We start from the raw sequence: 68,456 nt of genomic DNA on the forward strand, positions 1-68,456 counted from the left end.
TCAGGAACAGTCAGCATGGATTCACCAAGGGCAAGTCATGCCTGACTAATCTAATTGCCTTCTATGACAAGATAACTGATTCTGTGGATGAAGGAAAAGCAGTGGACGTGTTGTTCCTTGATGTTAGCAAAGCTTTTGACACTGTCTCCCATAGTATTCTTGCCAGCAAGTTAAAGAAGTATGGGCTGGATGAATGGACTATAAGGTGGATAGAAAGCTGGCTAGATTGTCGGGCTCAATGGGTAGTGACCAATGGCTCCATGTCTAGTTGGCAGCCTGTATCAAGTGGAGTGCCCCGAGGGTCGGTCCTGGGGCAGGTTTCGTTCAATATCTTTATTAATGATCTGGATGATGTGATGGATTTCACCCTCAGCAAGTTAGCAGATGACACTAAGCTGTGGGTAGAGGTAGATGCACTTGGAGGTAGGGATAGGGTCCAGAGTGACCTAGACAAATTGGAGGATTGGTCCAAAAGAAATCTGATGAGGTTTAACAAGGACAAGTGCAGAGTGCTGCACTTAGGATGGAAGAATCCAATGCACCGCTACAGACTAGGGACCGAATGGCTAGGCAGCAGTCCTGCAGAAAAGGACCTAGGAGTTACAGTGGACCAGAAGCTGGATATGAGTCAACAGTGTGCCCTTGTTGCCAAGAAGGCCAATGGCATTTTGGGATGTATAAGTAGGGGCATTGCCAGCAGATATAGGGACGTGATTGTTCCCCTCTATTCGACACTGGTGAGGCCTCATCTGGAGTACTGTGTCCAGTTTTGGGCCCCACACTACAAGAAGGATGTGGAAAAACTGGAAAGAGTCCAGTCCAGAGCAGAGGGCAACAAAAATTATTAGGGGACTGGAACACACTGGGCTTTAAAAACCTCTAAGAATGGAGATTCCACCAGCTCCCCAAGTAACCCATTCCAGTGCTTCACCACCCTCCTAGTGTAATAGTGTTTCCTAATATCCAACCTAGACCTCCCCCACTGCAACTTGAGACCATTGCTCCTTGTTCTGTCATCTGCCACCAGTGAGAACAGCCTAGCTCCATCCTCTTTGGAACCCCCCTTCAACTAGTTGAAGGCTGCTATCAAATCCCCCCTCATTCTTCTCTTCTGCAGACTAACTAAGAACAGTTCCCTCAGCCTCTCCTCATAATCATTTTCTTTGCCCTCTGCTGGACTCTCTCCAATTTCATTCCATAATGTATTTATTTAATGTAAATATTTAATTCAAAATAACAAATTCTACATCTTATATTTAGGCTTACAATTTGTTTAATACTGGTGCTTGAAACTGGAAAAAAAAGTTAACTACATCAAGCAGCGTCACAACTTACGTATAGTGGGTTCTAATGTGTTACCAACAGGATAAAAAGTAGTGTTGTAAACCTCAGCCATCCCTTTCTAGGGGGCTTATTGACTGTTCTGCTCTGGGGCCAGAATTGCTGTTGGCGAACCTGTCTAACCCGCACCTATTGGCTGACATCACCCCCATAATTTCCCTGCAACTGTGAAAATTTAAATGGATAAAAATATTTAAAAATGCATACAAGCAATTTTTGGGGAAATGTGAAATTTTAAATTGATAAAAATTTTAAAATTGCTTAAAAATAAACTGATATTATCCATCAAAATTGTAAAAAAATAAAAATTGAATTCTGCCAAGCTAATTATATATATTTTCACATTAACCCAGAATATCTTTCCTTGAGTATTTTAGAGTCTAGGATAACATTTGCATCAACATATTTCTCTGATACTTTATTTCTCTGATTTCACCTTTTAACTTTGTATGAATTCATCCCAAGCTTCCTGAGACACCAAAGGCTAGTAGGTGGCATGTTCATGAAGGGAGAGATTACCTTAAATTACTCTGGCTGCCTCATCTGTCTAAAGCAACAATGCTGGGCTTCAGAGGGAGTTGCATCCAGACATTCTTGACTGGATAGATGGTTGATGCAACACAAACCCTTTGAGGTTAGGGTGAGTAGAAGAGTTAATGGAGTGCCATTCCCCACTAATCCCACACAATAAAAAGATGTCTAGTTGTAACCTCATGTCTAATTTGTTAAATCAAATGCTTCCAAATGATATCTTATTTAATATTTTGATTATAGATTAACATTGAGGCCTCAGCCAAGACCATGGCTCCACTGTGCTAGGCACTGTACATGCACACAGTAAGAGAGAATCCCTGCACAAATAAGCTTACAATCTAAAAAAACAAGAGAGAAAAAGGCTGTGAGGGGAAACAGAGGCACAGAGATTTGCCCAAGGTCACACAGTAGGTCAGAGCAAAGAACAGAACCCAGGCCTCCTGACTCCCAGTCCAGTACCCTTTCTGGTAGGCCACACTGCCTCATGAGGAATCTTTTCACTGAGCTTCAGACTATCTCACCAGCACGTGTCCCCTTTGCAATGAAAGGTTTCATACATCACACCTGCTTCTTTCATCTGCAACTGTATTCTCTGACTCATGTTACATAAAAGCCCCTATGTTATTAACTAGTATTTTCCAGTTATGTGTAAAATCTTGTTTTTTCACAGATTCTGCAGTCAGCTCTATATCAGGAGTACGTGACTGTAACTATATAAGAATCAAATGTGCATAGTGATAAAAAAGTAATAAAAGTATCAAGTGATACTAAATGAGACTCCAGGTCTAATGGGACTAATTAAGAAACTCATAAATCATCATATCTTTTCAGCAGAAAAGTTGATAACCCATATCAGGGACTGATGCCAATCTTGGAGCTATAACAAGAAAACTGATTCACTGGTTGTTGTTTTTTGATTGACAAAGTCATTTGGAAAGGCCTGAACTACAACTCTCCTTCAGCCTTAGCACTATTGAAGTTATAAACACATAATTTATCTCCACTTTCTTGTGCTTCTCTCTGAGATTATTTCAAGTGTAAAAAAAAAACACAGTCAGCCATATTCCAGCCCATGCTACAGCCCTTTTATGGGGCTGCTCAAGCATAAAGTGAGCGGAGTGGCCCCCCAGTGCAAGGGGAGCAGAGTACAGGTGTACATGGCCTTATGCTGCTTGCCCCCTGCCCCCCCCCCCCCCGCCCCCAGCCCTTCGGATAAGGGTGTGCCAAAGCTGGGAGGAATTATTTCAGGAAGTAGAAGGGAAGTGTCTGGAGTGCTCTGCATTCCAGCAATTCTGAGCTGCAGAGCAGCCCACGGGCAGCTTGGTAAGGCCCTTAAGGCTACTCTCCTATTCCAGGGGCTATACTGGCCCAAAATAGGGGAAGAGTAAAGCTATCATTGTTTTTTCTCCTCCTGAACTGCACCTTCTGTGCTGCAGAAGAATCTGAGTTATTAAATCTGAGGGTAAAAGGAACAGGAATACTTACGCACAAATTAGCGAGGTTTCACCAGGGATGAATTTAGCCCATCTTTAGAAGTTCATTCAACTTTTTGAAGCAAACTTGAAGCAATTAATTTATTATTTTAACTTGTGTGAAATTACAGTTCACGAAGGTGAGTGTCAAGCTTTTCAGAGTGGCTCGGGAGCATGAATACCAACCTCAGGGCAGACTGTGAAGAAGCAGGGCACACACCCAAACTGGTTGTGAGTTTAATACTTAGATTTCACCAACCGAGTAACAAGTGTGAACTCCTCAAGCATTATAACAGTCTTAACATAGAGTCTCAGACAGTTCCCATACATACTCCAGTCTATCTTACCACCCAGGCAAGCTTGTCTCTGTGAAAAATGGTCCCTGACAACAACAATATTCAGGTTACTCAGTCCCAAAGGACCAGTCGCCTATCCCAGGTCAAATGCACCTTAGATCTCACACCAAAGACAACACTTGTGGCCAATCCTATACTAAATAACTAAAGATTTATTTACTAAGAAAAGAAATAAGAGTTATTTACAAGGTTAAAGCAGGTAACCATACATACACAAAAGAGTTACAGTCTTACATTCTGAAAGGGTAATAGAAACTGCTGTAATATGGAAGCTCTATACGTCCTTTAGGGCTAACCCAAACCAAGCCCTGGGGATCTCTTGCTTATGCTTAGAAATCTTGATCCACTCAGAGTTCAAGCACTAGAGAGATACAGTTCCTTCTTGTCAGGGATTTTTATTCCTTTCTCCCCCACCCCAAGTTCAAGATGATAGTCCACCTGCATATCTCCTCTTCATGGGTCTGGGGCAGAGTTGGGGTGGGGAGGGGAGAGGCAAGCAATCAACAAAGTCTTGTTGTTTGATGTTTCACAATGGCTCATTTGGTTTCAATATGCCTTCTTGGTGGACAAGACATAACACTTCTGAAGGAAACTGGCATTTCTGTATTAATTAATGCTCCTTTCCTGTTTGATCACTTACACAATTACAGAGGATTACAAGGCAAACATTTAATATAACCTTATAACATGGGATACAGATGCTATAAGTAGATTAATACATGCAGCATCCTACAAGCATTTCATAAGTCTAAACACATTCTCATCTCTTCAATACCTATTTTAACAATACTAGCAAGCAGGTGAGCAAGACTGGTTTCCAGCTACGCATTTGTCAGTGTTCAGTGAATCTTAGGGGCTCTGGCATGAGCTGGCACCTGGTCTGCCAGCATCACAGTGAGGGAGGCACCATTCAAGCTTCCTCATACTATTCCAGTTGCAGCCTCAAGAAGAGACTGCCGTTTGAACCAAACTGTTTTTGTGAAGCAGATATTCCACTAGGGACTTGGGTAAGAAGATCACCAAATAAATGCATTTTGACTTGTGATCTAAGGCTGTGAATTCCAAGCTGCAGATTTTGATATTTGTTCTCCCATGTAATCTCAAATGTAAACTACTATATCCTTTAATAAGTGACGATGTGTGAATAGAGCTAAGTCTAGAAGTGAATTTGGGATGTGTTCTGTCTTGGGTAAGGTCAAGTCTCATGCAGCTGCACTAAGGATAGATAAAGAGCAGCAAACATGCAGCAGGTCTTCAAGGAAAGAAAGCTAACTGTAGTGCTGTTCAGAAACCCTGATAGTCAATTCATAAATGGGAAACAATGAAGACTTCATTGGGCCAGAAAAAAAATAGCCTCTCACTAATGATGAGGGGGGAATCAGTAATATGAGGGAAAACTGATCAAACTCAGTTTCAGGATACAAAGTTTTATGTCACTGCAGTCTATTCATATTTTCTACCTGGAGATTTTTCTACCCACCAGACTTGTACGTGATTCTCATTCACACAAAAGGCGCAGGTAGAACATTGTAAAGCGGCCTTAGTGTAAATGAGAATCAAGCTCTAGATGACCAGTTAAAACCTTCTAAAGATAGATTTGCATTTATGACATCTTTGTGGTACAGATTTGTTTTTATGTACAAATGATATAATGTGTGTATATTGTCACTATCCTTATAGGGAAATAGTACTGTGTAGTTAACCAATAAAAGATGACAAGATAGATGGTTATATATTAGTTATCCTCACATCTCATCTCAAGCATGCTGTGAAGCATGACAATGAAGGCGACCACTTGGGCAATGAGAGTATTTGGATAAATCCACCCTTCTGCAGTGAACTATTGGTTTCACGCATGTTTCTCCCATTTTAAAATGAAGGAAATTACTTTTAAAATTACAAAAAAGCAACTGGTGTACATCAGAGCATGAGTTTTCATAAGGCAGTGCTAAGATGTCCAGAATGGGAGAAAGATCCTGCTCTGTAATACACACAAGGATACTGCCTTCAAGATATGAGATGAAATAGGAGGCCATCCTTGACTGATCAGTGGGACCCATTAATTTCATGTTTGCACTTTCCAGATCACTTCAGATACACTCAGAAGCATGCTACACCGCCCATACAGTAAGTCTCTGCACGTCTGGAAATCGTAATAAGCTTATGTTAATACCTGAACCTACTGTTGGAAGGAATCTAGAGTGTGTAAAAGAAAAGAGAGACCTTATGGAGCACCTAGGATAGACAGGATCTGGATGTGTTTTAGCAAATTTCTCCAGGCTCAGACATATCAGACATGGGCCTCACATAGATTTTGGCAGGTAAGAGAAGAGTTTGGTTTGGCAAAACCAAAATATCTTTAGGTTTGCATTCCCCCTAAAAGTGTAATGAGGGTGTTAGGGGCTGTAGTGTCATCACAAGCCAATAGAAAACCAGCCTGTATTTTCTATGGTCTCCCTGCCATTAATTAAGCTAATAGGCCATAGTTTTCTTCTATAATCCTCAACTCCAGACAGTATTTAATATACGAGCTCAAATAAATATGCTCATAATTAGATGGGGGTGACAGATGAAATTAAATCGATCCACATGCCCTTTCAATGACTTCTTAGTTCTGGCTTGGATGTAGGGAGGCCTCCTTGTGTGGTGACATTAGGCAACACGGGCTGTGGTTGGTTAGCTGGGAAGCTAAAGAGCTAGGGAGAAATACTAGGTTCACTCTGAGTTCAAAAGCTTCAGTAACGAATCCCTTGATGTATTACAATCTAGTCCTGTCCTTTCTCTACCATGAACAACAGTGTCCTAAGCTACTCCATATGCATGTCCCTCCTACCAATGGTTTAATTTGTAAACTCCAATAATACAAAATAGTTAAAAGTTTGAGTTATATTAACGTGTCACTGCATCAGACATGTCCATGCTTTCCATTGGATTGAAGATGAGCTAGAGAAATATTAAGTATTTTAGGTATCTGTGGTATTCATACTGTGCTAATGGGGAATATCTAGGATGGAAAGGATTACTTAGGGCAGGTCTACCCTATCGCTTAAGTCCATCTAACTTACATCGCTCAGGGGTATGAAAAAGCATCCGCCTCCGCGAGAGACGCAAGTTTCATGCTGTCCACACTGGCGCTATGTCGGCAGGAGAGGTGGAGTAATTATGCTGATAGGAGAGCACTCTCTCTTCGGCATAGTGCGTCTTCACCAGACGTGCTACAGCAGCATGGCTGCACCAATGTAGCACTGTAGTGTAAACTTGCCCTTAGAGAAGAGAGGTTTATTGCTTAATTATTCACTTCAGTTTTCTACACTCCCACCGAGGATCACACTATGACCAGAGACTTACCCACAATATTCCGCCATCTGTTCTGGAGAAGCAGAGATCCTGATCCTTCCATACATATGAAGAAGAAAAGTCAATCTTTACATACATAAAAAGAAAAGGAGTACTTGTGGCACCTTAGAAACTAACAAATTTATAAGAACATAAGCTTTCATATGCATCCGATGAAGTGAGCTGTAGCTCACGAAAGCTTATGCTCTAATAAATTTGCTGGTCTCTACGGTGCCACAAGTCCTCCTTTTCTTTTTACGGATACAGACTAACACGGATGCTACTCTGAAACCTTTATATACAGACACATATGAGCAATTCTCACTCAAATCAGCTGGGAACCATGCATGAGTTTCTGAAATCAGAATTTGGCACACTGGAGGGTGAAAGAGACAGTGCTTAATTTTTGCCAGGGCTGATCCACAGCACCTCCAGGCTTGGCAGTTCATTGCCCCAGCACCTCTGGGCTTGCCGTGTCCATTATGAAAATAAAAAAATTGCTTGAGCCCCAACACCTCTTTCATTACAAATTAAGCACTGGAAAGAGAGAGATCTAGTGGTGAAGTTGGAATTTAAGCAACTGTAGGAGAAAACACGGAGAGCTATAGTGGACTGACTATTTAAGGGGAAAATGAGAATCAGCTTCTTCTGTTGTTCATCATCCAAGAGGAATATTCATCCCCTGTCTGATGTGACTAGAATTGACCTCTCCAATGTGAAAAACCCTTGGTCAGAATCCTTGACCATTCACTCAGCATTAGAATGTAATTTTTACTGCACCATGGCCATCACTAAACGTGTTCAGTGAGACATCACACAGTTATAATGAATGCCAGAAGGAAAGGTCATGGTTGGCAGTCTGCATATATCTCCCAGTGTATATTACAGTTTGGCTGGTGAGATAACTGCAACAGGACACCGTTGACGGTTTAGTGGGGGGGTGAGGGGGAATCTTCACTATGCTATACATCTAAGGATGACACTCTGCATTTCACCTTTCTTTACATTCATATCAACATTCATACATTCTTGATCAAGTTGGTAAACATTTTTGAAGCTATATTTTTTCTCCACTTTTTGCTGTATCTGATTTCACTAACCAAGAAAATGCAACATAATCTAGCACAATAGATGTGAAGGATGTGCACAAAATACATTTACATTTATAAAATGGCTTCAATAAAAGCTTAGACTTGACAGGCTGAGAATTCTGATAACACATAACTGTCCCTCCCCAGGTCTAATTATAGTCCGGAGACAAGAAACTGGACAGGGAGTCAACCACCTCAATTTCACTGTATATATGTCTCTGCCGCTGACCTGCGATATGACCTTGGGTAAATCACTTCACCCATCTGTATGTCTGTTTCCCCTTCCACTTTCTAACTTGTCTATTAATATTAAAAACCCTTGGGACCAGGGATTGTCTCCTAATGTGAGTTGGTACAGTGCCTAGCACAATCTCAACTGGGGCCTCTAGACACTCCAGTAATACAAATAACAATAAATAATAATGTCTCTTCATTACACCGGTAACTACACCCACTGAACAGATGGGCGAATTCAAAGCCAGTGAAAAGAACGTAATGGCTTCGAAGTCAATGTTCTACTGGCTTGGCACCGTGTGAAACGGTGCTGCACATGCAATATCCAGTCTGTGTGTGTGCCTGTCACCGCAGGAAAGGTACTCTCATTGAGGAACATGGGATTGGGAATGCAGTGCATGGTTGTATTCAGTCACAAAAATCATCTATACGGTAAAACAAATGGAGGAGTCATATCCACAACAGACATCTGAACCACCCAAAGAGAAATCTTTCATGGACACAGTGCCTGTATACTCAATTAGCTGCACATCACAAAGCATACATGTCAATGCACACAAGTACCAGTATGTTGCATGGTCATCACAAGGCCAGTATTACATCCACGTCACAAATGGGTGAAATAATTGTCACTGGTTCGCTGCACTAGTAATCTGAGTCCTCCCACAGAGAATGATCTGACACTGGTACCAATATCTGCTGTGGTTCCATGTGCAAAAAGGAAAAGAGATAACTGAAAGTTGTTTTGCACAGGTCTAACTTGCTCTCTTGTTGATCCTTTGTTTGGTGCTGCTTTGGGGAACACCATAATGAGTAAAGGATATTGCTATGCCAAACCCCGTTCCAGAAGGCTATAGCAAATTTTTCTGCAGAGCACAGAAAAGTAAAGCAAACCATTCACAGCTGTTTACATCCCACTCCCACTCATGCTAAGAGTATAGACAGACTTTTTAAGTGCAACTTAGATTTTTATGAGGGTTTGGGTGACCTTGGCATTTCTAGATGTGCTTTGTACTTCAAATAGGATTTTTGGACCATAAAAGGTAAACTTTTATTCAGTAAGGGTGAGATTCAAAGCACACGACACACGGGAGTTTGAACGATGGGACTGTGATGAATTTTCACTATGTGCAAGTACAGTCAACAAATAGCTCAATAACCTATCTGCAGAAACCTAGTAAAGTTCAGCAAAAATTACTACAGTCCAGCCAAGTATCATGAGAACAAAAGAATGACCATACTGGGTCAGACCAATGATCCACCCCAGGAGCGTAGCTGGGAGAGGAGCTCCCCCACTGAGCACATGTGGCGCCTTTTAATTTTTTGGCGCCTTTTAAAATTTTTACTCACCCGGCGGCGCTCCGGGTCTTCGCCAGCCGGTCCAGCACTTCAGCAGCGGGGGCCTTCACTCGCTCTGGGTCCTCAGCGGCATTTCAGAGGCGAGAGCCTCCAGTGCTGCCGAGGACCTGGAGTGGGTGGCACCTTTCTTTATGTCCACTCCCTCTGTTCACTCCACCTACCTATGCCACTGATCCACCTATCCCAGTATCCTGTCTTCTGACAATGGCCAATGTCAGATGCTTCGGAGGGAATGAACAGAACAGGTAACCATAGAGTGATCCATCCCCTGTCGCCACTCTGATAATCAGAGGCGAGGACACCCAGAGCATAGGGCTGCCTACCTGACCATCTTGGCTAATAGCCATTGATGGACCTATCCTCCATGAACATATCTAGTTTTTTTAAAAAACCTGTTACAGTTTTGGCCTTCACAACATGCCCTGGCAACGAGTTCCACAAAATCTCCAGCAAAATATACAGTGGAGATCTGCTACGGGGGCCCAGGTTCATAAAGGTACTCAGGCACCTAAACCCCAGTCATAGGCACCTAAATCCCAGATTTAGGCTCCACTGTGACCCACAGAATCCCTTCTTGCCTAATCCTTTGGTGCCTCAGCTTGCTCGGGACCTAAAGTTCCCTAGGTGCCTAAATTTCTGTCTCCGAGCAAGTGCACTGCTGTTTCACTATAGGTATCCAGATGCCTGTCTCCCACCTAACCACCAATGCAATCCAAGAACTGGAGGAAAACAGGTGTTCACCTGCCTATCTTCACTGTGGGGCCCGATCCCACCGGTGTGCTCTGAGCATGCCTATGGCATCAGACCCCATTCAAAAATTAGGCCAGAGGAGGAGGTGGCCAGCTTATAGCTTTTAATCCAGCGGTTAGAGCACTCACCCAGGATACAGGAGACTTGGATTCAATTCCCCCTCTGCCTGAGGAAAAAGGAATGATTTGAACAGGAATCTCCCACACCTCTCAGAGAATGCTCTAGCCACTGAGCTATGAGACAGTCTGATGTGGAGGATTGGAGGATGGACAGGGAGCTCTCAATCTCTCCTGCTGAAGCTGCTACACTGTATATAAATAAGTAATAGCCATTGGACCAGGAGGACTACACAGTGGATTGCCCAGATGGTGTCCTGACCACCAGGTGTTAGAATCGTTCTGTTACTCTGTCTCTAGCCCAGTGGCTCTTTAAGTATTTATTCACAGAGGCTATAGGTCCAGCCCACCTGTGCTTCTCTCTCATCCCCAGGTGGGGAAAATTATCATAGCCACACGACAAGTAGGTCGTGTGACAAAATCAGTCCCAGGCCTAGTGATAAAAAGAAGCCTCTAGAGAGCCAAAGAAGGAGTGAGTATGAGCAGCCAGCTTGGAAGAGGCCTGCGTAGGGAGAAAAGGCAAAATCAAAAGGGACTAACTCAGAGAAGCTGAGTCAGGGCTGCAGCTGGCCTGAGTTACTGACACAGGCCCCAAAAGGAGGGCTGTGAGACTCCTGACCTAAGTAGGGAAAGCGTGTAGGAAGTACCATACACAGGTCCCAGAAGGAGAGCTGTGTGACTCTCAGAGGGGACCAACCCAAAGTAGCACACAAGCCCAGGCGGAAGGCAGCGGGAACACTGAATCCAGGGAGAACAAGGGCTGGACTAAAGGGGCTACAGACTAATTGATATGCTGTAAATGACTTAATAAATGAGGCCCCACCTCCCACAGGGAATCTCAGTTTAACATAGCTTGGCCTGGAAGTGATTTTTTTACAAAAATCCAGGTAGGTGGAGTAGAGCAGCGCATCTGTAGGGCCACACTGTGCCATAAGGTGATGTCTTGACGGACAGTTGTCTCTCACAGGATTCAGCTAACAGCACTTTTTGTGGGATCTTTGCTGAATTGCAATGTAATGGAAAACTCCTTTCAGCCCACTTGCTATTGTGTATATACTTCCATATAGACTAAAGGACAAAACAGGCTATCTTAAAACCTAATACATTTTTGGTTTTTCTCCAGCTCATGTTTGGAGATGCCAAACCGTAGTACTATAAAGTCTTAAATCTTCCATTTCTGGTTCATTTCCTGTGAAACACTATGAGCGCTAAGGGCTGTACTCAAGTGCTGTCATTGACAGGCCAGCATTGATAACAGTGGAGCAGTAAACTGGAGGTAAATGCCAACTGAGAGGAAAGATCTTGCGTGTCCGAAGAAAACTAAACCAAAGTCAGTGAACAAATAAAAGCATGGAAGTCACAGACAAGCACTATAAAACAACCCTGTTGATTCTTGGCTTCTCCTTCTCTGTAAACCCAAGGCCTAATTCTGCCCCTGGATACATTAGTACTGTTCTCATTGACTTCAATGGGAGTTATACACATGTATTTGAGGAAAGAATTGGACCTTCCTCCAAATTCAACTCTCTCTAAAGTAACTGGTGTGTAGCTCAGAAGTGACATGAGTATATCATGCCCACAGGCTTGACTTTTTATTTATTTTTGACAATGATCCTGCAGAAGCCAGGTTTTGAGATGATCGAAGGTTTGATGTGTGGGTGGATGTGAATACATCTGAGAAGGAGACAAAGAGCAGAGCAAGACCATTGAAAATATGACAGAAAGCAGAAACACAGAAGTCTCACTGAAGCAGTCTTATTTGAAAACAAGCAGAAGTTCTCAGAAGGTTTCTGCATGTCCTCCAATGTGTGGGCTAAAAATCTTAACTCACAGCTCTCAAAATAGCTGTATGTGAGCAAATGTGGTTATTGTATCACATCAATATAATTTGAAGATATGACACCCAACACTGATGGAATGCACAATACAAAGTTCATCAGTAAGTTGTTGCTCAGTGTGTGCCAAATTTGCTCAAGTACATAAATTCAAAGTCCAAAAAAGTCTAAATTTCTTCATACTGTTCTGAAATTTCCAGGACAAAGATTTTTGGGGATGGGTCCTGCTTTTGAGCAGGGGGTTGGACTAGATGACCTCCTGAGGTCCCTTCCAACCCTGATATTCTATGATTCTATGATTTCCAGTTTTATCTTTACATCAAGTACGTCTGTATAATGTAAACATAGACAGCTGAAAATGCTACAGTAGAATATACAAAATGTTTTAAAATTATAGGTAAAGAACATCCCAATAATATGGTTTTAAAGAGACATTATCAAATCAAATTTCTTCCAAAATTTCAATTTTGGAAAAAGAAGATCTTACAAAACCTACAAGCAATTGAAATGTTTCCTTGATTCTAACGTATTCCTGTAGCATTTGCAGTCAAAAACTACAGCATTGTGCTAGTGCATGAGAAATGCAAAATCAAATTGTTTAGAATGTAACTATGAACAAAGTGAAATCATCTGTTGTCATTGCATAAACTGAATACGAGATAAACAGGATACAACTTGAAAAGTAAATATATTTTAAGTGGGGTTAGTAATTAAAACTAATCAAACACTGGATTAATTGATGTTATATGTGATGAATATAATCTTATTTGCCTCATATATCCTTCAAAGGCTATTTTTCAATCAGCTATTAAGCTGGTCAAATAATGCACACACATAAAATAATAAAACCAGGTAGTTGATTAAAAACAGTATATATTATTCAACAAATAGTATTTAATCAGATCTATTAATCACTGCATAAAGAAGTATTTTTAAATATATTTTACCCTGAAAGTATAATTTTATACTTTTTTCTCCTCATAATTGTCTTTGAAGCAGAGGTAGCGTAAATGGAAGCATCATGTTTTTTTAACTTATTTTAATGTATTGTGTCAAAAACTTTCATAGCATAAGAACTACTTTTCAATGAAATTCACTGAGAGTCACTAATACAATATTATGAAAGTGTGATGAATAAGACACTAACTCAGAGTTGTCATTTCAGCTTATCACAGAAATGATATAATTATAGAAATACAAAAATAATTGAAAGGCTTTTAGGAACAATTTCAGTTGACTTTTTTGCTTTACTTTCTGTTTATAACAATTTTTTTTACTGTTTTTTAAAATTAAAAATACAACAACATAAAGAGATTTGACGACACACAATTTAACTTATCCTTTATTTATCCCCGTCCTCTGACCTTCTTCCCAAAATGTAAAACTCTGTAGTATTAAGCATGAGATAATTGCCTCTTGAAGCTCATACCAACAGGAAAGAAGAATATGCCAAACTGGAGTCCGGCGATATTTCAGAACTCAAAGACTATACACAGGAAACTAATTCTGAGACTGCACAAATGCATTCATGAACAGAATGCAGCAGTTTGTAGTGATGTAATTAAGCCTAATCATCCTGACAATCTGGATGATAGAAGCTACTTGAGAAGAGCCCTTATGTTTGCCTTTCTAAACCTAAATTCATCTGTTTTTATTTAAGCCACATTTTTTATTGTAAGTTATTTTTAAAAATGCTCAAGCTAAACCCCAGCTGGTACGTGCTGTTCTCATTTTCTCATTGTGAAATCACATGTTTAACTTAGTGGTTAGGTTGCACCAACCAATAATATAATTATAATCAACTACAATCAATCAATCAGCTCCTGGATCTTTGGGAAGATGATATCTTCACCTGCTAATAGTGGGGAAATAATAGATGTCGACCCAAAGGGTTGAAATTCTTACAAACCTCTTTCGGGATCTTGTGTGGGTGCCTGCATTGGTCATGTGACAATAATACAGCAGCTAGTAGAGGGCCTGACATGCTTATTCAGGCAGTGGCCAAAGAAGACAAGGAGTCCTATTTGTCTCACCCAGCAGAGGTCATTAGAACAATGTTTCAATAGGGACTAACAAATAGCATGAAAGGGGAGATGTAGCTTTTTTAAAAATTACAGTAATACTACTAGGATTTACTGCAGATTATGAAAGAAGTGAATGTGGTCCAAGGGAATGATGCTCTTATATTTATCTCTGTCTTTTTTCCTTAAGGAACATAAATTAAGGGGATTAATAGAATATACATTCTAACTCTCTTTACAAGCAGTATTTGCCTGGTTAAAACTACCAAGGCTAATATGTGAAATGAATCCACCTCATTTAAAAGTATTTCTACTACCTGTGTATCTTCAGTTGCAGAGGTCTCTCTGTTTCTTCCACGGGTTAGCACAGCCCATAACATGTGCCAGAGGAATGAAGCTAAGACGCAGAAACTACCTGCAATCCAGACATCTACCTTCAAGGATTGATCCATTTTTTTAAGCTCATTTACTTTGGTCTCTTGGTTTACTAGAAGTAATTTGCTGGACAATCAAATGTGCTCCCCAGCTCAGTAAGCACTACCTTGCTGGAGAAGGGATGGGCATGCTGCTGGGTAGGCTGGATCCTGTCACACAATTCAACACATTCCCTGGACCTATAAGGGAAAAAAAGTGACGGCCTACTGACAAGAGAGAAACAGGTGTGAGGGGCCTACAGACAAGACTGCTTGCAAGGTAATTTACTCTGACATCCCAGCACTTCTCATATGAGCCAAAACTATTAGCACCAGCCATAATAGTTAATAGTTCATGCTGTCAGTCATCTGCTCGTCCCTTCTTGCCTTTTAATTTGCAGGGGATAAAAAATATACACAAAGAGCAACATTTGGATGGTAAAACTGTGGGAAAAAATTGTATGTGTCATGTAATTAAAGACTATGGTAATGCATATGCATAAGGAGGCTGAATTAAGGCTATATGGCCACCTTACTTCTGATATTTCCTCACTTTTGAGTGCTTGGACTTTGCAAACTCGACATTCTTCTAATATAACCAAACCAAAACAACCCCCCTCAAAAAACTGAAAAAGCAGAAATTATATCTTGTTGCACTATACCACCCCCAACAGCAGGGGTCAGATCTTTAGAGCCACAGCACAGATCTCTACCACTTGAGCTATTGGTAGCAATAGTAGGCTGTTATCTTCTATGTGGACTAGCCACTATGGGGGAAGGAGACACATATTTTGCCTGTGAGTTTCACCACTATTTGCTTACAGGAGAGGACTAGAGAGAACAATGATTCCTGGGTTCCATTCCAGGCTCTGTAGGGGAGTATTCTCTTATGGTTATAGACCCTTTTGACCATGTACCCACAATGTGTCCCCACACTCCTTCTATCCATCTCCCCACACTCCTGGCTCTCTCCCCCTATCCCCAATATACACCTTCCTGACCAGTTTAAAGTCCCTGCTCCAAAGCACAGAGGTGCTGGAGCTTCTCAGAAAAGCAGTAGTACATTTTTCTTTTTAACATGAGCAAAACAACATATTTGAAATATCGTTCTGAGAAACAGCCAGACTATTTTAGCTGAAATTTTCAACAACAAAAAATCAGCTTGAGATAGACACCCGGGATGAAATTTTTTTGGCCTAAGCAGGTGAAGTTTGGCAAAGTTATAAGCAACTAAAAACAGGGCCTTATAAAGGGAAGTGTTAGGCAACCTTAACAACAGACGGTGCTACCAGATCTACCTCTAATTAAAGCACAGAAACTGTTTCGATTCCAGGGATGAGAAGCCGAAATTGGAGGACAAAGGATGTCATGTAGAGTTAGATAAGAGCTGCAGTTCAGTTGGCTGGAGCTAAAGCCTTAACTGCATAGCAGGTGCATATAAATAAAATGGACAAAGAACATGAAAGAGGATTAATTGGGCAGAGTAGAGCAGTATGAATGTAGAATACTGTAATTCTCCCTGTGCTTAGGTATATACACTTCTCCAGAGGTTGGCAGGAAAAGGACTTAATTATCTTCTCTACCGACAGTTTTCAAGTACATAAAAGATTGTTACAAGAGGAAGGTGAAAAATTGTTCTTGTTAGCCTCTGAGGATAGGTTCAATGGGCTTAAACTGCAGCAAGGAAGGTTTAGGGTAGACATTAGGAAAATGTCCTGTCAGGGTAGTTAAGCACCGCAACAAATTGCCTAGGGAGGTTGTGGAATCTCCTTCATGGAGGTTTTTAAGAAGAGGTTAGACAAACACCTATCAGGGATGGTCTAGTTCAGTGGTTCCCAAACTTGTTCCGCCGCTTGTGCAGGGAAAGCCCCTGACGGGCCAGGCCGGTTTGTTTATCTGCCGCGTCCACAGGTTCGGCCGAGCGCGGCTCCCAGTGGCTGCAGTTCGCTGCTCCAGGCAAATGGAAGCTGCCGGAAGCAGCGCAGGCCGAGGGACATTGGAGCAGTGAACCGCGGCCGCTGGGAGCCGAGATCGGCCAAACCTGCGGACACAGCAGATAAACGAACCGGCCCGGCCCACCAAGGGCTTTCCCTGCACAAGTGGTGGAACAAATTTGGGAACCACTGGTCTAGTTAATACTTACTCCTGCCTTGAGTGCAGGGGACTGGACTAGATGACCTCTTGAGGTCCCTTCCAGTGCTACACCTCTGTGATTCTATAGGACAACAATTACAGTATTGCCAACCTCAAACATTCAAAAGTCATGAATATGGTCCCCCAAAATTATGAGATTGGCTTAAAAATCAAGAGATTTTTTAAAAAAAATATTGCATTCTTTTTATTTGCTTCTGAGACTTGTGAGACTTTAGGGTGCACTCAAGTCACATTTCAGACTTTTCTCCGTAACCATGAGAGATACACACACACACAGAGAAATGAAAGCTGAGATTTTCATGGAATGACTCCAGGAACTGGTGCAATTAAGTAAAACAAACAATAATGTTGGACTCATCATGGCAACATGGCTGCCATTAGTGTAGGAGTTTGCAGGGGATCGCTGGCCCAAGGCATTTGTTCTCCCCAATAGACAAAGCTCTGGAAAGAGACTCTTTGCTTCCACCACTCCCACAATCATCACTGACATGACTTAAAAGAGAAGGACCCACTGATCATCCACTGGCCTCTTTTCCCATACAGAGAGTAAGAAGAGAGAATGATGAGCAGCCCCCACCTGCTGTACCAATGGAGCAGCTAGTTTGAATGCCAAATGCCTAGTTTGCGCACCAGTTACAATCAGGTCCTATATCTAAATATTGGAACTAGGGCTAGTTGAAAAACAGTTTCAAGGAAAAATTTGCAACAGAAAATTGGAGCTTTGATTAAACTAATTTTTCCAAAAAACCTGTCAGGTTTCTGTGAAAAAATGTTGATTTTTTGTTGGAAAACAGATCAACCCCCCAAAAAACTTTACAAAGTTCAGGTTTTTGATGAAAAAGTCAAAATCCTCTACAAAAAATGTCAATGAAAACTTATTTTGATTGCCTGTCGGGGGAAAAAAATATATGTTTTCCAACTAACTCCATGATGGACTGCCCTGGCAACTGTCTATTCAAACAAACCTTGTTGATGGATGTTATATGACTATAAAAATATACCTGCTGCTTTGGCATTTAGAGGGGGACTCTGACATCATCTTTCAAGAATAAAAATGAGTTTATCATGAAACTGTTGCCCCCATCCACTAAACGCCATCAGAAAGCTCTCTTGTGACCTTTATTGTCCTAATCCCTTTACCAATGCAATTCTAAGAGGCACTGAGTTATAACAATCAGAATATAACGACCATGGTCCTGTCGTAACTGTTTTTGCAGGGAAGAAGGCCCGGCTAGTGGTGTTATGAGTTATGGTATTGCTTATGTAATAATCAGTTGCAAATGACATAGTTGGATTGTTTATCAAATGCTAGGACCCATGACTGCATTAGTCAAGCTGGGTGAACATGATTCATGGGATGGAGGACTACCCCAAGGCCTTCCACATCACTGATAACGCCGCAGTGAGACCGTGGGGAACTGCTGACAGAGTGGCTGCATAGAGGGGTCTCTGCACCTTCAGTGTACTGCAAAGATGAACTCTGCGCTGACCCTAAATAAGCTGGTAGGAAAAGGAAATTAGGGGGTTGGCCAGGCCCAAAATCATACAATCCAGAAACCCTGCACAGAAGCCTGGACTAGTCGCAGCCACCACTCCAGACTATAATAGCTAGAGAGCTGCTGCACTGAAATCTGCTTTCAGGCTGTGGGGGTGAATTACATCACTCCAGGACCAAGAGCAGAACTTTCTTAAAGTTGAGGGGCCCTGCCTTTAAAACTTGTTCCCCTGGGTAGTCTGGCAGAGTTTAGAGAGTTTGAGTTTAAGACTGGGTTAGCTGTTTGGCTGGTTTTGTAGTCCTAAAGAAATGGTCTTTTAATACCACCCATCATGCGTGGTTTTATTGTTGTATGAATTCTGTAAACAAGTGCCTAGCAGCTAGAGCAGTGGGCACTGGAAAAAATCAATAAAATTAACAAATAAATCATAAATAAATTACTTGCACCAGAATCATGGAAATGAGATTAAAGAACATGTTTACAACTAAAGAAACTAATCCCATATCATTTAAAACAGTGTGCTCTGTTTTTATGCTTGGTTCCCCTCATTTTGAATCTCTGCAACCAATTTAAACATGTGGATTTCAGTTCCATTTGCTGTCAAACCACACTTCTCTACCAGCTGAGGGCCAGGGGCAGAGACTGAGGGTGAAATTCAATGGGCCAGGATGTCATCCTGTAATTGGAGCAGTCTGAAGTCAACTGAGTTAATCAGACAGGGTTGAACTTGACTGTGATTGACGAAAGTAATCATGCTATCAGTTAACTCCAAAATTCTTGAACTCTGGTGGCATAAATAATTGCCAGGCTATAAGTGGTCTTCAGATATAGAAATAGTTTGGGGGGCCAAATTCTGCCTGACTGCAATTGTGCAGCTTTTGTGCTATTGTGCACACATCCAAGGGCAGAATTTGATCCACAGGTAGAAAGGGAGGGCAATAGAACATTCTGCATATAAAAGTTGATCAGAAAACTACCCTTTTTTTTTTTCTTGTTAACTCTCACGCTTTCCATCTTTTCTTCTTTGGTAGCTCAATGTTCTTTAATTTGAACCCATATAGTTGCAAAAATAATAGGAAGGGCCTGTTCTGAACACTGGACCAGAGGGAACAAAAATATATACAAAGAACAGAGAAAGAAATTCTAATTTGCCAGAACAACCCTTTTTGTATTCAGTGAGTAACTTTTCATCCCGCAGAAGATCTGAAGAAGAGTGCCAACAAGGGGAATGCACACCACAGCTTTCTCCCAGTGATTTTCTTTGAGCTATTACACATAACTGAATTGGCAGCACAGTTATTTGTTTTCCATTGTTCTAATGGTTCCTTGGGTGTTTGTCTTCAGATTAAGCTTTTTGATTTTATAAAATATAAGTAATATTGAAAATAAGATAACGTTTGTTTATTTTAGAAAAGTAACATCTCTAGAAAGACAGCTATTTCCGGGGATGTGGGGTGTGTATTTTCTTCTATAATTATGCCCAATTAGCCTCTGATAACATTTACCTTTCAAATGAACACATCTTTTATAAATATTCTGAATATTGTACATTTCCCCCCACAACCTCACTGGCATATTTTCTGGGCTTGGTACTGCTCCCACTGAAATGAATAGGAGCTTTACCATTGAGTTTAATCTGAGTGAGATCCCACACGCTGAAATTAAGTCTGCACTCCCACCCCCTGCTTTTCCCCGCACAGCCACCTATTCCTGCAGGGAAAATTATTCCTTCCTCCTCTCATTGTATAATATAATAAAACTATGATAGTGTTCAACAGGCTTGGGGATAAAACTAAAGGCTTTTATATACAGGGCTCACTTTTCTTCTACACCTACACCATGGTTTAGGCCCAATCGGTTCAGCAAAAAATTTTAGGCATTAATTTTAACCACATGCCTACGTGCTGTGCTGAATTAGGATCTGGGAGTTTTGCCAATGACTTTTATGTGAGTTAATTTGGGACCAGTATTAGGAAAAACTTCATTCAAGCTTATGTATTTGGAATTCTTGCTCAAGAAAGATGGTAGAATGTCATTAGAATAGAATTATACTACCTTTTAGCTTGAGCAAGATTGTTCTTTTGACTAGACTGTTAGGCTAGAGTAGGAGGACACAACCTTGCTTCTGCACTTGCTCCTTTTCCTCCTGGAGGCCTGTAGTCAGTCACACCTCTTCCAATGAACCTCAAAAGTTTTTGCACCAGTTCCAGCAACACTTCTAACAAAGCACTAACTCTTGAAACATATCAAAGGTGATGAAGTTAGAATCAATGATTAATGGAGCCCCCCCGCCCCCCAAGAAATGGGAAACAAGCTTGCAACCATCCAGACTACTACCTGCTATATGCAGGAAGGCTCAGAAACTCTAGGGCTCTGCCCTGCTAAGCAGAAGATTTGGTTTTGATTCCTTTTTTGACACTCACAGACCACTGGGAAGGAAAGAGTGCTCTGCGATGATAGTGGCCACCCAGTTAATTAAAGCAAGTTATTATAACAATCTCGACAACTAGTTTTACCCTTGAGCAATATTTTACTTGTATTGCCTGGGGAATCAGCAATATTTGTAAAATATATATGGCACCAGCAAAAAACTTAAAATGCCAATTTAGAATGGACAACCTGCTTGCAATAAACTGACGATGGTAGACATAACACTGGAATGCGTTACCTAGGGAAGTGGTAGAATCTCCTTCCTTAGAAGTTTTTAAGGTCAGGCTTGACAAAGCCCTGGCTGGGATGATTTAATTGGGAATTGGTCCTGCTTTGAGCAGAGGGTTGGACTAGATGACCTCCTGAGGTCCCTTCCAACCCTGATATTCTATGATTCTATGTTGGGTTTACTGTAGTACTGACTAACAGTTCATCCTGCCCTCCTATTCCTGCCTGCCACAGTTTTGTTACATGGCTGTGGACTGAAATGAATGAGAATCTTCAGAACAACAGGAAATCTCTTCATTCCAAATCCCTGCAGATAAGAATGTTGCAGCAGGCAGAAAGAACGGACGGGGTGGGGTGCAAGTCAACACTACTGGTTTCTGCTTCCACACTCCAGCCCAATAATTGTGACTTTAATACTGACACAACCCTCATTTTGGGGAGTTAGTAGATCCTCCCCCCCCCCCAAAAAAAAAAACTAAACAAAAAAGCAACAACCCACCACCCAGAAATTAACCTTGTAGTCATGGGGACTAGTAGCTTTGACAATGCTGTTTTAATATAATGTGTGAATCCTATATAGAGACCTGGAAATGTGTCAGAAGAGTCTTGATTTTACCTTGAAATTGACTAGAAATGCATTTTATACAAAGGAGAGGGGGTTTTTTGTAATACATAAATATTTTCTTTTTAAAAATGACTAACAACAGTAGCAGCACACTTAATAGTAAAATAATTAGTTTCCCCAAATATATCATGATGAGAATAATGATTAAAATAATTAAAAACTAAATTTCTTGGTGTTTGAATATAAAAGCAAAACATCTCAGAATAACTTTAAAATTATACAAATGTCTCAGGTTGCCATTTATAACCTTTGAATATTTACATTTCCCTGAACTCTACTCCCACAGATAAAAACTAAAATATATGTAATTTTTCACAAACTGGTATGTAAACAAATAATTTCTCACTGCATTGGTTCTAAGTACTACTCCCTAACTATTGTCTGAACTACAGGTCAGTAGAGTCAGTAGCTTCTCTGGCTTTTCCCCTTAGTAAAATGTAATGATGTCAGGAAATATTTTATTCTTTCAAACCACCAGAAAGGAGAATTTTAGCTGAACATGCAACCATCTTTCTGCACAAAACCTTTACGCTATGGGCCTGCTCCTGCTCCTATGGAAGTCAATAAGCTCCCACCAGCTTCAATCATGCAGGATCACCATCTATGATGTTAAAACATTTGTCTCATTTTTAACTAAGTGGCATGGAAAGATTTACATATTTTTCAAAAAATTATTCCAGAATTTTCTAAATTGGGAACTTGCTAAACTTGAGGGGCAACTAAATCCACATTTAAATAAGCAGCCTGCTTTTTCAGAGGTGCTGAAGTCTCACAACTCCCATGAGTCTTCTGAAAATCAGGCAATGTGCCTAAATACAGATTTAATTGCCTAACTTTAGGCACCCAAGTTCAAAAATCTCTCAAAACTACAGTAACTGCATTATATTTAATGGAAAATATGAAAAATAGCATGGAAAGTGAAATTTCACTGTACTAAGCTATACATATGTGGGAAGCACAGGACAGAAGGTAATATCTCTGTAGTTGGTTACCTCTTTATCTTCTGTGCCAGGCTCTGGTTCACTGATTCTTTCTTCCCAAAAGCTTCTCACCCTCTCCACCTTTTCCAAGCACTGAAAAAAAGCCACTTTGCCTAGTTTGGTACTGCTGTACTGTGTATTGATTTCTTCCATCCTGTTAATCTTAAATAGCTTTGTGTTGTATCCAATAAGGTTACCATCTTGATCTCTCTCCAGCTTGGTTTCATAAATCAGTGAATACTCATGACATTTGACATCTTCCTTTTCTTGTCTGTAATGAGGAGAAACAGATGAAACATTAACATGATTCTTGCATTTTTAGTTTAAAAACAAGTCAACTGTGCAATAAAAATGTTATACATTTTTTCCTCTTAAAATCTGTGGGGGTATTTTTTTGTAGCTATAACTAGCTAGGCTCAAAAAAGAAACATTGCTGACATTAGTAACCTTTGCCTGTCTTAGATATCATTACCAGTTTTTTAGTGACTTAGGAACCTAAAGGCTTGATTTCACAGAGAAATTGACTAGAATAGCTATTGCACATTAAGCTACTCTGCAATAGCTATTCCAAAGCACACTCATTATTCTGGAATAAAGTGATTTATATTCTAGAATAATGTCCACACAGCGAGCTATTCCAGTCAACTTCCCTGTGTAGACAAGCCCTAAATTCCATTTTCACATCTGTATAAAAATGTGTTGCACTCACGCATTGAAAAAATGTCTCCTAGTACTACAGATTTTGATGGGGAGCAGTGGAATCTAACATTTCAGTAGTAAAGGAAAGGGACTCTCAATTTATTTTAGACCTAAAATCTAAAGTGAATAAAATGTTTGAATTATTTTTGTAAGCCTTGTCTAGCAGTGATGTAAACCCAAATACAATAGCATTGTGCTAGCTCATGAGAACAAAAAAGCTGAAACAAACCAATCCAGTTGCATTGTTTATTGCTTGCATTTTGCTCAACCTGGACAAACACCATAAATTATACAAAGTAAATTAGAATTTAATTATTCTTTCACTGTTATTAGTAACACAGATGAGTAATTTTGTATAATATAGGATTACGTAAGTAATTAAATATGTGATGTTCATGTGAACACTTTCCCTTTAATAGAAAATTTATTTGACAGCATTTAAGCTAGGCTGTGTTAGGTCAGCATATCTTCCAGTTGACCTTGCCCCACTCATTCCTGGAACAGTGCCTTGTTGCTGTGTTCTGACTCCCCAGGGCAGGAAAGAGATTCTTGGAGCCTTTTTCCTCCGCGAACAGCAGCGAGGCTAACAGAGGTAGTTTCACTGGGATCTGTCCGAGAGGAGGTACACTAAGAGCTGCATTAGGGGGCTGTGTTGGTGAGTATCTGAGTGTCTGTTGCAGGGACAGTTTGTCCGTGTGCTTGACTGTTTGAAAAGTGTGAATTGGGAGTGCTTTGTTCCAGGTGGGCCTTGAGTGGGCCTGATTGTTATAAAAAGGCAGCCCGTTGCGAACGAGTGGAGAGGTGAACATAGGGATTTTGACTTGGAGTTCGCCTGGGGAGAGCCTACTGAGGCTTTCATCTTGCAGGCTTCTCTGAGTTGTTACTGCAACAGCTGAAGAAGCTCTTAGAAGGAAGGTAATATGGATGGTGAGTGATCAGCTGTTGTGACCTGCACAGGATGTGCCATGTTTATCTTTCTTCTACAGGACAGAAGCAACTTTGTCTGTACAAAGTGCAAGCTGGTCTCCATACTGGAAGAGAAGGTTCGAAGTCTGGTGAAACAAGTATCAACCCTGCATTGCATAAGAGAAAATGAAGATTTCCTGGATAGACATCAGGATATGCTTCTACGGGCACAACATTCTGAAAAATCAGAGCAGGCTGCACAGCAGGGACAGAAGGACAGTAAAGAAAATTAGCAGCATGTGACCTCCAGAAGAAGAAAGAGGAGCATCCATGTACCAGCAATGCAGATACAGGTGAGCAACCGTTTTCATGTTCTCTCCATAGGTACGAATGCGGACAGTGGACAGATGATACATCTGAGGGAAGGGAGCAGGAGAAGACTCACCGATTGGAAGGCATGAGATGCACTGTCCTAGGGATGGGGGTTCCACGACCACCACTCCTAAGAGAAGGAGGTGGGTGGTGGTGGTCAGGGACTCCCTCTAAGGGGGACTGAGTCATTTATCTGCCGTCCCGACCGGGACAACCGAGAAGCGTGCTGCTTGCCAGGAGCTAGGATTCATGATGTGACGGAGAGACTGCCAAGTCTCATCATGCCCTCAGTTCACTACCTCTTCCTGCTTCTCCACGTGGGCACCAATGATACTGCCAAGAATGACCTTGAGCAGATCACTGCAGACTATGTGGCTTTGGGAAGAAGGATAAAGGAGTTTGTGGCGCAAGTGGTCTTCTCGTCCATCCTCCCTGTGGAAGGAAAAGGCCCAGGTAGAGACCATCGAAATGTGGAAGTCAACGAATGGCTATGCAGGTGGTGCTGGAGAGAAGGCTTTGGATTCTTTGACCATGGGATGGTGCTCCAAGAAGAAGGATTGCTAGGCAGAGACGGGCTCCATCTAACGAAAAGAAGGAAGAGCATCTTCGTAAGCAGGCTGGCTAACCTAGTGAGGAGGGCTTTAAACTAGGTTCACTGGGGGAAGGAGACCAAAGCTCTGAGGTAAGTGGGGAAGTGGGATACCAGGAGGAAGCACGAGCAGGAGAGTGCAAGAGGGGAGGACTCCTGCCTCATACTGAGAAAGCAGGACAATCAGCGAATTATCTTAAGTGCCTATACACAAATTCAAGAAGCCTGGGAAACAAGCAGGGAGAAATGGAAGTCCTGGCACAGTCAAGGAATTATGATGTGATTGGAATAACAGAGACTTGGTGGGATAACTCACATGACTGGAGTACTGTTCAGGAAGGACAGGCAGGGCAGAAAAGGTGGGGGAGTTGCACTGAATGAAAGAGAACAGTATGGCTACTCAGAGCTCCAGTATCAAACTGCAGAAAAACCTGAGAGTCTCTGGATTAAGTTTAGAAGTGAGAGCAACATGGGTGATGTCATGGTGGGAGTCTGCTATAGACCACCGGACCAGGGGGATGAGGTGGATGAGGCTTTCTTCAGGCAACTAACAGAAGTTACTAGATCACAGGCCCTGGTTCTCATAGGGGTTTCAATCACCCTGATATCTGCAGGGAGAGCAATACAGCAGTGCACAGACAATCCAGGAAGTTTTTAGAAAGTGTAGGGGACAATTTTCTGGTGCAAGTGCTGGAGGAACCAACTAGGGGCAGAGCTCTTCTTGACCTGCTTCTCACAAACTGGGAAGAATTAGTAGGGGAAGCAAAAGTGGATGGGAACCTGGGAGGCAGTGACCATGAGATGGTCGAGTTCAGGATCCTGACACAAGGAAGAAAGGAAAGCAGCACAATACAGACCCTGGACTTCAGAAAAGCAGACCTTGACTCCCTCAGGGAACTGATAGGTAAGATCCCCTGGGAGAATAACATGAGGGGGAAAGGAGTCCAGGAGAGCTGGCTGTATTTTAAAGAATCCTTATTGAGGTTACAGGGACAAACCATCCCGATGTGTAGAAAGAATAGTAAATATGGCAGGCGACCAGCTTGGCTTAACAGTGAAATCCTTGCTGATTTTAAATACAAAAAAGAAGCTTACAAGAAGTGGAAGCTTGGACAAATGACCAGGGAGGAGTATAAAAAATATTGCTCAGGCATGCAGGAGTGAAATCAGGAAGGCCAAATCACACTTGGAGTTGCAGCTAGCAAGGGGTGTTAAGAGTAAAAAGAAGGGTTTCTACAGGTATGTTAGCAACAAGAAGAAGGTCAGGGACAGTGTGGGCCCCTTACTGAATGGGGGACGCAAACTAGTGACAGAGGATGTGGAAAAAGCTAATGTACTCAATGCTTTTTTTGCCTCTGTCTTCATGAACAAGGTCAGCTCCCAGACTACTGCGCTGGGCAGCAGAGTATGGAGAGGAGGTGACTAGCCCTCTGTGGAGAAAAAAGTGGTTCGGGACTATTTAGAAAAGCTGGACGAGCACAAGTCCATGGGGCCGGATGCGCTGCATCCGAGGGTGCTAAAGGAGTTGGCAGATGTGATTGCAGAGCCATTGGTCATTATCTTTGAAAACTCATGCCAATCAGGGGAGGTCCCGGATAACTGGAAAAAGGCTAATGTAGTGCCCATCTTTAAAAAAGGGGAGGAGGAGGATTCGGTGAACTACAGGCCAATCACTCTCACCTCAGTACCTGGAAAAATCATGGAGTAGGTCCTCAAGGAATCAATTTTGAAGCACTTAGAGGAAAGGAAAGTGATCAGGAACAGTCAGCATGGATTCACCAAGGGCAAGTCATGTCTGACTAACCTAATAGCCTTCTATGATGAGATATCTGGCTCTGTGGATGAGGGGAAAGCAGTGGACGTGTTGTTCCTTGACTTTACAAAGCTTTTGACACAGTCTCCCACAGTATTCTTGCCAGCAAGTTAAAGAAGTATGGGCTGGATGAATGGACTATAATGTGGACAGAAAGCTGGCTAGATCATCGGGTAGTGATCAATGGCTCCACGTCTAGTTGGCAGCCAGTATCCAGCAGAGTGCCCCAAGGGTCGGTCCTGGGGCAGGTTTTGTTCAATATCTTCATTAATGATCTGGAGGATGGCATGGATTACACCCTGAGCAAGTTTGCAGATGACACTAAACTGGGAGGAGTTGTAGATACGCTGGAGGGTAGGGACACGATACAGAGGGACCTAGACTAATTAGAGGATTGGGCCAAAAGAAATCTGATGAGGTTCAATAAGGACAAGTGCAGGGTCCTGCATTAAGGACGGAAGAATCCCATGCACTGCTACAGACTAGGGACCGAGTGGCTAGGCAGAAGTTCTGCAGAAGTGGACCTAGGGGTTACTGTGGACGAGAAGCTGGATATGAGTCAACAGTGTGCCCTTGTTGCCAAGAAGGCTAACGGCATTTGGGCTGTATAAGTAGGAGCATTGCCAGCAGATCCAGGGACGTGATCATTCCCCTCTATTCGGCATTGGTGAGGCCTCATCTGGAGTACTGTGTCCAGTTTTGGGCCCCACACTACAAGAAGGATGTGGAAAAATTGGGGAGTCAAGCGGAGGGCAACAAAAATGATTAGGGGGCTGGAGCACATGATTAATGAGGAAAGGCTGAGGGAACTGGGATTATTTAGTCTGCAGAAGAGAAGAATGAGGGGGGATTTGATAGCTGCTTTCAACTACATGAAAGGGGGTTCCAAAGAGGATGGATCTAAATTGTTCTAAAGTGGTAGCAGATGACAGAACAAGGAGTAATGGTCTCAAGTTACAGTGGGGGAGGTTTAGGTTGGATATTAGGAAAAACATTTTCACTAGGACGGTGGTGAAGTGCTGGAATGGGTTACCTAGGGAGGTGGTGGAATCTCCTTCCTTAGAGGTTTTTTAAGGTCAGGCTTTACAAAGCCCTGGCTGGGATGATTTAGTTGGGGATTGGTCCTGCTTTGAGCAGGGGGTTGGACTAGATGACCTCCTGAGGTCCCTTCCAACCCTGATAGTCTATGATTAGCTACTTTAGCTGGTATATTCCAGGACTGAATCTAGCCCACAATATATTTTGAAGATTGCTTTAAACAAGTGTGCGGAGGAAAATATTTAAAAGCTGTTAGACAAATGACAGGCTGTAATCCAGGTAAAAATAATCCCATGGCTCTCATTACTCATAGACTCTGAAATGCTTTTGGACTACACAGCTGCAAAGAGTGCTTCTGTCATAAATATAAAGGGAAGGGTAAACCCCTTTGAAATCCCTCCTGGCCAGGGGAAAGCTCCTCTCACCTGTAAAGGGTTAAGAAGCTAAAGGTAACCTCGCTGGCACCTGATCAAAATGACCAATGAGGAGACAAGATACTTTAAAAAGCTGGGAGGAGGGAGAGAAACAAAGGGTCTGTGTCTGTCTGTATGCTGGTCTTTGCCAGGGATAGACCAGGAATGGAGTCTTAGAACTTTTAGTAAGTAATCTAGCTAGGTATGTGTTAGATTATGATTTCTTTAAATGGCTGAGAAAAGAATTGTACTGAATAGAATAACTATTTCTGTCTGTGTATCTTTTTGGTAACTTAAGGTTTTGCCTAGAGGGGTTCTCTATGTTTTTGAATCTAATTACCCTGTAAGATATCTACCATCCTGATTTTACAGGGGGGATTTCTTTATTTCTATTTACTTCTATTTTTATTAAAAGTCTTCTTGTAAGAAAACTGAATGCTTTTTCATTGTTCTCAGATCCAAGGGTTTGGGTCTGTGGTCACCTATGCAAATTGGTGAGGCTTTTTATCCAACATTTCCCAGGAAAGGGGGGGTGCAAGTGTTGGGAGGATTGTTCATTGTTCTTAAGATCCAAGGGTCTGGGTCTGTAGTCACCTAGGCAAATTGGTGAGGCTTTTTACCAAACCTTGTCCAGGAAGTGGGGTGCAAGGTTTTGGGAAGTATTTTGGGGGGAAAGACACGTCCAAACAGCTCTTCCCCAGTAACCAGTATTAGTTTGGTGGTGGTAGCGGCCAGTCCAAGGACAACGGGTGGAATATTTTGTACCTTGGGGAAGTTTTGACCTAAGCTGGTAAAGATAAGCTTAGGAGGTTTTTCATGCAGGTCCCCACATCTGTACCCTAGAGTTCAGAGTGGGGGGAGGAACCTTGACAGCTTCCTACTGTGAGAGAGAAGTACCCCAATGGCAACAGAAAGCCTAAGTCTCTCTGTAATCACTTAAAGACCACATCCTTTCCCAGCTCATGATCACCAAATGTAGCAATCTGTCTAATGACAGTGACATGTCCTAATGAAAAGGGCACATTTTTCCCTAGCTGACTGATGTTCAATCAGCTGGGGAAAATGTTAAAGGGGTGACAAGCCTAAAGATGTTGTGATCCTCATGGCTGTGTTTTAGAATCACAGGACAGGAAGAGACCTCAAGAGGTCCCCTAGTCCAGTTACCTGCACTCATGGCAGGACTAAGTATTATCTCTAGACCATTCCTGACAGGTATTTGTCTAACCTGCTCTTAAAAATCTACTGCTTCCCCCCATCCACAAGAGGGGACTGTTATTTATCACCTTATTATCTTCTAGATGTTTGCAAATTGATTGCTTAATTATTTGCTCCATTATCTTTCTGGTACAGAGAGGCAGGGAGCAAGGAAAGAAAAGAAGATGGGGGCCCACTGCCCACCTGTTAAGTCACTCCTCTCCATTATTATCTTCACACCATCCTAAAACAACATGGTAAACAAGGGAAGGCTTCCAGGGTTCAATTATGGAATTCAACAGCAGTGAGTGATCACCACTACAACACTGATAAGATAGACAGCAGAGCACCCCCACTACTCTTTGGTAATCTGATAAAGCAGAAACCTGTGAGACTGGGCCTAGAGCCATCTGTTACCACAGAAACAGGTTTAATCCGCCCTAAATCTACCTTGTAACTCTGTCCCAACAGTTAACATGTGCAATACAAAAATCCGTCTGTCCTACATAATTTTACTGTCAAATAATTCAGAAAATATACATGTTATTTAAATGGAAAAAAAATCTCTGTGGGCTGGGCTGTCTTGGTGAGAATGGAGAAGATGGACCTAGAATTAAGTGTTGCTCCAACTCATTCCTGAGGGGCTTTTCCTTTCAGTCTTCCTCAATAGGCCAGCATTCCACTTTGGCCAGGATAGCTTACCTCAGAGCAGGCATTTGTTGTCTTCATGGGCATACAAAGGCCTAAAGGCCACAGCTATTTTCAACTGCACAGAGCCACAGAGGCTCGCATGATTATGTGGGAAAGGGGCATGTATAATGTTATCTCTATCATTTGCATAATAGCAACATATCGATAACCCAGGTGAAATAAGGTAGAGAGTGTTTAGAGCTGGGCAGGAATATAATATAGGCACACAGGCACTGCTAAGAAAATGTATATCCTTTTTCTTTCTCAGTCTGTTTCTTTAGATTGTAAGCTCTTCAGCTAGGACTTGCTTTACTCCATATTCTGTAATGTGCCTTGCAAACTTTTGGGTACTGTATTAATAATAATCTATAAACCTTCATCATGAGTTCAAACCAAAACTTCATCTGTTACCTTTTCTACATACTAGTATTTTGCCAGACATTTTCAAGATTTAAGTCAGAAGACAGGTACTATTACATAGTAGCCAGACTTGTTTACATTTCAGTACCCCAGCACAGTACATCTTTAACATTAGACTGACCTGGAAATTTACAAGATAGGAACAGTTATATAATAATGAATAATTAAAACTAAATGTATAATAGGAGGAAAAACCAATATAACCTGGAAAGATTTACCATTAGGTCAACTTTAGTTGATGAACTATGATGGTAACTGTACTAGTTATTATACTTTCCTATCTAGTAAAACCCATGCTATGTTTTTTACACTGTAGGACAATGGGAAGACTTTTTTAAAAAAAAACTAACAACATTTCTGACTCTTCTCAAGAAAAAAAAACAAACATCAAGGTATTTTGATAAATGGCCTGTGAATCTAACAAAGCAAACACACAGGGCCTAGTTCTGATTTCACTTACACCAGTGTGAAATCAGAGGAACTCTATGAAGTTACACTTCACGATTTGCCTGCAGGAGTCAGGATTTATTTTTAAAATGTCTGAAGTGTGCAGCCGGAACTCAAGCTTTTGGTGAATTTCAATGGTGATATTACACATCTCAGGGATGTTTAATAAAGTTCATGATTTTTCACTGTTTGAAGCTGAGGTATGATAGTGAGTTTTATTGGTACAGGTATTAGTGGTTACAATAGTTATTGCTCAGAAGTGCATAGCATAATAAAAGAAAGGAAAGAGTGTAGATTAAAAGCAAAAAAGAAAAGTGAGACCACTTGCATGTACAAAGTTAAGCATGTGCATTTGTGCAGATCAGGGCCTAAATCTGAGACAAATTACTACTAGAAATATTTAAATATGTGACAGTTTAAAAGACTGAGCTCTTTAAAAAAAAACAAATAAAATTTGTTTTAAGGATTCTGCTTTCTAATTTTTCAAAATACTATTAAGTAGCATTAGGTACTGGCACCAGAAGTAACCCTAAACAAAATAATCTGGAATAAAAATATGTTTGAATACATTCAAATAAGATGGATTTTTGGGAGCAACCCAACAATTCTTGAGACCCAGCAAACCCCCCCCCCTTCTCATTATAAAACTCTGGGCCATATTCTCTTCGGGGAAGCTCTGTGTGTGGTACCAAGGACACCTCTGACCCAGCGCCCAGCCCTGAAGAAGACTAAGAGCTCTGTGCAGCTGGAAAGCCAGTCTCTTTCACCAGCAGATACCTGAAAGGACACACAGAGAACCACAGGTGCTACCACACCCCCCTCCGCCCGCCTTGCAGTGGTTTCCATCATATACTCAGTGTTTTGAGCGTTGGCCTGCTGAACCCAGGGTTGTGAGTTCAATCTTTGAGGGGGCCATTTAGGGATCTGGGGCAAAAATTGCGGATTGGTCCTGCTTTGAGCAGGGGGTTGGACTAGATGACCTCCTGAGGTCCCTTCCAACCCTGATATTCTATGATATACAGGGTTTACAGTTTGGTCCAATGGCTCTCAGCACAAATTGTTACAGCCCCCTTGCAGAGATAAACCCCCCCTCCAGTGCAGGAAGTTTGCTAGGGAGCAGGTCTAAATAAACCGGGGGCAGAGGAGAAGGTGAGTTACAACTTTCTGTGTCTCTTTTCGAGCAGGAAAGAAGCGAAGCTAGCCCACAGCCGCAGGACTACAGCTCCCGAAGGTCTACACGCTGCGGCCGCCTACAAGAGAAGGACACGGGCTGGTCACATTCGTTTCCCGCGCGCAGCGGCAGGAAGCAATCTGCCTGCCCGGGCCTGTAGCTTTGAGCAGGCGGCTGGGGGAGCATTTACCGGCTTCTGGCAAGGGAGGCCGCTTGTGGGTGGGGCCGGGGGAGGCGGCGGCTCCGGCCCGCGCGGGGAGCCGCAGGGGCATGGAGGGGGCCGGGGCGCAGCAGGCCGGGCCGCTGGTGCGCTGCCCCGTGTGCCTGTGGGAGCTGCCCGCCGCGTACATCAACTCGCACCTGGACGGGTGCTTGCAGGACTCGGAGGCGGGGAGGGGCGGCGAGACGGAGCGGAGCCCGCAGGCCCCCAGCAAGAAAATGCGCCTCTCCGGGCCCCCGGGGGAGAGCAGCGAGGAGGAGGAGGAGCCGGAGGGCGGGAGCGGCCCCGCCGCCCCCGTGTTCCCCCTGTTCCACAAGGGCCGGGCGGCCGCAGCCCCCCCGGGAACTCCGGGCGCTGGGGCTCACAGGGGAGCTCCTGCTGCTGCAGCCCGAGGCCAGGAGCGAGGGGCAAGCCCGGCCCCCGCCTGCCCAGGGCCGGCTGCCAGCCCCGGGAGCCACGCGGCTGTCCTGAGCGGGGAGACCGTGGCCCAGAAGCTGGAGGGGAAGCCCCTGGCCGATAAGCTGCGGCCGGGCACCTTGGGGGACTACGTGGGGCAGGATCAGGTGCTGGGAGAACAAACCCTGCTGCGGTCTCTGCTGGAGGCCGACGAAATCCCCTCGCTCGTCCTCTGGGGGCCCCCTGGCTGCGGCAAGGTGAGTGGCGCCGGGGCTGCTTAAGCGGCCCAAGGGAGCCCCTGCCCGAATGTCACAAGGCAGCACAGCCTCCTCCACAGGGGTCAGCCCGGCTTCCACCCGGGGCACCAGCACCCTGACACGGGCCTCACAAATCCTGGCCAACATTGAAGGTTTTACCCAAACGCAGCTTCCTTCCCGTTCTCTGTTCCTGCTCTGAATTTCTCTGCTCACCTGGTTAAATGAATAGTGCACTAGGGAGGTAAAGTGAGGGCGGTGATATGTTTTATTGGACCAACTTCTGTTGGTGAGAGAGACAAGCTTTTGAGCCACACAGAGCTTTTCAGGTGTCTGTGGCTCCAAAACTTGTCTCTGTCACCAGCACAGAAGTTGGTCCAATACAAGATAGTCTCCCGCACCTAGTCTCTCTTCATACCCTGGGATGGATGGGGCTGTAACTGTGGGAGAAACAGTTCCTTGCAGGCCAGCTCCTCCAGGTATTCTAATTGTTCTGTGCATTTCCTTAGGGCTCAGTGCTGCTTTCAGTGCCAAGGGGCAGTGCTTACCAGGGTAATTCCATGGCCTTCCCTGGAACAACTGGTGATGATAAGCAGAACACCTGAGGGTGTCTCTGTATCGGTTCCTGGTAGGATATCTTATAGAAAATGGCTGTGTTCACCTTCTGTAAGGTGCTGAGCTGTATGCTGCCAGCGCTCAACCAATAATAACCAACAATATGTTCCCTCACCTCAAAAAGTCTGCTATTAGATCAATTATTTGCTTCTAATTGATAGGTTCCAAGGCCAGAAGGGATCATTGTGATCATCTAATCTGAGCGCCTAACAGGCCATAAAACTTCCCCCAAAATAATTTGTGGAGCATATCGTTCAGAAAAAATCCAATCTTGATATTAAAAAGTGGCAGTTATGGAGAATCCCCCATGACCTTTGGTAAATTGTTCCTATGGTTAGTTGCTCCTGTGGATAAAAAATTATGCCGCATTAAAATTTACATCTTATCAATGTACTTATTGTGTATAATAATTAAGTTTCTATTAGAGATAGGACCTGAAATTCACTGTATGAATCTTGAGGGGAGAGGGGTTTTTTTGGGAGGCGGAATTGTTTTCTTTTGATTTTGTTCAAGCCCTTCTGTTTGTAAATAAATTTGATGTATTTCTAAGTTAGTTAACTTTCAGCTTTCTCTGGTCTCACAGTCTCTCTCTTTTTCTTCCTGCTTCCACGCTTCTTCTATCCCTTTTATTCACTGACTGATTAATTTCAAAAAGCTACCTGAATTGTAAACTCTTTGGGACCGTGAATGTATGTCTGCAGTCCTGCAACATTTTTCTGTGCCCACACAAAGCCCCATTACCCTTAAGTTCTCCATTTTCCTTGTGTTCAGATCTGCCTAACTTTAATATTCCAGAATATTGGTAGAATTCAGCTTTATCTTGGTCCCTCTTCTACTAAAATCTTAAACTATACCTCAATCACTTCTCATATAAACTGCTGGAAAATTCTTTCTTTTTTTTTTTTAATTAAATGTTCTTCCCTAAATTCCTGGTCTGTAAATTTCAGGTGGTCCACACTGCTAAACCAAGATGACTCTAATGATGAGAAACAGGACTACATTGCTGTCTGTCATCCTCCTTGGTTTTTTGTCTTTGATAGACCTAAGTATAGTCTAAGATCTTATTTGATAAAGAAATAATGGGGGATCTTACTGTGTGTGGATACAGTACCCTTAAGAAACTAGTTGGATGGGGAAAAAAATACCTCATCAGAGAAGGGAAGGGAGAACCTCAATCAGTATTCAAAATCAAAAAGACCTTAGGGAGAAAGATGTTTGCTCATACCACATAGTGACTGGTCAGAGGGTGAAAGCTTTCTGTTGTTCAAAGTCTTTATCCACCAATAAGCACCTCTTCAGGATTAAACGTTTCTTTTTCTAGCTTTTAAGAATCATGAGCTGTAGTTCACGAAAGCTCATGCTCAAATAAATTGGTTAGTCTCTAAGGTGCCACAAGTACTCCTTTTCTTTTTAAATTAGTAAATAATTCAGTATCCGTTTACATGGACAATATAGCAGATAAAGGTAAAATAATTTGACACATCATCAAAATCTTATCAAAGCTTAAAAGACCTCAAAACATCTTGAGAAAAAAGAAGACTGATTATCTTAAAATATTTATTTGTAACCTAAGCAATGTAAATCAAAAACTGTATTTTGCAGCAAAGAACCAGATAATACTGTATTTCCCATTTTTCAGAGGAACACTTGCTATTATTAATTTAAGTAAAACACAAAACAAAATGTTACCATTAACATATTCTTAACATATTTATTTCTGATTATTACCTAGCTTTCTTTTGGCTGGAAAGGATACAAAAGCAGAAAAGACTAAAGGAATAAGTTCATCCCAAAGCAATATAGCTTTTCATCTAGCTTGAGTATCCTTTGAAACTTCAGGAAAGATGTTAGCTTTTTCTGTTATTGAAGAAAATATACCCCATTCTTTTTCAAATTAACCTCATTATGGTTTCTCAGTCGTGTATGATTTTTTGCATCATCATATCTGAAAAACAATTAATTAAAAGACAAAAGTGTAGAACCTTTTATTAATAATCCTGAAAATCTTTATTATCCAGAGGGGAGTATCAAAATTGTCCAAGAAGCTCAACAAAGAGTGTAGAAATCACAAAGTTCCCCTTTTTAAATGTCAAATGAAAACATAACACATGGATATTGAAAACTTCAGTATAGCTTTGACATATTTCTGTCTTTTTGGGAGGTGAGGGGGAGAATTGCCCTTAATCAAAATTCTCCACTAAGCTTTTTTTTGTCCTTTGGTCTTGTCTCCAGTACAGACTTCCTTGTGTTTCCTTAAGACTTTGCTCCACCCTCTTAGCCAGGTTTTCCAGTGGAGAAATATTAACAGACACCATATGTAATTTAGCTTCAAGTGTATCGCATCTTGATTCTAAGCCGTAGATGCCAGAGAAATCATCTCAAGTGTTCATGTGTTGAAATAGGAATAGCATCAGATACCTTAGGTTAAATTCAGAAGTGATACATAAGGTGGGGTAAGTTAGACTCCTAGACCTATTAACAACTTCTGTCCATGTCTACACTACAGCCAGGCTCAACGCTCTGAGATCGATCCACTGGTGGTCAGTTTAGCAGGTCTAGTAAAGACCCGACAAATCGACTGCAGATTACTCTCCAGTCGACCCCTGTACTCTACCCCCGATGAGAAGAGTAAGGTAAATTGATGGGAGATTTTCTCCCGTTGACCCCTCTGTGGTGGAGATCCCGCGGTAACTCAACCTAAGGTACGTATTCACGTAGCTGGAGTTGCATTGCGTAGGTTGACTTACCGCGCTAGTGTAGACATAACAGGGAATGCAGTTGTTGCAGGATCCTGCAACATTTCTGTAGGCCTCTTAATTGTCATGAAAGTATCTGTTAAGAATTTTTCTGTAGAAGCCCCATCATTGTTTTTTCAGTCCTGTGAAATAGGTAGCAGTCTTACATTACCTCCTTAAAACCAAAACTAGCAATATCAAGAATGCTTAACAGAAATTGTAAACTTCAGAATGGGCTGTACCATCTCCTGTTCATAGAAAAGCCTCAATATCCTTCTTGCTAAGAAAAGTAAGTCTTTTCCAGCCTACCAAACCAACTAAATAGCAACAATAATAAAATCCACATGAACCCCAATCATGTCATTCAACTGAAGTTGAATAATATGAGCATACGTACAATTAAGGTATATGAAAAACACTCCATAAAGAGTCTTATCCCATTATTTTTCTTATCTTCAAAAACAAGAACAAGAAAAAGGGAGTACCCAGAGGCACAGTTAATATCCACCCATCTCAGATCTCAAATTGGTTTTTATCCCATCTGCATTTGGTACCAGTTCAGGGGGATCTGTTGCTGACAATGGTAGAGAGAGGTGTGTGTGTGTGTGTGTGAGAGACTTGACTAATTATGTTGAATTCAGCCTTGACTGAATTTATATGTTTGAGGGGGTGTGGTCAAAATTAATGGGACCAAATTAATGTACCTTTAGGATAAATTGTTTTTTAAGTTTCCCTGCTACTGGAAGGTTTGTCATGTTTTCCAAAAGGAGTACGGTCTTTAAAAGCCTGCTTTCTCAGTTGGGTTTGATAAGGTCATGGATGTGTTTGCAACTTTGTCCCTTTGCTCTATTCTTTTATAAACCAAAAAGATACTAACTATCTTGCTAACCCATCTTTTATTTTATTTTATTATGTATTATTTATATTTTACAAGTGTGCTTGTAACTTATGTTCTTTTATATATTTCAATAACCTTGCTCTTCAAAAAATGAGCAGACAGCATGTAAATAGCACATTTCAAAGAAATGCCAAGGTTATCTACCAATGGATCCTGACTGTTCAAATTAAAAAAAGAAAAAAAACAAACAGAAACTCTTATGAATGTCTATATTGGCCCAGCTGCTTAAATCCAAGTTTGCAATTTGAGTAAGCTGTGCTGTGATTTATGACACTTTAATGTGGGGATTTAGATTTTTGCTTGTCTGCCATGGGACACCCAATTTTAGTAAAGAGACAGCAGGGGGATGTCCATACCAGTAGCTCAAGCACAGAATAACTTTGCTGTTACAGATAAGTTTTGGGGCTGCAAAATCCTGAACAGTTTTGTAGATCAATGTGATTTAAAAAATTAAAAATAAAAATTAAAAAAAAAGGAAGGAAGGTTAAGCATGCTGTTAACCTGTGGGGGGGAGGGGAGGGAAATGTAAATAACTGGGTATCTGGGACACTGTTGCTTAGAGAATTTTAGGGCAGAGAGCATTTAGCCACTGTTGCTTGGGTTTGTGTGTGCAATCCTATACTATGTTAATGTAGGTAATGTTGACAGGAACGTGTAACATCAAAACATAGCAAGCTGTCCTTGCAATTTGTATTAAATTTCATTGGGTTTATTTTTATCTATTTTTAACCAGTCCCTTGTATTTGCTTTATTCAAAACTTCATCATGACAAGACACAAAATATTTGCAGATTGGGATTCTGGTCTCTTGGTTGTAAAATGTCCTGTAAATGATTTCCTCTCTCCCCTTCTAATTAGCAACTGAGTTATCATCTGAACTATTTGAATATTTGGTTACATTTTATGTCCCCTCCTAATCCTTTGGGGCCTAAGCTAAAGCCCACTGAAGTCAATGAAAGTCTTTCAGTGAGCTTTAGTTCAGATCTTAACTAAGAATCAAGATGGCTTCTACAACAGCGCAGAGTTTAAAATTAAAAACAGATATGGAAAAATGATGATCTCTGCTGCCATTAAGAACCAGTCTCCAAACATAATGGGCTTGATTCTGATCTTGCACTGGTGTAAATCAGGAGTAGAGTTGTGTAAATATGGAATTTTTGAGTTTGCTGGTAATTCCAGGGGGAAAAAATCATTTAAGGTCAGACCAAAACCAAAAATTTTGGATAATTAAGAAGTTGGAAAATGTTGCATTTGAGGTTGAATTAAATGCTGTGGTCAATCCAAAATGAAATGTGCCATTTAGATTTTGAGCAATTTGTACATTTTTGAATTTTTAAAATAAAATTGAAGGAAATTTTGAAACAAAGTCATATGGAAACAAAAAATCAAAATGTTAAAGAAAGTGTTTCAACTTTTTCATAACTTTTTTTTTGAGATGGGGGGCAAGACACAAACAATTTGGTGAAACCAACATAAATTCATAGAACGTTTTGGTATCACCAAATCTGATTTGTTGTTTTTTGTGTTTTTGTTTGCCAAAAAAAATTTTGGACAAAAAATCTTACCCAGCTCTTATTAGGAGCAACTTCATTGAGGTCAATGGAATGATATCGGTGAAAGTGAGATCAGAATCGGCCCATTGTATTTGTAAAGCAGTTTGAATATAAAGGGACAAATTCAGACCTAGTGTAAGCAGGCACAGCTCTGTTTTCAGTAAGTATAATTCAGTGGCCTTGTGCCTGTTTACACCTGATCTGAATTGGGTTCTGTAGGTGCTATCAGCCAGATTCTGAAACTGTTGTTCACAGTGATCAGTACCTTATTCCTCAAGTAGTCCATAGTAGGCTATTTTTGGAGTCAGATACCATCCAAGGTGAGTAAGCATATTGGAATCTCCCCATAGCTAAGTGTTATCAATTTTTTAAATTTTTATTATTTACACAGCTATTGCCACAGTTGAGCCATGCTCATCTCCTATCCTGCCAGCTTCCTTTAGTCTGAAGCTGACTTGACCTTGTGTCTCCCAGACAGAATGGGGTGCTACAAGGTTAGTTCAGTAATATATCTGGTAACCCATAGTTCAGCTGGGGCAGATCACAGGTTTTGTAAACCCATCCCAGGGAACTGCTCTCCTTGCTGGTGTCCCGAGGTTGTTGGCCGGGTAGGTATCTGTCGCAAGGCTGTGAAATGAGCACATTTAGTTCCTTTTCATGCTGCTCCATCCCAGCTGGCTGTCTTGGTCTATAATAACGTTTGCTCCCAGTCCTGCCCCTTGCTTCACGTTTGTGCTAAAGCTGTAGACTTCAAACTATGGGACCAATCCTGTTCTCACTTAAGTAAATGCCATTGAATTAAATAGGTGTGGGAGCAGTGCTCATATTGGCTATTAGCAAAGAACACTATCTAAACAAGAAGTACTTGTACATTGTGCCTGTATGAGGAAGCAGACTATTACCTTGCTTAAATGTCTCCTCCAATTTATTGTGTTGTGTTCTGATGGGAAATACTGTTAATTCATCTAAAAAACAAGCTTCAGTGTAACACTAACAATATAGCCGGCTTATGTTGTAAAAATTTAGGAACTTAATTAAATTTCAGATGTCCATATAATATCTGGTGCTTTTTTCTCCTTATACTGTACTGGATTTTTAGTAATAGATTTCATCTCATCCCCAGAATACACTATAACTAAATTTGTTGGAAAACGCCATAGTAGTTTGGCACATTTCCTCGAGCTTGTCTGTGCAAGCAACGGCATTCTTGGGAGCAGTTGTACTTTGGGATCCTATTATGTTTCCACTGCAGTATATATTTCCTGGCTTCATTGTAGCTTAATACACTACAAAAAATGTATAGTATGTTGTTAGCTCTGGCTACAGGCATTATATCAAAATGCATAAATGAAAAAGAAGTGAACTCGGGAAATAAGGAAACGTTCCACACCTATGTGATAGGCAGTTTAATTCTAAAGGACTGATGGCATGGAATAATAAGGAAGAGGCCAAGAATATGATGACTGCTTTCAGCATTAATTTTCAAATGCAGTTTACCCTATCCTAATGGCATGACCTCTGACCTTTGGGGGGGAAGGGAGTAGTATCCAGATTCATCAGCTTGAAAACTGTTATCAAGTTCTCAGTTGAAATCTGTGACTCTAATGTTATCCTCAGGTTTATTCCCCTCAAATGTTTTTCTTTATCTAAATAAATTTTCAGAATATCCAAAAATATTTATATATCTGGGGGAGAATGTTTTGTTTTGAAGGTGACATATTCAAGGACCCAAGCTCAAATTTGCTTCACAGGAAACTACAGTAATTGCAAACTTTTTTTTATACCAGAAATGAATGGGTTTTTTTTTTTTAAAGTTGTATTTATGTCCCTCCCTTGCAAACAAGTGGCAGATCTGACCTGCATTTATGAATCCTGCATACGTTGACTGACAATTGTAGAAGTCAGAAATGAAAACTAGCTTCCCCTGCATTCTTCTGCCAGGCTTTGATTTAGCACGTTACTTAAGTGTATGTCAATCTTAAGTGTGTGAGTGGTCCCATTAACATGTGGAATCACTGCCTAAATTCACTGTGGGGGATACCTCACTGAGTGGAGCTAAAGGACAAATTCAGGAAAGTGAACAGCCAGCTGGTCAAATCATCCATTTCTTCTGCTGCTTTCAAAGAAAATGGAAGATCAGTTTTTGTTTTCAGCCTTTAGACCGGATGAGCCAATGAGTCAGTGCACCCAGTATTTTAAAGTGTGGGCATACTCTCCTTCAACACTTTCTGAATCTATCATCCCACTTGTAAGGACACACCAACTTTGGGTTTACTTTGGCAACTTAATTTCTAAGGCGATAATGTGTGTGTGTCTCGATTGTATGTATGTTTGGATGTTTTTGCTTCCTGACTGAAGGCAGGTCTGAGGGGCAGCTTTGGTGGTGATCTCCTGAGCAGAGCAGGACAGGCAGTTTACAGTGTTCTAGCATAGTCTTCTAGAGCACTCGAACAGGGAAATTAATACTTTAGTGAACCAGCTCAATGGGGATGGGCAGAGGTGTGGACTCAGTATGTGAGATGACGCTGTGTTGGTTTCAGAACATCAGGCACACTGAAACCAAACCTCATCTAAAGAAAATGGGGAAGGCATCTTCCATCAGCATACAATGACTAGAGCAAGCGAGAGATACCTTATTGCTCCATTAAGGGTGTATTATCCCCTTTAGTCACTCTTCTCCTACTTGAGGATAGTTGGATTTAGACCCACCTTGGGGGCAAGGAGAGGAGCCATTTAAAGGAAGAGAGCGCTGTTACTGAAGGAACCCCAAACAGGTTTCTGCTGGCACTGTGGGTCACTCTTAGACTGGTAGATGACTCTGTTTCCACATCTTTCCCTGCAAGAGGATCAGGTTCAGTGCACCTGCTACACTAATTTTGATCCTTGGAATATATTTTCAAGACAATCTTTGGCTTGCTGGCACTTGTCCCCTGCATCATTAGTGAAGGAGGAGGCAGCTCAGGGAAAAAACTCTCAGCTTTTTGTTGCAGTGTTCCAGAACACAGAGCTGCGTGCTCTGCTCTCAGGAAGCAAAGGTGGTTCTGGGGGAAAAAAAAAAATCTGAAATGTGCACATTCAGTTTAGTGTGTCTGCCTATAAAGTGGAATTAAGACAAGGTGGGTGAGGTAATACCTTTTATTGGAACAACTTCTGCTGGTGAAAGAGACAAGCTTTTGAGCTACACAGAGCTTTTCTTCAGGTCCTGAAGCTGGTCTAATAAAAGATATTATGGCACCCACCTTGTCTATCTAGTGTCCTGGGACCAACACAGCTGCAACAACACCGCAGACTATAAAGTAGCATTGCAGGCTGCTCCCATGCTAAAATGAACGCAATTTAAATCCCTATAAATAAAAACTGCTATGAAGGAGTGGCTGGTATAGAGAGGGTCATGGAGAGGAAAACAAGAAAACCATCCTTTAAAACAAGTTAAAAGTTTGTTTGGCAGGTAGTAATTGCATTGCATTTATCCAGGCCAGGTTTGGTTGCCTAGAAAATATCCTATTTAGATTGTAAAGAGTCAGGGTTTTTTTAGCATGATTATAACATCTCTTTGTTAAAATGCTGAGGCCATATGGAGAACTACTTTTTGCTGAATATTTATTCATTTATTGTTTCATTTTCCTGGCAATGAGAACAGCAAATGCTGTGTTTTGATTTTTAAAAATACTCAAGTGCTGTCTAATTTCATGTAACTTTTTGTGAGCATCTCAGTATCCTCAGCTGTTGTGCTGTGTGGTAACTTATAGCAATATCCCCCAATGAAGAGCAGCATATCTCCTGTCCTCTGTAGCAACAGCACATTTGGAGGAAGGGGTTCCTTTTTCTTCAGTGGGCGAAAAAAACAGCTGTCACAAAAGCTGTGCTAAATTGGGGCACTGGCTCTTTCTATATTGATACCAAGTAGGTACTTAACATGCAATTCTGGAAAGTGGAGGATGGGAGCTGGCAGAGATCTCTAGCAGAATGTTTTCACATCTTCCCTGTGTTAGAACAACATGAGCTTCCTGTTCTCTAAGGTGTCAGCACTCTCCCTAGGTTAACATGCTGCTCTGTTCTTGGCTTCTTTCCTTTAGGCAAATACTTCATATATCCAAAATTATTTCAAAAAGCTAATTCTTTCCTCTGTTTCAGACTACTCTAGCACATATCATAGCCAGCAACAGCAAGAAGAATGGTACAAGATTTGTGACTTTATCCGCAACAAGTGCCAAGACAAATGATGTCCGAGATGTTATCAAGCAAGCCGAGAATGAAAAAAGACTCCTCAAGAGGAAGACCATCCTCTTTATTGATGAGATTCACCGTTTCAATAAATCTCAGCAGGTACTGCTCCACCTAACTGTCAGGAACAAAGTTTCTGTCAAAATATTACTTGCCTAAAATGTATGTACCTTGGTGCTGAACAATAAATGTTTCTTCTACCTTTATATTTTAAGTCACTGCTTGATATATTCAGAAACTTTATTGTAGAAGTTAAAAATTAAATTAGGCTTCTAATTTAGGAGTCTCAGTTGTGTATTGTGGGCCTTTCAAGAACTTTAATTCAAAACCAAATCAGATTTTGTAGAAGTTTTACATGCATTGTCAATCTGACTTTTTTTTTTGCCTGAAATTTTACTTCTTTATAGCCGTCTTACAACTTCACTTCTCCTATATATCTGCCTATTAAGAAGAGCCTTCATTTCAGTGATATTACATTCAGGTTTTTAATTAAAAGCATGTCACTAGGAAGCCTGCAGGCATTCCTTGTTTGTTTTTTGTTTGTACATACCCACTCTTTTCTACTGAGAAAAGAAAGCGAACTGAGACATGAAATGTATTTATGAATAGTACCTCACCACAGCCAATATGAATCTTTCTTTCTTGAGCATCATTTATTTTATTCATATTCTTTAAAACTTTAATACCACAGCTTCAAAACTTCAGATGCCTTTAGGAAAAAGTTCTACAAAAACTGGTAGGCATCAAACCAATAGGGTTTGACAAAAATGGAATATGGCTATATAGAAATCATTCTTAAAACTGGTAGGTTAGCTGTTTCTCATAAATTCTTTCTGTAGTTTTTTGACCTATTCTGTAGCATTTAATAGAGAATTATTATCCCTTCCATAGAATTTTAAAGCTTCCAAAAAACTATAGGAAATATCCTCGTTGACTGCTAAATTCTATAAGACTTTTCCATAAGGGCAGCTTTTCATGGTATCTGCTGCCTGCCTAACGATGAAACAGAATCACAGCACTAAATGGTAATGACTTGCATTTTTCTAATGCCATTCTTTTCAGTATCTCAGTTCATTCTTGGAGAAAGAACAGGTTATTAAAGTGAAATAACCAGTCATATACTGTGTGAATGGAATGAATTCATTTAGGCAACTGGCTGATGAGCTGTCTTGTGAGTGAGCTCGTAAGGTATATCAACTGGAAGCCTGGAGAATAGCAAGCCATGAAAAATGTACTTTAAAATGCCTAATAACCTACTCACTTGGGATGGTTCAGGTTGTCGTTGATCAATTTTTTCTGTTTGCCTCCCATGTTCAGGACACTTTCCTTCCTCACGTTGAGTGTGGGACTGTGACGCTGATCGGGGCAACCACAGAAAACCCTTCCTTCCAGGTCAATTCCGCTCTTCTGAGTCGATGTCGAGTTATTGTTCTCGAGAAGCTCTCTGTTGAGGCGATGGAAACTATTCTGATGCGGGCTATCAGGTCCTTGGGGATCCGGGTTTTAGTCCAAGATGAGCAACACACTGATTCTGCGAATGGCAGCAGCAGCAAGAGGTCTGAGTAAGTACTTTACAAACTGCCATGTGTTAGCACGCACGACCCGAGGAATCTATTGACAGGCTGCCAGAGAGAGCTAGAGGTGAGAAAGGAAACCACTCCTAATAGTAAAGAAAAGAAGTAGCAACATATGTTGGATGCTAGCTGGGGGGAGGGGGAAGAATACAAAGTATTAGCTATCAGTGGATCAAAAAAACCCAGCCCTACTGTCTGAATTAGTACAGAGTTTTATACTTGGATTTGTCACCTCTGACTCACACATAGGATATGTAAATATGTTCTGCAGCTGAGGCTTTGCTTTGGAAGCCTCTAACTGGGTCCTGTCATACCCTCATGCAGTACTTTTTGTTGTTGGTTGTAAAAGCATCATATTACTGTGCAGTGGTAGATAGGGCATCACGTGTTCCTTATTTTGAGCCCACTAGCCAAAAAGCTGCTGTATTTTGCATAACTTGTTCAAATGAGTTGGAACCTTTGTGAACCTATACAGCAAATGAAGTTGCTATATGCCACATACGACTTTATCTCTTCACTGTGTGAAGTCAATAAAATATTTTAAAATAGTTCCTGTTTCCTTCCTCTAATTGTCCAAATCAATTGCATTAAAATAAAGCCATACTAAAAGTTGGGTATCGTACCTGAGAAACTAAAATCACAATTTCTTCCCAGGTTACAATGGGGATTACAGGTGTATTTCTGAGTGATCTTGAGGGTGAAAAGGGTAGAGGGGAGTGTAACGTTTTCTTGGAAAATAAATTCTCTATTTTGCTCCCTCTTCCCCACACTGGAAATTGTTTGCAGTCATCATTTTAAAATGGGCAACTAATGACTTCAAAATAGTGCATAGCGCTGTTTAAATTTCATGCTTGTTATTATTTCATTTGTTTTCATACTAGTGCTTAACTGTGTTATAATTAATAACTTAGTGTGTTCATAGGAAGTAAGTAATAGTGCAGGAATATCTGTGTAGATATAGCCCCGGAGAATGTATTTTGTCCTTCTGTTGTATTACGTGAGCAATGTGAATTCCTATATTGTACAGTTTAGGGTAGTGAATGAGTGAATTCGGTAGTGAATTCTGTTACGTTATTTAGGGCACCATTCCTGACATTGTTTACCCAATTGTTGCTTTTATATATTACACAGGGATGTGAATTGTAGCTTGGAGGAGGGAGGGCTGCATGTCAACTTTAATGTAACAGCACAGCTGTGTTTGCGACTACACCCTGACTGGGTTTTGGAGGCTTTCCTTTGTATATGGGATTAAAGTACAAGGCATAGTTTCAGTTGCATTTGGTGAGGGTTTAGGTTTCATTTGACTCCATATCTGTAATCTTCTACTAGCTCTGGATGAATTAAGCAGCACAAAGAGTCAAAAGAAGTCTGTCTAGCATAGTTTCAGGAATTTGCCCATGACGGACAGTGTCCCTAACCAGTGATAAAAATGGGGGCCCAGCTTTTTAAAAGTAAAGATGAAACTCCAACTTTAAAGATTTCTTTAGGTCTTTCCTGGTACTTCCTGCTTCTTGTGTGTCTGACAAATGGTGCTCTTAGTGGTCCAAAAAAATCCTTTTCTATACATCTTGTCTCTTACCTCTCTGGTTTGTCTTTTCTTCTGTTTGCTTTTCTGTTGTCCTTCTAATTCTCTTCTCAGTGCATGTTCCCTCTTCCCCTCCACCCCAGCCACTTTCATCTCATCCCTGCTTGACATTCTTCTCTACCAGCAATCCAATCACCTCCAGAATACCTCCATCAGTAGATGCAGCTAGCTGATAATTCATCACGCTGTACTGGGAGATAAGCATACAAGTTTGGATGCAGTCCCGAGGCCTAAAAAGCTTTTTGTGGTGTTTTCTTTTCATATAAAATGAAGTTTTCCCTGAAATTGAGGGATGAAGGGGATATTTAGATTAAGGCAGAATTTCCCAAAGTAGTACATGCCCCCTGTTGAGTGATGTGACAGACTAGTTAGGGTGCATAAAAGATGTATAAATTAAAGGGTCATTGTCTTAGTGCCTCAGGTTGCACGTGATCAGGATTCATCACTGAATTTGGTCCTCTGGTTGGATCATTAGCTTCCCCAGCTTGGGCGGGTACTGACGGGAAGTGCGACGTGAATGCATAACAGCATATGCTGGACTTCCTCTTGCCCTCTAGCTCAGGGGTTCTCAACCCCCTTCTTTCTGAGGCACCTCCCAACAAGCTATCAAAACTCCATGGCCCAGTTGTGCCACAACTGTTTTTCTGCATGTAAAAGCCAGGGCCAGCGTTAAAGGATAGCAAGCAGGGCAATTGCCCAGGACCCCACACCACAAGGGAGACCACAAAGCTAAGTTGCTCAGGCTTTGGCTTCAGCCCCGGGTGGTGGGGCTTGGGGCCCCTGGTTGCAATCCTTCACAGCGGGGCTTTGGCTTTCTGCCCTGGGTCCTAGCAAGTCTAACACTGGCCATGCTTGGCAGACCCCCTGAAACCTGTCTGCAGACCCCCAAGGGACCCTGGACCCCTGCTCTAGCTGAAGGTCTTCTGTCTTCAGGAGATGGGCTGCCTCCTGCTGCATCAATGGAAGTGCCCTCTGGAGCTCCTTGAAGGATGTTCCAGTCGAGTTCCCTCCAAATTTCATGTCCACAAAACTGTATCTATTTAATACAACTTTTAAAACCCACTTTGGGCCATAAATGACCCTCCAGAAATAAAATTGTTGTGATATAGATGAGGGTGGTAATTCAAGCTCAGGAACGTCTTTTCATTCTCTTGCTAGCATTGGATAGAATGTTTGTTTATTATTGGGTAGGAGCCCAGGTCCTAGTGTAGAACTTGTTCTTCTGGCCCAGAGGTAAGAGTTCTACCAACTGATCTATTCTGTTTCTCCCTCCCCGCCCCCCCCTCCTGTTTTCATTATGAGCACATGCACGGAAAGATACAGTATGTTGTATTTGGTTACAAAGGAGGTTGGTGATGGGACAACTAGTTTAAAGCACAAAGCTGGGGATTAGTCATAAAAAAGCATAAGCGAAAGATTTCAGTGTTCAGCATGATTCTCTCCTGAAGTCACTCTCTTATGTGTAGTGGGCATGTATGGGCCAAGTTTTCAAACTTGGGTGCATGAAGTTACACTACTAAATTCATGTTAAGATTCTTATATGTAAAATGCTTTTCAAATATGCAAAGCAGCTACAGATCCCATCAACTTCTGTAGGCATTGGAGTACTGAGGACCTATCAAAATCAAACCCCTTACATGTGGGTGGCTGAATATGGATTTAGAGGCCTGACTACAGGCACCCAAGTTTGAAACCTTGGCCATAGTGTCTAACACCTGGCATTTTAGGGACCCCTCCTGTAACTACAACTAAGTGGATTGTCCACCTAATTTTTATTTCCTTATTTTTGTCAATTATTACGTTAGATTCCTAATGTTATTTTAACAACCTTTGAATTTAGTTATTAAAGTTCTGTGTTACACTTGCTCCAAATCCATTGTAGCCAAGTTGCCCCTGCTTATGCCAGCTGTGAAGATAAATACTAAGATGAAAAATGTTGCAAATTCTATGGTCCTAGTTCTGTGCTCAAAGAAACTACTCCAGGTAAAGCACTCCCTTGTAACTTTGCACCATTATCTCAGTTGCTGTAAACCTGAGCCAGGAGGAAAAAGGAAAAGAGAGACAAGAATGTGAGGAGGAGAAGTAAGAAGAAAAAAAAGTCCATACCAAAGATTAGACATCTTTCTGAAATGTAAAGAGAGTCTACCAACACTTTCATTTGTTGGGGTCTTTCAGATATACAATGTGACAATAAAATATATTCATTCTTGCCTTGTCCTACATACACTGATACATTGTATAAGTGCAATGTAACATTAATGTCAGGAAATCAAATGACTTTACAAGTATTTATTTTTTTAATCCTCCCAACTTTGTCTGTTTAGATAACCATGTTTATAAACACATAGAAAGGTTACCGAGCAAGGTAGTATCTGAGTCAAGCAAAATGTAGGAGTCCTGATTTCTCGTCCCCTGCACTAGCAACCACTAGATGCCATGCAATTCAGTCTAGTAATTAGTATATTGTGATTAAGATAAAACGAATAAGTGGAACAATATTTCATTAATCCTCTTGATTAAAATCTCCTTTTTGGTCTCAAGCCTTTCAGAAAGTTGTTCCCCTCTTATCGCAATATTCTCTCCAACTTTCCTGCAGACATTGTAGCTGAGATGAAGGGCCAAATTCAGAAGTGATCTTGTAGCTTCCACCACCTTACGTATTGTACCATCAGTTATTTTTATTATTTTTATGAAGAGCTTATTTATTTCTTTGAAAATTGTGCTTCAAAATTGTTGTCATATGGCTCTAAGAAGGGAGTCTGCGCTAGTGTAACTTGCTGTGGGACTGTAAGGTTTGAGGGTAGACAATAAAGAAATGAGGGGCTACTTCATATTGCACCCTGCTGTTTGTTGTATTTCCAGCCCTTCTACAAGTAGGCTACACTCACTTTGACTCCCTTGCACTCACTTATAGCATCTTGCACATCACCTCAGAATTTGGTCTGATGACAATTTTTTAGGGTAGTCCATGCTGGGATTCAGATGGATTCCATAGTGGAGACAAGCTAGCGAGATATTTACTCTTGGAAAAACTATCTAGCTGTGGTTTTCCTTCACCTTAGTTGGTATACCAGCTTGTTGTCAGTAAGTGATAGTTCCTGGGGTATCCCTGTTTGTTTATTTATATGTTTGTCTCCAAGTATCTTTAGTTACAAGGTACAAACACCAAGACTTGGCATCCAGTATGTTCCCTGTTAAATACTAGATAGTCCATTTGTAAGATGAGCATGAACCTGTTGAGAGGTCAGAGTACTATTCCTGCCTTGCAATTGTTAAGGCATGTAGGGTAAGGGGCAAGTCTGTGTAAAAACACAGAGAATGGATTTGCGCTTCTGAGCATAGGATGGCAGGCCAGGGTGAAAAAGACAAAGTAGTTTGGTTTTGGAAACCGAAGTGTTGACATAATTAAACACTACTTTGTAATCAGGATCTTGCCTGCTAAAGCAAAATTAGCAAACGCACTGTGTATGAAACTCTTAATCTGGAGTCTCTGGATCACAGCTACAATTTGTTCTGAAATAGTAATTCTCAAGGGAAGAAATGCATTTGAATGAATTACTGTAAGTATTCATTTCCTCTGATGAAGGAGTATTCTCTTCTACTGAAATATTTTGGGGGGATGGGAAGGAATCCCAACCTTATTTAAAACCACTGACTGCACTGTATTGTAAGCATGACTGTTTCATGCATGGCAATTTCTCCACTCATTTCTGTTTTATCTCACGTTCAATATGCAATAATTTTTTTAAATGTGCTTAGTGAAATATAATATTTTTTCAGTCTTCTCTCCCTTTTGAAGCAGATTTTTTTTTTTACACCCTCATCTGTGCTCTCAATGCCCTATTGTGGAGTCCTATTATTGCCTGCCTAAAATACCTTCACCTGAAAACTAAGAGAGCAATGTCGCTGATACTTCTGGCTTTAATCAAGATGTTCTCCCTATTGCCCTGGTGGATTTTAGCCTAATAAATAGTAAGCTTTTCGGGCGAACGCCTGTTGTCTCGATCATGTTACAGCATTAAGCATATTATTGACTTTTAATAAATAATAATGGAGCTGATAAGAATTTGTTGTATAACACAGTCTAAATTTTCTGCAATGCAGTACTGAACCTTTTTATTTAGAATAGCTATATTGGGTCACATTTGGTATAATGTTGCTTTCGTGGAAATAAGACCAGTACTTCTACACCATCAATAGATCTCAAAGCACTTTACCAAGAAGGGTAAAGGTTATTGTCCCTGTCGTTACAATGGAGTGGGATATATAAACACCTTATCAGTAAAACTGAGGCACTGAGAGACTGAGGTCATACAATGAGTCCATGGCAGAGCCAAGAATAGAACTCAAATGTATTCTTATTTAACAGTTACATTGCAATAGGGCTGGTAGGCCTCAGCAAGGTTGGGGCCTATCCAAACATAGTAAGTGATAATCCCTGCCCCTAAGAGCTCTCTTGACTCCCAGTCTGCTGCCCTAGCCACTGGATTTGGGTTCAGTTTCAGCCTATATTCTGAAAGCAAGAAGCCTGAAATGCCTCATGCCATTTTTTAATCAGGCAAATGCCTGGTCTCTGTAGGAACTATTCTGTGAATCCTCCTCTCTAATCTTCCCCACTGGGAAAGCCAAAGTATTTTGTTTTTTAAACATACAGCATGTTGTTTGCTCTTGCTCTCCATTGACGTAGGCACTTGTAGTATAAGTGTGTTTGCTGCCTGCTGTGCTTTAAAAATAACCTTTTATTCAGCTACGACTGATTAGCACCTACTGATTTGTTTCAAAACATAACAAAACCCAGTGGCCAACTGTAGCTCTGAAGGATGAATCCTGATACCTTAATATTTAAAGAGACTGTGATGATGCATTATTACAATGAGATGTACGGCACAGTGCTTCCTTCATTCCACAGCTCCCCCTCCCCTGAAATGTCGTTGGAAAAAGTAAAGTTATCTCAGTGTGGCAGATGTGCATTCCCTGCACACTGCAGAGCATGGTTCTGTGGGGATCCTTGTGCAGCATTGGAGGAGAGACTGGGGATGGTGTGGACACAAGAATATGCAGATCCATAGGCCATTCCCAATCCCTCAAATCCACCACATAAAGGAGATGGGACACGTAAGCTACAGACTACACCACTGAGGCATTAGCAACACCTGTTTAGTGTTCTGTATTTGTGTCCCTCAGATAAAAGTACTAAGGTGTGGAGGAGGGTGATAGCTGAGGGCGTGCGTGTTATGTTATCTTTTTCTTAGTAAAAATGGCCTTCTGGTTTGGGGGTGTGCAGCAAGCGGTTAGTATGAGAGGAACAAAAACTTGATATATATATCTGGTGTTGCCATTCAGGTCTGCTTCTGACTAGGCTAAAACGAGAGGGAGTTACTGCTGCCCTTGTACCTATAATTTCAGAGCCCTTGCAGCTGTTGCCAGTTCGGCTAAGCTATTTATCATAACCCTATAAAGACCCAGGTCAAATAATAAAGATTAGCAGATCAGTGTGTCTGGAAATGCTGGCCTTGGTAGCTGGCCTCGTCATGCATCATTTCTGATAATAGCGATAAATCTTTCAGTGAATGAAGTACAGAGCTGTGGGTGAATCCTAAATTGTTTGGAGTGTCAGGGCACTCAGTGTGGAATCACCTCTCTCTCTCTCTCTCCTGTCCCCATGCGTTAATCCCCAGTTGATGAACTTATTTATTTTCAGTCGAGTACTGGAAATGGCACAGTTAGTCATTGTTCATGCTGCACTTTTAATTACAGTAGCTTCTGCTATGTATTGGTTAGGACACTTGATTGAAAGTCAGGAGGAGAACAGGGCTCTGTTTCCAGTTTGCCATTGATCTGCTGTATGACCTGGGGCAAGTCACTTTACTTTATGCTTCTCATTCTCCTCCAACCCTCGGTCTGTCTTGTCTGTTTATATTGTGTTCTTTGGGACTGGGAATGTCTCTTTCTGTGTGTTTGTACAGTGTTAGTACAATTACTATAATACAAATTATGGTCATAATAATGACTTTTTTATTCCTTAGTTTTATGTGCACACCCGTGAAGATTTGGCCCCAAGACAAATTGCCTGTTATCTGTTTTCTATGGTCTAAGACTTTTATACACTTTTACACTTTTTAACTTTGAAAAGGTGATCTGGTGTCAATTCCTGTTTACAGTAGTTTCAAAGGTCATAGTGATTGCATAATGCCTCATTAGTCTATAATGTGCAGTTGGATAATTTCATGCTAAAAGTACCACATTTTTGTGCATAAGAATAGTTCTGAGGTGCCTTCCATCCAAGGGTGTCAGTGTTTTATTAAATATTGATTGAGTGAAGTCCACAACAGTCCCAGGACAGACAGGATGAGCTTTAAAATCATCTAATCTACCATTAAATAAACTTCCCTGTCGAATCTAATCTTGCAAAAACAAGGAAGTTCAGAGATGGTTGAAATCTTCCATTCCAGCTTTTACACATACCATTGTGCTTAAGCATTATAACACACATGGCACATAGGTCACATACAGTTCTCAGAGTCCCTGCCATACTTCAGCACAATGGCATGAAATAAAGGACAGCTCTTTAAACCCAGATACTTCTCAATAAATGCTGTAAAAAAACAAAACAGACAAACAAACAAAAACACATAACGTTGTGAGTAGTTTGCAATGAAAAGGATGTAATGTGAATATGAAAACAGTGTGGGCTAATTCTATTGCAGGTCCCCTGTGTACATAGAGGAAAAAGCTGTAAGCACTCTAGCTTACCTTTGTGATGGTGATGCAAGAACTGGACTGAATGGACTCCAGTTGGCTGTTCAGGCCAGATTAACTGCAGGGAAGACCTCTCATCAGGCTAGCACACAAGGTTGCTCTGTGGATGGAGTTTTTATAACGGAAGACCATGTGAAGGAAGGACTACAGCGATCCCATATCCTGTATGACCGAGCAGGTGAGCGGTTACCCTGAAGGTAGTGCTGTGCAGCAAGGACTGATGATATACTTGTATATCTTTTGAATTATTTATTTTTTCCCAGCTGTCACTGATTAAAAAACTAGTCTTGAATTGTGGTTCTACTCTGAAAAAAGGTCTGTTTTCCCCTCTTTCTCCCCCCCCACTCCCCCCAAAAAAGATATTCTGGTTTCTTATGTCTCTTAATGACCAGATCAGATGTGCTCAGTTTCCAACTTTATTCTAACTGCCAGCCCTACAAACTTGTCCTGAGAACTGAGTAAAGCTGGGCTCTTTCCATTTCACATGTGGGCCAAATTCAGATGAGGTTCACCGAGGCTTATGTTGGCATAAACCTAGGCCCCCTGATGTGGAAAATTTGCCAGAGAGGGTCAAAGCCAAGTGACTAAAATCTCTCCTCCATCTGGAGCCTAGAAAAAGCCATTGAAGCCCATTATGTATTTTGCTGCAAGGTAGTAATATAGGTTTGGTCAGGGTTGACAGGGGATGCATGGATTTTTTTTCTGGTAAGCATCCAAAAATGCGGTTTCAAATAAACAAAATCATGTGAGTAGTTAAAATGTTGCTGGGAAATTGAGGGAGCAGTTTGCACATTTTTGTCACAGAGCACAGATTCCATTTCAAATACTTTAAGACTTAACCTAATGTTTATTAACCTCAGTTTTTTAAATGTAATTTGGTTGGTTGACCCCAAATCACATGACCTAAAGTGGTGTGCTGGTCTCACAAAAGAGAGCGCCACACAGCGGTGCTGGAACAACTTGTGTAGTGGGGTTGCGGAGAGCCTTTGAACCAAACTATAAACGATGTATATAATGGAAACCACTTCAAGCCAGCACCTCTAGTTCCAGCACCTATCACAGCACATGGTTTCAGCGAAATAGTCCACTGCTCATGTCTTGATGTGGGTGCCTGCAGACTGTCGATCTGGCAGAGGCTGCCAGCTGTGAAACACCAGTGCTCTGAGTCCCTGCCTAATCCCAGAGTGCTGGTTTCTGGACGCAGGCAAGAGTTGGGAGTCTTTCCAATGCCAGTGAGAGAGACTTCCCTTTCCGCTAACTCTAGGTCTCGTTTGAGCCCTGGAGAAGCATTGTATCAGGGTGATGTGTAAGGCCTGGAATGGAATCGCTGGAATGGCAGAGCAGAGGGTGCTTAGAAATTTTATATGTATACAGCTTCTGCTGTCCAGAAGCACTTTACAATAGTTATGTTGTTGCTGGTATATAATGTGTAGAGTTTCTAAATGACCTTTAGGCAGGCCAGTGTCAACTAATGTTATGTATTTTGCTTGGTTGGTTTGTTGTTTGGTAGGTGTTCGAGAGAGAAGGATTTTTTTTAATTAACAGTTTATTTTGTGGGGGAGATGGAATGCTTCAGTGGCATTTTTATTCGTTCTGAAAAGTCTTTCAGAGCTCATATTCACAACAAAATGCAGTTTGAAAATCTGAATGGTTCACTTTATTTTTGGAGTTGCTTTATAAGGTAATGAATTTTGTAGTTTGCTAATGTCAGGCCATGTACGTGTAACTGCATGTAAGGATTCCTAATTTGATACCAGCTCTTGCTAAATTAGTGACTTGGCAACATTATGTGTCTCAAATGCTGGCTATTTGTACCTTTTTATGCCGTATGTGTGGGAATTAGAGATTGAGTATTAAGAATTAGATGAGTTTCTTTATATTTAATGATTTATATGCTAGTGTTTTGGAAATATGTGAATGACACTGCATCTTAGCTTCTGAAAATTATGCCAAGAAAAGTTTGGAAAATGGATTGACTTAATTTTCCAGTAGATCAAATGTAATGGATTATCTGTAATTACACTTACCAAAATTTGTAATGAGAGATTTGTAGGTTTGGGTTTTTTTAAACTTTGTATGGTGCTTTTAAGGTTTCTGTTACGATCTTTGGGTAAAGGACACCCAGCCAGCAACTGATTTGATTGGGGAGAGACACAAGACTAGTGGTAGACAGCAAAAAAAAAAAAAAAAGAAAGGAGAGGATATTGTGGCAGTAAGGAGACAAATGCCAAATTTCACATCCCGGGATTCACTAGCGTGGTGTTATACCTTTCCCCACCCTTTATCAATTTGCTATCTCTTTATGGCCCAGTCCTTTGAAATGCTCAACACGTCTTGTGGGGTGTTGAGTGCCCTCAACTTCCAGTCCTCTGTTTGTCTGTCTAGTTAGAATGTATCCAGGTGCCATAGTATGTGTCTGTCTGAAGCCACTAGTTCAAATATAAACATATTAGGTCAGTTGCTCGTCCCTGAGGTAAATACACTGGGTTCCATGCAGTTTACCTGTTTGAGTTTATCAGATATTGCCTCTGAAAGATTAACACACAGAGCAAACAATTTTTAAGAGCCCATGATGAATTTTTTAAGAGTCGCAATTTGCCCTCCTGTATCCTCCTCCAACATTTCCCTTCTCCCTAGTCTGTGAAGTGTCATGTATGCTGCTTGACCATTTCCCTCTATGCTAGCGGTCACTGTAGTTCAGTGACACTTTAGGTATATAGTGTTCTATTATTGTGGTCTCCCTTTTACTGTGTACTTGCTATCCCTTATCCACAGGCTGGCTACATTCTTCTCTGGCTGAAAAGGGCAGAATATGCGTGCGGCAGGGACTATTGCTTGTTTTGTCTGTACAGTGCCTAGCACAATGAGATGCTGACCTGGCTGAGGTCTCTAGCTGTGACTGTAATGTAAATGTAGAATAGTAATATGGCCTTTTCTATGCCAACAGGACTTAGTCATCTGCTGTGAAATACATACCTTGTTGTGTTTCAGGGTTTATATACATGTGTGGATTCTCCCCATCTGGTGTTGTATTACAAAGTGAACTCCCATCTAGCAGCCCAAACAGCACACGAAAGCACTTTCATTAGAAAGAGATGGGCAAGTGTGTCGTCTTTACTTATAAGAGACAAAGAGACGCCTCTTCCAAGAGCATGATGCGAGTTCAGCTGCTTGGGTTTATTGCTACCAGCTGAAGTTGAAAGCTTGAGTGCTATGATGGAGCACAGATATGCTGCGTATGTTGGCATGATAATGACTGCATACCAGTGAACTCTGTGTGGAATACTTATTAAAAATAGCTGTCTGCAGGCTTGTATGTTCCAGAAGACCACACTTGTGAGTCTAAAATCCAGATAGAATAACAATATGATAATTACAATAACCATATGGGACATGGGTCCGGTCTTGCGCCCATGAAAGTCTGTGTTTTCCTTTTCAGTTCAATGGCAGAAGGTTACTCAACTATACTCAAACTAACGTGCACCTATGAATGCTAAAGATATGGCCCTGTGGTTGTGAATTTTGGGGGGTAGAGGAGGAAGAGAAATGTAACAGTTGCTTTTATGTGCAGTCAGTTGTCTTAATAATGCATGTTATATTTATGGTATCTGTAAACCAAAGCACACCAGACACTTAGCCAAAAAAAATTGCAGATAATAAGGAAAGTTAAAACACACATACCTATTTTTTAAAAAAACTTGCTAATCAAGTACACACAAATTTGTAAATAGAAACTTTCCCTTTCTTAATTTCCCCCTTCTTATTCTTAGTTGTGTCCACTTTTGCTTTGCTCAAAAATTCCCGTTCCTCAGTTGTCTCCCTGGGAGAGTTAGTTAGCCAATCTCTCTATATTAAACTTTCTTTGCATTTCAATCCTTCTAGCCCCATATGTAATCGCTTTCTTCCCTCCTGAGCTCCCATCCATTTGTCAGTGTCTGTCTGGTAAAGAAAGTGCCTGTAACTGAATCCAGTATTTCAGGATGCAGTTGCACCAGCACTGTAGAGAAAAACTATTTCCTCCAGACTTTGTGATATGACATCTCTATGTATTCATCATAAATTGCATTGGTTTCTTTGTTGATATCTAATACTGCAAATTCACATCTGATTTACTATCTTCTGTCATCTGTAGATCTTTCAGTATTGCATCTTTCCAGGTTTCTCCCTGTCTTAATTGGAAAAAATTGGCACAGGAGTGAAATACTTTCCCTTAATTTTTGCTGTATGTCGTCAGAGATATTGTTCAATTTATGGGAATATAATTGCTAGGCTCCTTTTTCTCTTTGTTAGATCAGTAGTACAGTGTTTGTTTTTTGTCCAGTCTTCTGTCACTTCCACAGTTTTCCATGAATATTCAAAAATGGTGGTACAGTAAGCTTGTTGACTAATTCCTTCCCCAGTAATACTCACCAATTGCCTGGAATATGTTTTCCCTTTCTTGGGCCTCATGAATATTCTATATGGCTTTCCTGATTCCTAATTGCCCTAAAATTTATTAATTTTTTCTTATTGAAGACAGATTTTAAAGGAGAACTACAAAAACAATTTTGTTTTGTTTTTCAGTGGTATAAAGAAAAGGTAAAAACTTAAAAACCTGCTGCATATCAGACACAATATACATGCACAGATTTAGGGTTTTAATCTGGAGTTTTGGCCCATATCTAATTATTACACAGTTTTAAAAAAATCCCTTAAAATGTATTTACCAGTGAAAGCACAAGTAATAAACAAATAGATGTTTTGTGGGTTTGTTCAGTTACATTTCTGTACATAATATGTCTCGCCATTTCTTCCCCCTCTCTAAATAGGTGAAGAGCATTACAACTGTATTTCTGCACTTCATAAATCTATGCGAGGCTCCGATGAAAATGCTTCCCTTTACTGGCTTGCCCGAATGCTTGAAGGTGGTGAGGATCCACTGTATGTGGCAAGAAGGCTGGTGAGATTTGCAAGCGAAGATATAGGTGGGCACCACAATAATAGTACCGGAACATTTTAAAAAATAATATCTAAACATTCTTCAGTTTGCATCAGTTACTTTTGGAAAAATCTGTTTGCTTAAAAAAAACAACAAATCAAAGTCTGTTGCCATAACTAGAGTTCAGGGCTAAACTTTTTCTTTTGCAACAAATGATGATATAATTGACACCTCAGATTAAGTGGGTGACTGCATTCAGTATTCCACTTTCGGTGTTAGTGATCTGATAAACTCTTACAGGAAAAACACAGATCCCTGAATTTTTAAGTTTCAGTAGATAGTTAAATAAAATAAACTGTTTTGATTAAAAATGTATTTTCATTTGAATGTAAATTATCCAGAGGGTGTTAGGGACACCCATATTTTCTGGTAGTTGAGGAAACTAACTCTATAATAATCACCCTGACTTCAAAGCCTGCTAGCTGTTTTCCCAGTTGTAAACACCTTGCTGGCTTATCCACAGCTGACTGATTCACCAAAACTTCCCTTATGATACTTTAGTAAAGATGTGATGGTTGCAGTCTTGGGGAAACCATATACATATATTATCTAAAATGACCTGTTATCTGAAAAAGCCACCCCAAAATAGACATACATACCTTCGCTTTAGTAGCAGAGGTATGACTTCGTAGCGTAGCTGAAGAAAGACAGTACTTGCTGTTTTTAATTTACTCACATATGATCCTTTTTGTTGTAGGACTGGGAGATCCTTTGGCATTAACACAAGCAGTTGCTGCATACCAAGGCTGTCATTTTATTGGAATGCCAGAATGTGAGGTAAGGCTGTCAAACTTGTTTGTATGACCATACGCACATTTTCAACCAGTTTTATTTTGTCTTGTCACTCTTGGTTTCTTTGTATAATATTTAAAACTTTGTACTCTAAGTTAACTATTCTTTTGCTTCTTAATCAGCCAGAAGCAAGAGGAAGTGTTGTTGTTGTTGTTATTATTATTATTAAACAGTCATAGTGCAATAGCAACTACAGGCCAGACAAGGACCTGGTCCCTGGTGCTACATGCTGTACAAACAAACTAAATGGTGGTCCTTGTTCCAAAGAGTTTACAATCTAAAAGTCAAGTAATATTGTTCTCCCTCTGTTTTGCAGGTCATACTAGCCCAATGTGTAGTCTACTTTGCTAGAGCACCCAAGTCTATTGAGGTGTACAGTGCATACAGCAATGTCAAAGCATGTTTGAGAAACCACCAGGGACCACTTCCACCAGTTCCACTGCACTTGAGAAATGCTCCAACCAGGCTCATGAAGGACTTGGGCTATGGTAAAGATTATAAATATAACCCGATGTACAAGGAACCTGCAGAGCAAGAATATCTGCCTGAAGCACTGAAAGGAGTGGACTTTTTTAAGGGACGAAAAACGTAATAGTCTTACTGTGACTTTATTAATAAAGTTTTTGGTTTTTTGCAATTGGATTGAAAATCTCTTCTTACTTCAGACATGTGCGTCCTGGGCTGACATGATGAAACTATTGGGCCCATGATGACACTGTTGTCCTTCTGTTTTGTAAACATTTTAGAGGATGTTTTTAAAACAATCTACAGTTGCACAAATTAGGAAATCAAAGGTGGCTTTTATTAACTTAATAACATTTTGTGGTTGAAGCAACATGGCTTTTGCCCTTTAAGGAAAATAAATATAATACTGAGGAGAACAGACTACAACTGTCAGAACAACACAATGAAGGAATATTATATATTTTAAAAGCCACCTTAATTTACTTCATATTTTGAGGATGCTATTTTAAAAAGAAACTGAAATTGCACAGAGTAAAATATAAAATCCTATGGTAAAACAAAATGTATTTACAATATAATGCTCATTATACTGTGTTCTAAACTGTTTTTGATATGGCAAGATGTCATAAATCAATAAAACTGTTACAAAATTATTGTAAGTTATTTATATGTATGTGTGTGAAATCTTGTTATGGTAGTGATGGAGTTCTTAACATTATTCTGGTGTTTTTTATTTCTAATAACCAGCTTCTATAGCAAATTCAAATCATTTGCTGGTTGACTAATTGAGGTTGAAAGTAGAATGACCACATCATGTTGAAAAATAACTGACATTTTACTTGTAGCTCTCTTTATTTTGCTTTTGATAATGTGATGCTTTCTTTAAATATAGCTTTTTGAGATGCAAGACCCTATAATACTAAATTATCTGCTAAATACTTCCAGTCTTGCTCAAGAGTTTCCAATAGCCTCGAGTCAAGACAGTTGGGAGGCACAGATTTGACTTGTCTTATGATCGGAATGGAATGGCAACTGTCTGTCTTGAAAGACAATGGTTTAATTATATCAAAACAATTCAGTTTCTGTGTGCACTCCTGCAACATCGTGAGTGGCTAAAAAGTCCAATTCTCGAGCAACAGTCCTTGCCACAGATAATGCATGCATAAGGGGCATGGCCAGAAAATGAAGCTGGAGCATGACTGGTGTTTGAGGCCTGTTGCACTTTCCTCTTTGCTCTCCTCACTTTCACTCTCTTTGGTCTCTCTGACTTCCTGGTACAGCCTTTCAGTATGGGCTGTTGCTAGCTGCGTCTTCCCAGTTGGTGGTGTCAATGTTTCTGGCAGTTGCCTTAGTGCAACAGTGATGGATAATTGATCTACTGGCATAGATGCAAAAGAACTTGCAGTCTTGAGTGACCTGTGCTAATGTCTTGCCAGCAACTCTAAGGAGAGAGATTCCCCTGTAGCTGTTGCAATCATTTTGATCTCCTTTGGTTTTTGTACAATGTTGTGATGGTGGCATTCTTCATGCCTTGTGGCACACCTCCTTCCCACCAACAGGCAAACAGAACATTGGCAGATGTTTAAGCACAATCTGTCCTCCTTGTTTCACTATGTCACCTGGAATTCCATCTTTTCTTGTCACCTTTCCTGGGAAGTGATTGCCTTTTCAAGCTCATTCATAGATGATTCTATATCTAGCTCTTCGATAATCTGGACTCTGGGGATCACATTTAGTGCTTCTTCCGAAACAGTGATTTCACGTGCATAGAGTTTGTGATAGTGTTCCATCCAGCATAGCATCTGTTTGCTTCTGTCAACAATATGTTTCCATTAAGAGATTTGAGCAGGACAGCCTTCTTGGCTGAAGGATATATTGCTTGGTTGAATCCATCATACATACCTCTTAGCTCTCCATTTTCAAAGGACATTTTTACCTTCTCTCACAGTTTGATCCAGTGTCATCGTGCACATTGCCTTGTTGTTCATTGCAATGCGTTCTTGGCCAGCCTGAGGTTAGCACTTATCTCAGGAGAGGGGTTCATTTTGTGGTAAAGATATGCTGTGCATTTTGTTTCAATAACTGGAAGTATTTCTCAGAGTATGCTGCTAACCAGTCTTTATCTTCTACAGTCTTTTTACCAAAAGCCAAAGTTGCAGTTATATGGATATTCATTCTGACTGTGTTCCATGCTACATCAGCATTCAGGGAAAATGGAATCAATGACACAGCTTCCCTGAGATTTGCAGTGAATTGAAGACACCTTGTTTGGTCTTTTGAGCTGATATTGTATAGGTGGCAGTGGTGTTCGGTACAATGGATTTTCCATAGTAAAAGCCTTATTTTGCAGCACAGCCCAGACTTCACTGTGAAAACTGCAAGTATGGAGAACATCCTGTAGGTGTTTTCTACAGGTGACAGTTAAATCCAGTTGGTGCCAGTGTTCAAATCTGAGGTGTCTCCATGACCAGCACTGGCAACGACCATCTTGGAAGTAGGTGTTGATGTCACTGGACAAGATAGCACTCACAACAGACTCTGCTTCAACTGAAGCAGAATCAGACTTTATTTCAAAAAGCACAACACAGCACTTAGCGAGTAGGGAGTCAGGCTGCTGCTGGGTTTGGCAGACACAGACTGGCACTTGTTGAGTTCTTATATAGCCTGCGTGGGCGGTTTCTTGTGGATGATGACGAACCAGGGTAAGCCAAATTAATTCAGTGACGGGCCTTGCACAGGCTGCATAAGTTCCTTACAGTTTGCAATGCACAGCCCCCAGTGAGTGCAGAGCTCCTGTGGTCTTTGCCCATTGTGGTTCATTTTTTCCCTCTCTGTGGTGGCCAGTGCATAGTGGCCACATCTCATGAGCTGAGCCGATTCTAGTGTTGAAATCTCCCAGTGGTAGCTTTTTGGTAATGCTCTCAAGTTGCTGACGGAGCAAGTCCTTCTGTTCACAGATGAAAGTATTGGGTTATATATCCTGATTTTAGCAAAGCCACCTGTGGTAGATATTCTTAATGCTATGATGCATTTTGATGTTGTAACAAGACATTTGCCCCTGGATGCTAATGAATTTTTAACTGCCAAACCTATCCTGTGCTCACAGCAGTCTTGTTTGATTTTTCCATGCCTGAAAAAATTGTACTGCGTCTCGTGTAGAGAACCTGTCATCTAGTCTGGTTTCAGATAGAGGGGCTACATCAGTCAGGTTTCTCCAGCTCGCAGTCTGTGATGGTGGACTTCATAGGGTCATTGGCATATCGTGTACTTTGTCCTCACATTCCAACAAGCAAGTTTAAAGAAGGCGACCATTGTACCTGAACCTGCTGCATGTATGCCTAGGCAGAAATAAATAAGGAGGCAGAAGCTCGTCTTAGGACCAAAACCCCTCTTGGTGATACTGACTGAGCCCAAAAGCTTGGAGGCTGAGACATTTGGAAGCCAACACATCTACAGGAGATGTCGGACGATAGAGCTGACTTGCAGGGCCAACCGCCTGATGTTTTCTGCGCTAGAGATTTCTCCCCTAGCCTTTATGTAGACACGCAGTTGCTGCAAGGCATCATCGCTAGATGACTTACTCCTTTGTGGATACTGCCCTTCACTCCAATGTGTATCTGGCATATTGCCCACCACTCAGTGTCTCACGATAACAGACTAAGAATTCTGACATTTAAATTAAGGGATTTCATCATTTTCACATGTGACCATAGGCATATATTGACTTTCATTTTAAAGCCAGAAGGGATCAATATGATTATCTACTCTCACCTCCTGAACAACACAGGCCATCAAGCAATTTGTGCAGGGGAAGGAATATTTGGATCTTAAGTGTCCCTTTATTTACATATTGCCTCTTCCAAACTTTTTATATAAAATTGTGGCAACGCATCTCTATCACCACATCAGCCTCAGCAGTTCTCACTCTGTCAGCAGGCTGGGGGTGGGGGCTGTGGCTGGAGTAAATCAGTCCTTCTCTAGGGGTTTATAATTCTTAACAGTAGTTCATATACAGTTTTCACAAGCTAGGCCTCAAGAGTTGGCCTGAATTGCTTCCTTAAGCATAACTTCCAACACAAATTCATTTCCTTGCTCCCACCAGAGCACTGATCCTTCTTATGCTGGCTCCTGGTCCTCAACCCCTCCTCAAACCGTAGTAAACTCAGAATTTCCCCAGTAGGGAGGCGAACGGCTCTCCCCCTAGGTGGAACCTTTTCTCCCTGCCATCCTTCCGCAGCTTGTTGCTTGTCCCTGCTCTCCTCTCTCTCCCATGGGAAGAGGTTTTTAAAGGTCACCAGCAAGTCCTTAATTGGGCTCAGGTGTGACTCTAATTAACCTGAGGTAACCTCTTATCAGTGCATAGAAAAAAGGGCTTTAACTCCTGTAGCTGTCAGGTCTGACTTTGTCACACTATATACAGGAATCGTATAGCCAGCTATCTGGTGAAATGCTGGCAACTGTTAAATAGAGCATAACACTACTACACATCCATGTTGGGTAGCTGAAGAGAACTTACTCAACTGGAGTGAGAGAAGGAAACGAAATTGCAAGGATTTTATTATGCATACACAAACTGGGCATGGACACACATGCTAAATTGCCCTCACCTTGTGAAAGTGCCGTGAAATAGTTTGGCCAGGACTTGTATGAAGTCTCCACTGAAAGATACCACTTTCAATAGTATAGTGCATCAGTAACATGAGTCAGTCTAGGTTCAAGACTGACTCAAAAGAGCAAAATCTACTGAATCATTACAATGATTCCTGTATTACCTGGATTTTCCTTGGAGGTCTATCCAAGTACAGAGTCACTCTGCCCCTGCTTAGCTTGAGAGATTTGATGAGAGAACAACTCCTAGTGAAAAATCTGAAGGCTATGAGTAATTGTATGTGTTTCATCAAAAGCTAAGAACTTAAATCCTGAGCTGCATGGGAGGCTAATGAAAACTAAGTTCAACAACCATACACTACACAAAACCATACTGGCAGATTATCTTTAATTCCTGAAAGGGCTAGTGGCCAAATTTTATAATAAATTTATGATGCATCCAATATTATATGACCAGATCGTTGAACAAGAATGTCAATCTCAGCAACTTCACTTTAAATACTCCATCTCATTTTAACAAAATAGCATTATAGTGGTTATGGCACAGTTGCATCCTTTTGTAGTTTTATCCTTTTGATGGTTTCATTAGCAGTTTTCACAGGTTACTGTTGATGAAGAGCAGGAAGCTGTTTTTTTTCTGTTCTGAACATTGGGGACATAGCTTGGGTAGTCTTGGGTTTGAGACTGCTGTGTCAGTTGTGACCTGGGAAGCGCAAAATGAACAAGTGCTGTTTTCCTCAGTGAATTCTGTGCCATGGAGAGAGAACGTGGGTCAGAAAAATCCAGGCCTTCCATTATTGTTACTTGTTAAGAGTATGGTGAGATTCCATACGAGTGGTGTGGAAGAATATCAAATCCCTGGCAAACTTTAATTTGTCTGGATTTATAAAATTTAAGTCTAAATACTATTCATCGTTAGTAGGGAAGTTCGTACATACTAAGAGAAGTTCTTAGCAACTAGTTATAAACCAACACACACTTCTGAAAGAGTTCAAATTCCATCCAGATTTCTAGTCAAAGCTATCAAGTGTCTTTCTGTCCAACAAAACATTTAAAAAAAAAACAAAAACCTGTTTGGCTGTAGATTGAGCAATTTTGATTACAGAAAGTTTAGCGAGACCCTCTCTGCTGTTTATATTTTGACATGTCTAATTGACCAGAAAGCTGAGAGATCTCTTCTTTAATTTTCTCAGATGCAAAGATTTCCCCTTCAGTTTTTGTCATAAATAGTATAGAGGCAGATGATGATCCCATCATTCACAGTGAAATGTTCCTCATGCTGTGAATAGTCCCAGCGACAGGATTGTGTCCTTAATTTTTTTTTTTTTTATGCAGTTCCCTTTCTGGATGTGCTAGTAATATGGACTCACTCAACCTGGCTTAGTCTACTCCGCAGCTGTTTGGATGTGGAATGATTCTTTCCTCCTCCGATTGCATATAATAGAATTGAACTTCATACTAATTATCAATGACTCCTACATGCAGCAAGGCCATCCTTCGTAGAGAGAAATATTAGTGTACAAGGGCCATGCTTTGGATTTGACCTCCTGTGGATCAAGTCATTTAATAAAGAATTCCTTTCCTGTAAAGGTTTTTTGCCTAATAACTTGTTTCTGTGATTTGGACTTTGTCAACATTAAGACAGTTCATACCAGTGTGACTCTGAAGTGAGCTTCACCAGTGCAGCTTGTCTGCTTTAGGGGTTTGCTGGCATAAGTACATTGATACTAATATTGTTACAATGGAATGCATTTCCTTAATGCAGACAGAGCCTAAGTTATGACAGCATCTCTCACAATGAGATGCTTCTTACACCTGTTTTGAAGGGGATAAGAATTCCAGTCTCCTTTGATCAGAAATTTAACTGAGAATGTTCAGATCTCAAAAGAGGGAGGACATGCACCTGCTTATGTCCCCCAAAGATGTCAGAGAGGCTGTAACAAGTCATTGTGCTGTCACCAAGAAGGCCACTAAGCGTAGATTTTGCTTATAATTCAAGATTAACTCCTCCTGCCATTCCTGTCCCATCTCAAAAATATATATAGTGGAATTGGAAAAGGTTCAGAAAAGGGCAACAAAAATAATTAGGGGTATGGACCAGTTGCCGTGTGAGGCGAGATTAATAAGACTGGGACTTTTCAGCTAGGAAAAGAGATGACTAAGGGGGAATATGATAGAGGTCTATAAAATCATGACTGGTGTGGAGAAAGTAAATAAGGAAGTGTTATTTACTCCTCATAACACAAGAACTAGGAATCACCAAATGAAATTAATAGGCAGCAGGTTTAAAACAAACAAAAGGAAGGGGTTTTTTTTCTTCACATAGTGCACAGTCTTTGGAACTCTTTGCCAGAGGATGTTGTGAAGGCCAAGACCATAATGGTTCAAAAAAGAACTAGATAAATTCATGGAGGATAGGTCCATCAAAGGCTATTAGCCAGGATGGGCAGGGATGGTATCCCTAGGCTCTGTTTGCCAGAAGCTGGGAATGGGTTTCAGGGGATGGATCACTTTGATGATTACATGTTCTGTTCATTCCCTCTGGGGCACCTGGCATTGGCGACTGTCAGAAGACAGGATACTGGGCTAGATGGACCTTTGGTCTGACCCAGTATGGTGGTTCTTATGTTCTTTTCTTTTGTATTATACTTGTTAATCACATAAGAAAGATGTAAGAAAATATTAGCATGTTGCTTTGTACTCTGGGGAAAAAGCTTGTAGCTTCTCTTTTTTGGGGGTGTTAAATATATGATTCAATGAAAACCCACTGTTGCCTCTTTGTAATATTTCATGCAAAGATTAAAAACAAATGACAACAAAAAAGGGATGGCCATATGCCACACCATGAAGATAAATGGTAAAAGATAAAGCATTTGACAAGGTAAGACTGTTGGAAGCAGTATTAAACCCCTTGCTTCTGTTCCATGCCATATGTGTGCTGCAACCCAGCCACCTGGTGGACAGCTACTGGGAATGCCAGGACTCCGTAGCTATGGAATCAACCATGGAACTTTTAGCTCTTTATAAGCATTTGAACATACAAGAGAAGATAAATGGGTAGGGTTCCAATTCAGCAAGATACCTGAGCAGATGCATAACTTTAAGCATGTAATTACATTGATGTTAATAGAATTAGTCATATGCTTAAAACTACTTTGCTGAATCAGGGCCAAAACCCTATGTAACCCTTTAAAAATATAGGGGATAATATTACAAAAAGGGCACTTATTATACAGATCTCTTAGGTGTTTGTAGGAGGCCGAGAGCCAGATCCTATAAACTTTTACTCATGAAAGTACTTACTCAAAAGAGCAGGCCCATTTACTACAATGGCACTGCTTACTAACATTTGGACAGCTTCTATAAGTAAAAGTTGGCAGGACCATGCCCTTATTTATTAAAGGAGGAACGGCGAGCACAAATCAAGTTTATTCCACCTATTTCAAAGGCTATTTAGGTATCTGCAGGCATCTATTGAATAGCCTGTAAACTAAAGGCAAAAATGCTTCAATTTTGGTGTTTTACATTAAATTTTTTTTAACCTCTACTCTGTGTAAAACTACATACACACTTGTACAATGAACATTTTCATTTTTTTTCCTAAGAGGTAGTGTCAGCATAACTATTGTTTTAAAATGTGCCAGATAACTATTGTCCCTTCCCCTCCCCTTCAGGAAAACAAATGAACCCCAAAATAAGTAGAGCTGAGTCATGTAAAGGCATTTTTCCTTACAACTGTACAAGAAACCAGTGTTGTTAATGCTAACCCAACTCACAGGTGAAAAGGGTTAGCTAATGCAGGCTGAACTATTCTGACATATAGGTTTCTTTACTCAACTGGTTCCCTTAAAATAATTAATTCAGTTTTCTTAGCTTAAAACAAGTTGAGTAAAGGAGCCTCTATGTGCCTGACCAAAGCTCAGACTGCATCAGCTAACACTTTTCACCTGTGGCAGTCACAGGGCAACACCACACTGTAGTTTCTTACCTGTTTTAGGGAAAGCTGGTAGCTACATCTATTATCACGGTTGCCTAATGCTTTCCATGATTAGACCCTGTGTTCAGTTACTTATACCTTTGTCAAATGTCGGCCATTGGAGCTGAAATGTTCCATGCTGGGGTGTCTCCCTGTGGCAATTTTTTGGGAATGTTTCAGCAAAAATAGGAGAAAAAAAGTGTTACTTTGCCCATATTAAAGTCTTACAACCCCTTCACTGAGAAGCTATAGTGGCCTCAGACATTGGAGCAAGGACCTGAAAATTTGGCAAGAGGCTCTCC

The 68,456-nt window shown here is 41.0% G+C and overlaps 1 protein-coding gene across 2 annotated transcripts; it reads left to right on the top strand.

The window, feature by feature from the left end:
• Positions 1-32,732: 32,732 nt before the first annotated feature.
• On the top strand, positions 32,733-60,233 carry WRNIP1 (WRN helicase interacting protein 1). Of its 2 annotated transcripts, none has more exons than XR_013345218.1 (7): positions 32,733-33,396; positions 43,328-43,519; positions 44,735-44,979; positions 53,284-53,513; positions 58,144-58,274; positions 59,011-59,090; positions 59,422-59,559. XR_013345218.1 is itself a non-coding variant. In XM_077810719.1 (7 exons), exons 1-7 carry the CDS (start codon positions 32,794-32,796, stop codon positions 59,695-59,697), a joined length of 1,782 nt encoding a protein of 593 aa, XP_077666845.1. In that variant the 5' UTR covers positions 32,738-32,793; the 3' UTR covers positions 59,698-60,233. The 2 variants fall into 2 exon arrangements, 1 of the variants encoding a protein (XP_077666845.1); XM_077810719.1 differs by having other exon boundaries at positions 32,738-33,396; positions 58,144-58,299; positions 59,422-60,233.
• Positions 60,234-68,456: the final 8,223 nt, after the last annotated feature.

The sequence above is a fragment of the Eretmochelys imbricata genome, chromosome 2, assembly GCF_965152235.1.
Source record: "Eretmochelys imbricata isolate rEreImb1 chromosome 2, rEreImb1.hap1, whole genome shotgun sequence".
In the NCBI taxonomy this organism is placed as follows: domain Eukaryota; kingdom Metazoa; phylum Chordata; order Testudines; family Cheloniidae; genus Eretmochelys; species Eretmochelys imbricata.

Excerpts from the sequence above, each read along its gene's own strand:
- WRNIP1 (XM_077810719.1), top strand. The coding sequence starts at position 32,794 with ATGGAGGGGGCCGGGGCGCAGCAGGCCGGGCCGCTGGTGCGCTGCCCC. Across the intron at positions 43,520-44,734 it reads GTTTCAATAAATCTCAGCAG|GACACTTTCCTTCCTCACGT; the intron begins GTACTGCTCCAC and ends TCCCATGTTCAG. Across the intron at positions 53,514-58,143 it reads TATCCTGTATGACCGAGCAG|GTGAAGAGCATTACAACTGT; the intron begins GTGAGCGGTTAC and ends CTCTCTAAATAG.